Source organism: Homarus americanus, unplaced genomic scaffold (assembly GCF_018991925.1).
Source record: "Homarus americanus isolate GMGI-L3 unplaced genomic scaffold, GMGI_Hamer_2.0 scaffold74, whole genome shotgun sequence".
NCBI classification, from domain to species: Eukaryota; Metazoa; Arthropoda; class Malacostraca; order Decapoda; family Nephropidae; genus Homarus; species Homarus americanus.
The window spans coordinates 792131-864219 of NW_024716951.1; the positions used below are offsets into that span (position 1 = coordinate 792131).

General features: G+C 44.6%; 1 protein-coding gene across 1 annotated transcript; it reads left to right on the plus strand.

Annotated features, from left to right (window-relative positions):
* Positions 1-4911: 4911 nt before the first annotated feature.
* On the plus strand, positions 4912-37740 carry LOC121858583 (meteorin-like protein; the record flags this gene model as incomplete). Its single annotated transcript, XM_042355074.1, is given in 2 exon segments — positions 4912-5111; positions 36235-37740. Coding segments are annotated over 2 exon segments (652 nt in total), but the record flags the coding sequence as incomplete, so codon positions are not given.
* Between the last annotated feature and the right edge of the window lie 34349 nt (positions 37741-72089).

Genomic DNA, 72089 nt, shown 5'->3' on the forward strand with positions numbered 1-72089 from the left:
CGTCAGTGTGTGTGGGGTGTGTGTGGGGTGTGTGTGTGGGGTGTGTGGCGGTGTGTGTGGCGTGTGGCAGTGTGTGTGGGACGTGTGGTGTGTGTGGTGGGTGTGTGGGCGATGTGAGTGTGTGTGTGTGCGTGTGTGTGTGTGTGTGTGTGTCAGTGTGTGGGACGTGTTTCAGTGTGTGTAGGATGTGTGTCAGTGTGTGTGGGACGTGTGTCAGTGTGTGTAGGGTGTGTGGTGTGTGTGGGGTGTGTGTCAGTGTGTGTAGGGTGCATGTGTGTCAGTGTGTGGGGTGTGTAGTGTGTGTGTGTGTGTGTCAGTGTGTGTGGGTGTGTGTGTGTGTGTGTGGGGTGTGTGTCAGAGTGTGTGTGGACGTGTGTGTCGGTGCGTGTGTCAGTGTGTGGGACGTGTGTCCCAGTGTGTGTAGGACGTGTGTCAGTGTGTGTAGTGTGTGTGTCAGTGTGTGTGTGTGTGTGTGTCCAGTGTGTATAGGGTGTGTGTCAGTGTGTGTGTAGGGTGTGTGTCAGTGTGTGGACGTGTGTGTGTGTGTGGGTGTGTGTGGTGTGGGTGTGTCAGTGTGTGTAGGGTGTGTGTCAGTGTGTGTGGGACGTGTGTCCAGTGTGTGTGGGGTGTGTGGCGGTGTGTGTGTGTGTGTGTGTCAGTGTGTGTGTGGGGTGTGTGTCAGTGTGTGTGGTGTGTGTGGCAGTGTGTGTGGGTGTGTGTGTCGTGTGTGTGGGGTGTGTGTCGTGTGTGTGGGGTGTGTGGCAGTGTGTGTGGGGTGTGTGTCAGTGTGTGTGTGGGACGTGTGGCAGTGTGTGTGGGACATGTGGCAGTGTGTGTGGGTGTGTGGCAGTGTGTGTGGGGTGTGTGGCAGTGTGTGTGGAGTGTGTGTGTCAGTGTGTGTGTGACGTGTGTCAGTGTGTGTAGGGTGTGTGGCAAGGTGTGTGTACGGTGTGTGTGGTGTGTGGCAGTGTGTGTGGGGTGTGTGTCAGTGTGTTGGGGTGTGTGTGTGGTGTGTGTGGACGTGTGTCAGTGTGTGTGGTGTGTCAGTGTGTGGGGTGTGTCAGTGTGTGTGTGTGTCAGTGTGTGTAGGGTGTGTGTGTCGGTGTGTGGGGTGTGTGTCAGTGTGTGGGGAATTGCGCCAGTGTGTGGGGTGTGTGCAGTGTGTGGGATTGTGTGTCAGTGTGTGCTAGGACATGTATGTGTGTAGGGTGTGTGTCAGTGTGTGTGGGGTGTGTCCAATGTGTGTAGGGTGTGTGGTGTGTGGAATTGACAACTGTCAGTGTGTGTGGGGTGTGTGTCAATGTGTATAGGGTGTGTGTGTGTGGGACGTGTCAGTGTATTAAGTTGTGTGTCAGTGTGTGTGGGGTGTGTGTCAGTGTGTGTAGTGTGTGTGTCAGTGTGTGAGGTGTGGCAGTGTGTGTAGGGTGTGTAGTGTGTGTAGGGGTGTGTGGTGTGTGTGGGGTGTGTGGTGTGTGTGGGGTGTGATGGCCGGTGTGTGTGTATGTGTTGGGTGTGTGCTTGGTGTGGGACGTGTCCCGGTGTGTGTGGGGATGTGTGTAGGGTGTGTGTCAGTGTGTGTGGTGTGTGTGACAGTGTGTGGGGTGTGTCAGTGTGTGTGGGGTTAGTGTGTGTCAAAGTGTGTGTAGGGGTGTGTGTCGGTGTGTGTGGGGTGTGTGTGTGTAGGGTGTGTGTGTGTGTGGGGTGTGTGTCTGGTGTGTAGAGCGTGCAGTGTGTGTAGCACGATGTGTGGTGTGTGTAGGGTGTGTGGTGTGTGGGGTGTGTCAGTGTGTGTGGGTGTGTGTCAGTGTTACAGGTGTGTCAGTGTGTATGGTGTGTGCAGTGTGTGGGGTGTGTGCAGTGTGTGGTGTGTCAGTATCTTAGGACGTGTGCTCCAGTGTGTGTCAGGAAGTGTGTCAGTGTGTGCTGACATGTGTGTCAGTGTGTGTGGGTGTGTGGCAGTGTGTTATGGTGTGTGTCAGTGTCTAGATTGTGTGTCATGTGTGTGTGGACGTGTGTCAGTGTGTAGGACGATGTGTAGGGTGTGTGGCAATTATAATGACAGTGTGTGTCGGTGTGTGGGACATGTGTGGTGTGTGTAGGGTGTGTGGCAGTGTGTGTGGGACGTGTGGTAGTGTGTGAGTGTGTGTCAGTGTGTGTGGGAACGTGTGGCATGTGTGTGGGGTGTGTGTCAGTGTGTGTGGGGTGTGTGTCAGTGTGTGTGTGATGGCAGTGTGTGTGGGGTGTGTGTGTGTGTAGGTGTGGCAGTATGTGTAGGAAATGTGTCAGTGTGTAGGTGTGTCAGTGTGTGTGTAGGACGTGTGCAGTGTGTAGGAGTGTGTCAGTGTGTGTGGGGTGTGTGTCGAGAACAGTAGTGAGATGTGTGTCAGTGTGTGTGGGACTGTGTGGCAGTGTGTGTGGGGTGTGTGTCAGTGTGTGTGGTGTGTGTCAGTGTGGGGTGTGTGTCAGTGTGTGTGGGGTGTGTGTCAGTGTGTGGGATGTGGCGGTGTGTGTGGGGTGTGTGTGTGTGGGGTGTGTGTCGGTGTGTGTAGGGGTGTGTGTCAGTGTGTGTAGGGTGTGTGTCAGTGTCAGTGTGTGTGACGGTGTCAGGTGTGTGTGTAGGACGTGTGTCAGTGTGTGTGGGGTGTGTCAGTGTGTGTGGGACGTGTGTGCAGTGTGTGTGGGGTGTGTGTCTCAGTGTGTGCCAGGTGTGTCGGTGTGTGTGGGGTGTGTGTGTCCAGTGTGTGTGTGGGGTGTGTGTGGCGGTGTGTAGTGTGTGTGTGTGTGCAGTGTGTGTAGGGGTGTGGCAGTGTGTGGGACGTGTGGCAGTGTGTGGGGTGTGTGTCAGTGTGTGGGGTGTGTGGCAGTGTGTGTGGGTGTGTGTCAGTGTGTGTGGGGTGTGTGTGTCAGTGTGTGGGACGTGTGTCAAGTGTGTAGGTGTGTGGCAGTGTGTGCTAGGGTGTGTGTCGGTGTGTGTGGTGTGTGTCGGTGTGTGTGGGTGTGTGTGGCTGTGTGTAGGGTGTGTGGCAGTGTGTGTGGGGTGTGTGGCAGTGTGTGTAGGACGTGTGGCAGTGTGTGTGGGACGTGTGGCCAGTGTTATTATGGGGTGTGTGGCAAGAGTGTGTGGGGTGTGTGTCGGTGTGGGACGTGTGGCAGTGTGTGGGGTGTGTGTCAGTGTGTGTGGGGTGTGTGTCGGTGTGTGTGTAGGGGTGTGTGTCCGGTGTGTGTGGACGTGTGGCAGTGTGTAGGGTGTGTGGGGGTGTGTGTGGGACGTGTGGCAGTGTGTGGGATGTGTGGCAGTGTGTGTGGACAGTGTGCAGTGTGTGTGGGGTGTGGCAGTGTGTGTGGGGTGTGTCCAGTGTGTGTGGGTGTGTGGTGTGTGTGGGTGTGTGTGGTGTGTGGGTGTGTCAGTGTGTGTAGGGTGTGTGGCAGTGTGTGTGTGGGGTGTGTGGCAGTGTGTGTGGTGTGTGGTGTGTGTGTGGGGTGTGTGAGGTGTGTGTGGGTGTGTGGCAGTGTGTGTGGGACGTGTGGCAGTGTGTGTGGGGTGTGTTGGTGTGTGTGGGACGTGTGGCAGTGTGTGTAGGGTGTGTGTCAGTGTGTGTAGGTGTGTGTCAGTGTGTGTGGACGTGTGTGGTGTGTGTGGGCGTGTGGCAGTGTGTGTGGACTGTGTGAGTGTGTGTAGGACGTGTGTGGCAGTGTGTGTAGGGTGTGTGTGGTGTGTGTGGGACGTGTGGCAGTGTGTGTGGGACGTGTGGCAGTGTGTGTGGGGTGTGTGTGTGGGGTGTGTGTGGGGTGTGTGTCCGGTGTGTGGGACGTGTCGGTGTGGGACGTGTGGCAGTGTGTGTGGGCGTGTGTGGTGTGTGGGACGTGGCAGTGTGTGGGACGTGTGGCGGTGTGTGTGGGACGTGTGGCCAGTGTGTGTGGGACGTGTGGCAGTGTGTGTGGGACGTGTGGCAGTGTGGGTGTGTGGCAGTGTGTGTAGGGTGTGTGGCATGTGTGTGGGACGTGTGGCAGTGTGTGTAGGGTGTGTGTGTGAGTGTGTGCAGGGTGTGTGGCAGTGTGTGTGGGGTGTGTGTGGTGTGTGTGTGGGACGTGTGGCAGTGTGTGTAGGACGTGTGGCAGTGTGTGTGTGGGACGTGTGGCGGTGTGTGTGGATGGTGTGGCAGTGTGTGTGGGGTGTGTGTCGGTGTGTGTGGGACGTGTGGCAGTGTGTGTGGGACGTGTGGCAGTGTGTGTGGGACGTGGCGGTGTGTGAAGTTGATGTGGCGGTGTGTGGCAGGGGGTGTGGCAGTGTGTGTGGGACGTGTGGCAGTGTGTGTGGGACGTGTGGCAGTGTGTGTGGGGTGTGTGTCAGTGTGTGGGGGTGTGTGGCAGTGTGTGTGGGGTGTGTGGCAGTGTTTAGTAGCTACACAGGGGCATATTAAACCGTGGTAGTAACATATGACGTGAAGTATTAAACACAGGGTGTAGTAAAATACTGAAGGTAGTAAAAACGCAAGGTGAAATACCACAGGATTTAGTAAAAACATTGCGTAGGATCACAGGTTGTATAACGGACATGGGTATTAACACACAGGGAGTTGTAAAACACAGTTGATAATAACACGCGGGGTTGAGTAATACTCAGGGTGATATAGAGCACTGAGTAGTAACGCAGTTTGTAACAATATCGAGATTTTAGTAAAATACAGGGTAGTAACACACATGGTGAAGCAATTTACAAGGAGTACAATAAAATTTCTCGTATTTACAGTGGCCTGGAGCAGGATGGTCGTGGAGTACAACCTGTGTATGTGAGTTGTTCCTCGGGCCGGGTGGAGTGGCAATACCCTCGAGCGGGACTCAGAGTCATCCTCAAATCGCCGCATAAAGACCGGGGAACGTCAAGTTCGAGGGCGCCAGGATCTACCGAGGCCACCGCTCCCTTCTGCCACTGTTCGCCCTCGACGATGGCCGTCCACGAGAGCTGTCCCGCTGCTTCACCAGCTATAAAGGACAAGCTGCTCTCTATGTTGAGGCCGAACCTGGTGCTGACGACCTCAAGAAACAAGTGGCGGCGTTCGAGTACGACCTCCAGTCGCTCTCTAAAGGAGCCATCTATGACCCTCTTGAAGGTAAGTCTCGCTGTTCTCTATTTATCTTGTGTTACCGTCAAGTGGGAAGTGTGTGTCACCCTCGAGGAGGATGTGTTGCCCGAGGGATTCTGTCACCTTCGAGGGGGAGTCTGTGACCCTCGAGGGGGATGTGTGTGTTGCCCTCGAGGGAGAAGTGTGTCCCCCTCGAGGAGTGATGGGTGTCACCTTCGAACGTGAGGTGAGTTTGTTACCTGCAAGGGGAAGGTGTAGATACCTTCCTCTCATCCTGTGTCACCCTCGTGGTGAAGGTGTGTGTATTACCTACGGGTGAGCGTGTGAGGTGAGGTCTGTGTGGCACCTCGAGAGGGTTATGAGTGAGTCATCTTGGAACGTGAGGTGTCACTTCTTTAGTTGAAATAAGCTGAGTTGTGTAATCATCAGGTGAAATAAGCTGGGGTGTGTAAATCAGGTTAAATAAGCTGGGGTGTATAATCATCAGGTGAAATAAGCTGGAGTTGTATAATCATCAGGTGAAATAAGCTGGGGTGTGTAATCAACGGGTGATCCATATTGTTTGGTGACACGGGGGAGCTGTGTTTCAAGGAAGTTTAGAGACGTTAAGATACGTTCAGTGATGTTTAGAGACATTCAGAGATGTTTATAAACGTTCAATGAGACCTAGAGACGTTAATAATGCTAAGAGACGTTTAGTGATGTTTGTAAACGTTCAGTAATGCTAAGAGACGTTCAGTGATGTTTAGAATCATTCAGTGATGTTTATAGCGTTCAGTGATGTAAAGAAACGGTCAGCATTATGGATGAGACCACTGAAATCAAATTTGACCGTGTTCAACGCATCGGGTAATCCAACCCCTCCCGCCCCCGCGACATCATAACAATATTCTCATCCCCCTGTGACCGTGACAAAGTGTTCTATCAGCGCAGTAAACTGAAAGGCACTATTGTCTTCGTCAATGAGAACCTATGCCCAGGTATGACTAAAACCCGCCAACAGCAAATGGACATGTTTAGTCATAAAACCCTTTTGTGAATCTTGTGAGGGACTCTTGGGCAAGTGGACACCCACCAGCTGTACCAGCCCCCCCCTCCCCCTTCGAAAACCCCCACCCACAGAGGTGGAACCAGCCATTGCCAGTATCTTGGCCATCACCTGTGGAGTTCCCCCTCCCTGCCGGCCAACTCGGGTACAACACGTCCACACTCTGCGGTGAGAATCGGCAATCTTTAGAACCTAGGTACAGGCGCACCTCCCACTGAAACTGAGAATCACCCCAACAGTACCAGTCATCTTAATTCTGTTGGCTGTAGCACTTATGAATATGTTACCCCCACTATTATAACTTTCTTTGACCTTCCTTTTTCACACTCCAGTGACCCTGAGTTTTTGCTGTTTCTTAGTCAGTACCAATATTCCTACACTGACGATGGTAGTGTCGTTCCCTTAGATGTACTGGGCAGTATGTGTTACACCCCCTACACAATACTCCCTCATATTGACCCTGATGCCTTTCGACAAAACTCACTGGGTTACACCAACCCCAATTGTAACTATTACTTTCCTGACTCTCCCGAATTTAGTTCTAGTCTTCTACTATTTATTTATTTCTCCTTAATTTGCCATAACATCAGCAGTATTCCTCTCCATCTAAATACCTTTCTAGATCAGTGTATATCTTATGTTGCCCGAAAATTTGATGTACTTGGGTTCTCTGAGACCAAACTCACTAACGATATTGAACTTTGCATACCATTCCTAATTATAGTATACAGTACACTGCGTCAACACGTTACGACCCTATATGTTGATACCAAGTATAACACTTCTGTAAGAGATGATTTAAAGGTTCAGGAGGAGTACATGGAGTGTTTTCACTGAATTACGTAACGACACACGAAATATTCTAGTAGGAGTAATCTACAGAAGACCCCACACTAATGTAAGGAACTTTCTTCATAAATTTTCGGAGCTTATCTCTATCATAAGTTCAGAGAGGAAACTTTGCAACATTACAAGAGATTGAAATCAGAAACTGACATCTCAGTATTAGACCTTCTTGCTACCTGTCATTCTAAACTCTTTCAGCACTATAACCAAACCCACTAGAGTAACTGCCACCCCTGCTACTGTGACAGATCATATCTGGAATAACAACACTCCTAACAATCTTGCAAGTGAAATCATTTATAACAAGCAGTTAGAAATGCTTGACGTAGCTATTATGCAAATAAGCTCCCGTCAGCATTGGGCAACCATAAGAAAACCTGGAATATCTTCAATTCTATTCAGAACAGGAGCACCCAACCTTCGGCCCCCCACTCAGCTTTTATGATAAATTATTGAGTTGTAACGGAACCCTCCCTCATTGCCAACCACTTCAATGGCTATTTTATCAATGTTGGCAAAAATCTTGCAGAGAGCAACCTAAATCACAATGAGGAATTTAGAGCCTACCTGCAAAACAGACAGCAAAATGAGCTGTTCTTATCCCCTGTCACAGCAGATGAATTACTGGCCATCATAAAAATGTCCAAAGATGCAGCAGCAGGCGAAGACAATATACCAACGAGCACCATTAAGAAAGTGGCCCACTTATTACTACCTGTTCTCCTACACATCTGTAATTCCTCCTTCATTGTCTTTCCCTGTAAACTGAAAATTGCTGTAGTTCACCCACCATATTAAAACTCTGATGACAAAGGTCTCTTCAAGAATTACTGCCCCATATCAGTCCTCCCAGCCTTGAGTAAGATACTGGAGAAGCTAGCATGTAGTAGACTAAATTCCTTCTGCAGTGTCAACAACAGCCTTACAGACACTCAGTTTGGATTTACAGCTAGAAGGTCGACTGAGAGTGCTCTGCTATCCTTTACTAATGATATCTTAAGCTCCTTTGATGACAGTCAGTTAACAGTCGGAATATTCCTGGACCTCTCTAAAGCCTTCGATACTGTCGACCATACCATCCTCCTTTCAAAGCTTCAACATTACGGTGTTAAGGGCTTATCCCACATTTGATTTACCCCATATCTGTCTAATTGGAAGCAGTATGTCTGCTATAATAATCATCAATCTGACTCCTCACCAATTTTGTATTGCATCCCTCAAGGCTCGATTCTCGGTCCTGTACTGTTTTTGTTGTACATAAACGATATAGTCCACGCCAGTACACTCATAAAGTACAACTTATTCGCAGTTGATAGTAATCTCTGTGCCAGCAACTCAGACCTCTATTCCTTGATGAGAACTCTGAAAACTGAACTGGCTAAAGTCAAGACCTTAAACTTCGAAAAAACCCACTACACAATCCTTCACAGAAGGAAAAACTTACCCCCAGATTTGGACCCTCCTTTCCCTTGGTAACACAGTCCCCAAATACAAACAATATTCTAAACTCCTAGGGGTTATTACTGATGAGAAACTTAGCTGGAAAAACCACATACAAGCCATTCACAGTAAAGTCAATAAACAGGGCAGTATCATGTATCACACTCGACAGTCACTCACTCTCACAGCAATGAAAGAAATATATTATGATCTTGTTTACCAACACCTGATACACTGTCACAACCCCCGATTACTGCACAAAAGAGAGTTGTACGGACAATGACCTACTTGAAAAAAAATGATCACCCAAAAGAACATTGCCAAACTGAAAATGTTAAAATTCGAAGATCTTAACACCTACTGCTCTGCCCCATTTGTTTACAAATCTGCCAATCACTTGCTTGACAATAATTATTTCAATTTCCGGAATAATCGGAGATACAACTTAAGGCCCCCAGAGCTACTAAGACCACCCCCCATGCGCTCCTCTCAGTCCCAGACCTCCGTAAAATATCACGGTGTAAAGGTGTGGAACAACTTACCACCACCCATCCGAGCAAAGACTACGCTCCATTACTTTAAATCATCTCTTAAAGAATATATATTGTGTAAGTATTAATATTCTTTTGTAATATGTACTTTATATACCTGCTTTTATTGTACTATCAAAACCGTTTTATCAGAAATTCTCATTCAGTTAGATAGAAATTACCATTGCAATAAATGTATTTGCCAACTACGCATGATAGTGACAGCTCTGTCTTCTTGTTCCATCTTAATACATCTCATGTTGTACTGCTTCCCTCCCTTATCATATTTATGTATATCAACTCCACTGTAAAGTATGATCTTGTCCCTAGTATTACATTCAAAATTGAAAGAGAAATAAATGGATCCCTTCCATTTCTTGATATGCTATTCATTAGAAATGGTCATAACTATAAATTTAAGGTGTACAGAAAGCCTACACAGGTAGACAGTGTCATACATTTTTTTATCGAGTCCCCTGGAATCTGACAAAATGTCAGTTTTTTCTGCTATGTTTTTGAGATGTTTGCGTATTTATGACCCTGAATTTATTGATGAAGACCTGAAACACATTCAGTCCATTGCACAAAAACTTGGGTACCCTTCATTGTTTTAAAAGGGCTAAAAATTCCTTTCATTCTACTCAAACCAGGCGGCAAATTCCTACATTTAAGAATATTTTGACTACCTTATCGCAATGAATTTGTCCCGTTAGTTCAGTCCCTTAAATTATTAGATATTAATGTTGTTTTTTTGTATGACTCAACTACTACTCATATATTAATCAAGAATAGACCAAGTTTGAATGTAAATGGAAGTGTTTACTGGATTCCATGTAGCAATTGTAATGGAAATTATGTAGGACAGACTGGGAAAGCATTGCAACTCAGAATTAAACAACACAAGTACAATATCAGAACAGCATCTGAAAGCAGTGCCCTGTTCGTTCATGTTAGGAACAATAATCATCCCATGGATTGGGAAAACAGTTTAGAAGTGTATAAATCATTTTGTGTCACAGAAAGACTTCTGGTTGAAGCTAGTTTGATTAGGGAATTGAATTCTATAAACCTTGGTGATGGTCAGTACAAAACTGATATGTTACGCAAATTTATTTGTCAGTGGCCCAAGGTTAAAAATGCTTTGAAAGCATTGGAGTTAGATGTAGGATAGATGATTAGTGGCTCCCATATTTTTTACCTGACTTAACATGACTAGTCACGTCGCCCTTTCTCTTAACCTCCCTTGCGTGTGTGGTGATGTTGGTGTGCCGATTAGTGGATGCCATGTTTATGACCTGACCTCATGTTTAATATGGTCACCCTGTGTACATAAGCCTCCCTCGGTCCACCTAATTCAGTTGTCTCTGAAGATGTCGTGAATAAAGACGAAAGCTAAGGTGCTCCATTGTTTCCCTTTTTCCTGTGTGATTTTATCAAGATTTATCTTATCCACGTTTTCATAGTGGATCTAGTTGATGTATGTGTGTGTAAGTGAAAGCCGTGGTAACATTTTGATATGTTCTTATTACCACCATACTATGTGTACTATTCCAGATGATTGTAAATGTTACATAATACTTCCTTGAGATAAATGTACAGTATATAACAGGTGCCTTCAAGACAGCTCAGCCATGTTAATATTATGATTTTTATCGACTCTGTATCTGTTTTCTTCTGGCTAAATAAACTGTTTCAATATCAATAACGAGCATTCCGCCTGACTCCCACAACACAAATGGTAAATACAAGGCAGTTCACTCACTCCTCCCTACTTTAATCCTGTCTCCCTTTCTCCTTCTCTCCCTCCTCCTCCCCCTCATCCTCCTCCTCTTCCTCCTTTACAATACCTCAGGAAATCTTTCCTCTGCTAAATTTCTTCTCTGCAAGTTACTGTTCATGCTAGTTCTGTTTGTTACCGTTCATGCTCTTTATGCTCCCTACTAGTTATGGTTCGTGCTATTTATGGTTTTTGTTAGTTATGGTTCCTGTTACTTATAGTCCCTGCTAGTATCACACACACACACACACACACTCACAGTCACAGTCACACTCACCTCACACTCACACACACACGCACACACACACACACACACAGTCACACACACACACACACAGTCACACACACACACACACACAGTCACACTCACACACACACACTCACACTCATTAATAAAGGTGAGGGGAGCTAAAGGTTAACTTCTTCCCAAAGCATCCGGGGTCACGTCGTACCAAGATGTTGCAATATGTTGCTTTAAAATGTTACAATATTATTTTCTTCTAATAGGTTGTAATATAGTACTTTAGAATCTTGGAATATATTCATTTGCGATGTTATAATGACACTTAAAATATTGCAATATGTTACTTTAAGGTGTTGGAATATGTTTCTTTAAAGTGTTACAATATGTTACTTTAAGATGTTGCAATATGTTTCTTTAAAGTGTTACAATATGTTTCAGTACTTTAAGATTTGCAATATGTTGCTTTAAGATGTTGCACTATTGCTTAAAATGTTACAGTATGTTATTTTAAGGTATTGCAATATGTTACATTGAAATGTTGCAAGGTTTAAGAAAGCAACACTCTGCCATCACAGAGAGAGTAAAGAGAGAGAGAGAGAGAGAGAGAGAGGTGCTGTTAACCTGACCAACGTTTACTCTATCATTATTAACCATCCAGCACTACCATCATCACCACCATTGCTATAACCACCACCATTAACTACCACCAACACCGCCATCACCATCACCACTATTATAATAAGCACCACCGTCACCATCACTACTGCTACCACCATCACCACTACTACTATCACCATCACCACTACTACTACCACCACCACCACCACTACGATCACCACCACTACTATCACCATCACCACTACTACTACTACCATCACCACCACTACTATCACCATCACCACTACTACTATCACCTTCACCACCACTACTATCACCACTACTACTATCATCACCACCATCACAACCACTACTACTACCACTTTTACCATCACCACCATTACTTCCACCAATACCATCACCACCACCACCACCACAATTACCAAAACCACCACCACAACCACCATTGTCACCACTACCACTACTATTAATGGTGGTAGTAGTGGTGGTGTGTGATGGTGGTGGTGACCACCATCATACACCACCACTATTACTACCATCATCAATACCACCATCATCAATACCACCATCATCACAACCATTACCACCATCACCACCACCATCAGTACCACCACCACCACTTTTTTTACTTCTATCATCTTCGCCACTCATCGCCTCGTTAGCCGCTTGGGCAGTCGGTCACGTCTCTGATACACACTGTTGGCAGATACTTGGCATGCACTGGCTCCTGAACATATCGGAACCTGCACCAGTGTTGGTCAAGTCTGGTTTTGAATGAGCTCGTACCCGGTGCCGTCACAACGCTGTCCGGCAGATTGTTCCAAGAGTTCACAACTCTCACTCCCCAAAAATTTGCCCTCACAGTTTTTTGAACTTGTGGCTTCTTCAGCCTTGAGCTGTGACCCCTTGTGGGGCGGGCGTTCGCCAGCTCTAGGTATGTACATTCGACGGAGTAGTGCCCCCTGAGATGTTTATACACTTCGATTAGGTCGCCCTTCTCCTGTCTGTAGCATAAGCTAGGTAGTTGCAAGCGCTCCAATATCTCTGAGTAACTGAGGTTCCATAGAGCAGGCACCAATCTGGTGGCCCTCCTTTTGGACATTTTCAATCAATTGACAATCTCTAGCATACCTCGGGGACCAGACGGGGTGAAAATACTCCAGACGGGGAAACACCTCACTCTTGAAGATCAAAACGAGCGAAGGTCCATCCAGATATAAACGACCATCTTATAAAACCAACTAGTTTCGTTGTCTAATTCACCTTCTTCTCACAATGACCCGAGAACCTAAGTTCATTGTTAACATACACACCCAGGTCCTTTTCACATTCGGTCTCAAGTAATGCAGTATCTTCGTCCTGTTGGGACGTGTGATACGTCTCCATACTATTGGTGCGACCCGGGTGCATCATTTTGCACTTCGTGACATTGAATCTTAGCAGCCATTTCCTCGACCATTCTTGAAATCATAGATATCTTTCTGCAGCTCTTCACAGTCTGTTTGGTTTTAATTTCCCTAAATAACTTGGCATCGTCCGCAAAGATTTGTATGGGGAAGTGTATAGCTTCTGGCTTGTCATTAATGAAACAGACAAACAACAGCGAGCCCAATACACTGTCCTGTGGTACCACGCTAGTCACAGGTACACAGGTAGTAGGCAGCTATCAAACAGGGAGGTACTATCGCCTGGGAAGATATTGGAAGCATAATGTGTTGTCTAATGGTAGACCCTGCTGCCATATGTGACCAAGTCCCAGGTTGCTGATCTGACTTTCTGCCTCCTTTACATGCAATTACACCACCATCACTATCACCACCACCACCGCTGACACCACCACCATCACCACTAACATCACCATCACTACCACCAACCACCATCACAACTAACATCACCATCGTTACCACCATCACAACCACCGCCACCACCACAATTACTACCACCATCACTACTATTATCACTACCATTGCCACCATCACTATCACGACCACCATCACTACCAACATCACCATCACTACTAACAACACCATAACTACCACCTCCTGGAGCGGACGGAGTCACTTACAATATCGTTAGACTACTAAGGCGTGTGCCGGGCAATCCATTATTGGCATTGTACAATATGAGTCATGCCGAGGGCCAACTACCCACATCATGGACCAGCAGTATTGTTGTACCAATACCGAAACCAGGACAGCCTGGTGCTTTCGTCTCATATCACTAACCAGCTGCCTGTGTAAAACCTTTGACAGGATGGTTCTTGGCAGACTCTTATATAAAATCAGAGAACACATGTCTCCTAACATAAATGGCTTCACCCATGGTAAAGGTGTACATAATTGCATCACCACACTCCTAACTGTGCAGGGTGATGAAAGGCACAGATACACCACCTTTCTTGACCTAAAAGCTGCATTTGATATTGCCAGTAGGCAACTTATATTGTACGAACTAGCCAAAAGGGATATAGGAGGTAGGCTGTTGCACTGGATAAGTAGTTATCTCACTAACAGAAGGGTTGCGGCACTGTTTCAGGGTTACAAAAGTGAAGTTAAAGTTATGCAACTTAGCACCCCCCAAGGTGGAGTACTTAGTCCCACTTTGTTCAATGTTCTTATGAATGCATTATTAAATTCAATACTAGACAATCCCAGTAATATCATTATGCTGATGATATTATTATCACATACTAAAACGCATCGTGAAATGCAAACCACCCTGAACCATGTACACGCAGCCAGTGAGAACTTCGGTCTTATTATTTTCACTGAGAGAACTAAGGTGTTCAACAAACAAACTGGAAACCATAAACGCGGCCCCGCCAAGTTCAAGATAGGTAACAACACTATTGACTATGTTTCTTCTTTTAAATATCTTGGTGTCTCCGTTCCTTGTACATTACTTGCCCTACAATGGGTAACCCCTCAATGTACTGACAGACTGAAACCGCTCAGAAGTGTAGCGGGGTACAGCTCACATTGTGGTGCTAATATTGGAATTGTTAAAACAATGTACCTAGGCTATAATATTATAAGATCTCTGATAGATTACCACGCACCAGCCCTGGTCCTTCGTGACGGGAAAGGCATTTACAAGCTCGAAAAAAAATCCCAAATAAACCCCCTCAGACTTATCCTAGGATGTCCCATGAGCACTATAGTACTTAATATGATAGAATAATTGAAGTTAACCTAATGATAGCGTGATCGACGTCATAGGAAGAGCCACACACGCATTGGGAGGGCAAACCTTCTACTGACCTACCGTACCTTAGAGCAATGTCATCTGTAAATTCTTGTTTATTGAGACTGAAACCTACTACGACTACTTTTTTTTTTACTTGGCCTCCAGCCTCCCCCAATAGCCACACCTTCGCCGCCATTTTATTACCTTAATATTAAATATCCTAATACATAAGTAGCTATCCTATCTGTGTTGAATTAGTTGAGTCGCAGATCTATGCGGCATTCAGTGACTGCAGCAGTTGTCGGAATTGGGGCAGAAGCTCTCGATCCCCTGAAGCAGAGCAAAGCCGACCGAAGGAGAGAGAAAGACAGTCGACATCTCATCCAGGCTGTAACATAACTTCTGGGCTGCTGCTTCTGTTCGGAGATCACCTCCGCGAGTCTGGCGTAGAAACATCTTGCTCTTGGTCCCATCCCACCAGAGGTTGTGAACACTAGAGGAGTGAAGCTGCCTTGATCAACGTTTTGAATTCTCTCCCCATATGCCCTTCTCTTGTCGTTCTCGTTCCTCCTATTTGCAGCATCGAGAGCTAGGTTACGGTGACATGCGGCCATGGGATCAAAAATCCTGATGTCGAAGAAAGCTCGCTGTCCCCGCGTCCAGAATCCTCGAGCACTGACGTCAATACGGGCTTCGTTAGATGTGTTTGAAGTCCCATGTTGGAAGATCTCACCATCCAAAGGAAGGAGGGTCGGTTCTACCATGACATCACCCGCCATGATACAACATCACCCGCCATGATACAACATCACCTGCCATGATACAACATCACCTGCCATGACCTTCAAAAACATGACATTAATATTAAAGAATCTCGTTTTCTTTGGTCTAGTTTTTATGAGCGTACCTTACTTGTTCTGGTTGCTTCACACACACACACACACTTGGGGAGAGAGAGATAGAAGGGGGGGGGGGGGATCACTGCCAACGGAGATTGAAACAAAAAACCAGGTTATCGGTGACGAAGGTGAACCATGGTGATTCTTTCTTCTCCCTGTTCTGTGGTGACCTCCTCCCTCACACAGTCCTCCTCTTTCTCCTCCTTTTACACCCAGAGCTACTAAGAACACCCCCCATGCACTCCTCTCAGTCCCAGACCCCCATAAAATATCACGGTGTGAAGGTGTGGAACAACTTACCCCCACCCATCCGAGCAAAGACTACGCTCCCTTCCTTTAAATCATCTCTCAAAAAATATCTAATATTTTATTGGAATGCCTACTTTATATTCCTGCTTTTATTGTATCACCAAAACTGTTTTATCATAACTTATTATGTAGATAGATAGAAATTACCATTACAATAAATATATTTGCCAACTGACAGCTCTGTCCTCTTGTTCCATGTTGTACTGCTTCCCTCCCTTATCATATTTATGTATATCAACTCCACTGTAAAGTATGTATATACTTATCACATAAATGTAAAAAAGAAATAAAATAAATAAATATCGAAATGATAAACGTAGTAACATTCTGATATGTTCTTATTACCACCATATTATGACTTGTGTACTATTCCAGATGATACTAAATATTACATAATATTTCCTTGAGATAAATGTACAGTGAATATCAAGTGCCTTCAAGAGAACTCAGGCTCTCAACTGACTAAGCCATGTTAATATTATGATTTTTATCGACTATCTGTTCTTTTGGCTAAATAAACTGTTTCAATATCACTACACTATACTACCAAAAAAAATCGATATACAGTAATAGCATTCACCGAAACATAGATAAACTTAGACTCACGTGAGTTACCTGTCGAATACCAAATTAAAGGTTACAAATTATTCCATACCGATATGCAGATTAGGAAAGGAGGCGGTGTAGCAACCTACAGTATGTCAGGGATAATCTGAAGTGTGAAATCAATAAGGAAATAAAAAAATGAAGTGAATACAGAAACAATTTGGATAGAATTAATCAATGGCAGGGAAAAATTAGTCATAAGAGTAATATATAGACCTCCTAATCTTGATAGAGTTAATGAGCGACTTATTTGGGATGAAATACGGAGGGCTTCCATACATAGCAAAGTCTATTGTAGGCGACTTTAACTTTAGTCAAACAGATTGGACCGGTTTTAAGGGCAACTCAAAATCAGAGGATTTTTTTTTAAACAGTTCAGAACTGTTTCCAATGTCAACATATAGCCGAATCCAACCGGGGTAATAATATACTAGATTTAGTTCTGTCAAACAGAGAAAACCTCATTAGTAATGTCGAGGTAGGGAGCGAACAAGTTAACAGGGATCACAAAGAAGTGAGATTCAAAGTAGAACTTAATGTCAGTCACAAGGAAAATACCATTGAAGTCCCAGATTTCAAAAGGGCAAACTTTGAAAAGGCAGCTGAGAGAAGGGGTATCACGTTTGGGGGTAAATTACATGACCTCACACAATGTACTCACAAAGGGCGCCCTCACTTTACCTGGTGACCTGACAACGATAACCTCAAAAAATATGACTGTTGAGGGTGACCTGACCACGAGATCTGAGGTTGATGACTTCCATAACAATTTAAATAATGAGTTACTTAATGCACAAAGGCAGAACATGCCATACAGAAAACTCAGATCAAATAACAATGACCCAAAATGGATAAAAGTTATTTAAAAAATATTATTAGACAATGGAAGGCTATAGGTGGGAGAATAAATCGTGGTGAGGTTTACCTCCAAGATTATTATAAAGTTTTGGCCAGTAAGGTTAAGATCGAGATAAGAAAAGCAAAGAGGAATAATGAACTGAAGGTAGCAAGGGAGGCGAAGGCAAACCCCAAGGGATTCTCTCAAATGTATCAAACTAAAACACGTGACAAGATTGGACCAATACCAGTGCGCTAATGGATGACAATGGAGAAATGAGCAAATAATCTAAACAGATATTTTTCAATATTTTTCACCACCCAGAATTTAAACATTATACTTGAGGCACTGACTATATACAGAGATAGTGAAGAAAATAGATTAAGTGAGATAGTAGTGATTAGTAACGATGTTGTTAAGGAAATTGAAAAACTAAAGGCTAATAAGTCACTAGGTCCCGATGAGATATTTGCCAGAGTATTAAAGGAATGTAAGGAAAAACTTAGTATGCCCTTAGCAAATTCGCTTAACACGTCATTAAAAATAGGCGTAGTAACAAAAATTTGGAGGATAGCAAATGTGATACCGAGTTTCAAAAAGGGAGATAGATCACAATCCTCTAACTACCGTCCTGGAAGTAATAATTTCAAACTCTATTCGAAATCACCTCGAGAAGCACAAGTTGATCAATGATTCCAAACATGACTTCACAAGTGGGCGTTCATGTCTGACAAATCTGTTAACATTCTTTTAAACTGTTTTCGAATCATTGGATGATGGATACGATTATGATGTGGTATACCTCGACTTTAGCAAAGCCTTGACAGAGTCCCCCACGAAAGACTAATACGAAGGAGATCTTTTAAAATGGATTAGGGGTGTGGTTACAAGACAGGAAACAGCGAGTAAGCATGAACGTCACTAAATCCGATTGGGGTAACATCACTAGTGGAGTACCCCATGGATCAGTACTTGGATCATTACTATTTATTATATACATAAAAGACATAGATATAGGCGTTGACAGCAACACAAGCAAATTTGCTGATGACACTAAAATAGGGCGTGTAATTAAATCTGACGAGGACTTCGCAAAACTACAGGAAGATCTAAAAAAAAAAATGAATGGTCTGAAAAGTGGCAGATGAAATTTAATGTGGACAAATGTAAAGTACTTAGTCTAGGAGATGTAAATAGAGAAACCTGATATCAGATAAACAACGTTGTTATAGAGAAATCAGACTGCGAGAAAGATTTACGAGTAATGATAAGTAGGAATCTTAGACAATAACAACAATGCGTATTTGTTCGAAACAAGGCTAACAAGGTACTTGGGTTGAAATAAAGGAGTGTTAGTTACAAGACTAGTGAGGTTATTCTAAAACTATATCTTGCGCTTGTCAGAGCTCACTTGGATTACGCAGTTCAGTTCTGGTCACCGTACTACAGAATGGATATAGAATCCCTAGAAAGCATACAAAGGACGATGCCAAGACTAATCCCAGACATTAGGAACCTTGAGTACAGAGACAGATTAAGGCATTGACGTAGATTTAGGGACCGATATATGTAAATTAAAGGCGAGCTGAGAGAAATAATGCATACCGGAAGTCTCTCATCTCTCCCGGAATGTCTCCCCAGTAATGTCTCTACCATGGGAGAATGTCTACTATAACGTGTATTATCTTACTGTGTGGAGGTTGATTACCACCTTGACTCCACCTCCCCCCCCCCCTTTCTTTCTGTCTGGACGATGAGTTACAAGTGGGTAATCGTAATAATTTACTCCGTGTGAGAGAAAGACGGAAGGCCACACTCCTGGCTGCAGCAGAGGGCCGCACACCTGGCCAGAGTAAAAGGTCACACACCTGGCCTCATTAAAGGGCCAGACACCTGGCTACATCAGAAGGCCACATATATGGCCACGTCAGAAGACTACACACCTGGCCACATGAGAGGGCTGCACATCTGGCCGCGTCAGAGATCCACACACCAGGCCACATGAGAGGGCCACACGGGTCCCGCTCGGGGATGTAGTGACCAAAAAAACCATCTTTAATTTTCCTCTCGATGAACCCCTACCTGGTCTTCCTCCTTAAATACTACACCACGAGGACTCCTACTGTAGAAAGAGGGCACAAGAGGGCGTGCAAGATTATTCTCTCCCCTTCAGCTCTTTGATCATCACTCGAGTTCCCTCGACCGCTAATTACTGTTCGAGGCTACTGTACAGTCGTATCTAGCCCATACGACCACGTACTGATCGCTATAAGAACAGCCCCATTCCAACCAGCGTAAAAATTACCATCAACAACTCATAAACCTGTGTGTTCACTCCTTGCCAGCCATATTTTGTAATGTAACTATACTAAATATCCTTGTTAAATGATCCTCCCTCCTTGTCATTATATACTATATTTCCATCGTTTATGTCACTAGTATATTAGTAGTCAAGCGAGTGACCCACTTCATAATTAGCTATGTAACTTATATCTCCTCGGTTTATATTTTCAGCTGACCTAACTTCACCTAACCTAACCTAACCTAATGATACCCTAACCAAAACTAACGTAATCTAACCTAATGCTGACCTAACTTCACCTAACATACCCTAACCTAACTTAACCCTTCCAGGTAATTTGAATGACAAATCTTTGGGTGAATCTTCAGGTTAAATAAGCTGTGTTAATATTTTGGTAAAATAAGCTGATGGTTAATCTTCAGGTGAAATAAGCTGGGGTTAATCTTTAGGTAATATAAGCTGGTGATTAATCTTCAGGTGAAATAAGTTAGGAGCAAATCTTGGTGAAATAAGCTGGGGTTTAATCTTTAGGTAAAATAAGCTGGGGATTAATCTTCATGTGAAATAAGCTGGGGTAAAAAATCCACATAGTAACGATATATAGTGAACGTTAGAAAGTCAATAAACAGATTTTTAAGCTGTTGATAAGATAAAGCGGTACTTGATTAGTGGCTGATAAAAGCAACCACACCTCGCCCTACTTCGTCCCGCCCCCAGCCTAACGCAGACTAATAGAGGGAGTCCAGGTAAGAACAAGACCTACCGCCCCTGATAAGCTGATATCTTATCTTGCCAACTCAGGTGAAGCTGTTGTCAACATCTCCCAGACACACGATAATGTAGTCACCTGGTTAGTTAGTTACTTAGATGGTTAAGTAGGAAGTGAGTCAGGCAGTTAGTTAGTTATCAGAAGGTTGATGCCTTTTCAGCTATCTTAATCTCAGTCAACACAAACTTCTGTTGTCTAAGCTGGCACTGTTGGAGATAACTGGATGGCACTGTTGGAGATAACTGGCTGGCACTGTTGGAGATAACTGGATGGCACTGTTGGAGATAACTGGCTGGCACTGTTCGAGATAACTGGCTGGCACTGTTCGAGATAACTGGCTGGCACTGTTCGAGATGACTGGCACTGTTGGAGATGACTGACACTGTTGGAGATGACTGACACTCTGAATTAAGGAAGAGGTCAAGTACCCACAACACATCAGCCTTATCACAGTGTAACCCAATTACTGCCACGCCACGCCTGCCATGCCTACCACGCCCTGCTACGCCACGCCCTGCCATGCCTTCCTCACGCCACGCCTGCCATGCCTCTCACGCAACGCCTGCCATGCCTTCTCACGCCCTGCTACGCCACCCTGCATGCCTTCCTCACGCCCTGCTACGCCACGCCTGCTATGCCTTCTTCACGCCCCACTGCCACGCCTGCCATGCCTCTCACGCAACGCCTGCCATGCCTTCCTGGCCAACGCCTGTCATGCCTTTCCTCACGCAACTCCTGTCATGCCTTTCACGTCCTGTCACGCCGCGCCTGCCATGCTGTGTACTGTTGTGTTGGGGTGTACCGCTGTGTGTAGTGGAGGTACTGATGGTGTTCCTTCTTTCTCTCTATCTTACTTCTTGGTGCTGATAGATGGAAGAGAGAGAGAGAGAGAGAGAGAGAGGGGGTGGGGGGGTTATTCATGAAGCTGAGGTACATTAAGGGTCATATTTCACCATACAGTTTATGGTTATCTCGACCTTAAAGGGAATAATACATTTATCAACCTCCGTTTTCGTTGAGGTTAACCCGGATAATCAAAGTCTCGCCACCTCATTAATGTTGATACTGTATATAAACGCTATCTGTTGACGTTACTGAAGTCTCTTTTTGGATGCTCTATTTAATGATGTACGAGAGTTCAGCTGGTAAGAAAGGCTGTCACGTCCAGTCAAGAGGAAGAATTAAGTGTACCTTTTAACGGGTGGGAGATGAACTTATACGGTTTCCTTAGAGGTAACTTGAGAAGGTTGCTCGAGATCTGGTTCCTCGTGTTAGCGTTGACTTCATTATTTTACAGGTGTTTACTGGCGCAGCTACGCTTCCCATTCCTACCTTTTGGTGCTGGTAGTAGAAACATTACTACTACTATTATTATGACTAAGACGACTACTACTACTTTTTTTTTTAATATGTGGCCTCCAGCCTCCCCCAATAGCCACATCTTCGCCGCCATTTTATTACCTTAAAATTAAATATCCTAATACATAAGTAGCTACCCTAGCTGTGTTGAGTTAGTAAGCCGCAGATCTACGCGGCATTCAGTGACTGTTGCCTCATAGTCAATATCTGCAACTGTTGTCGGCTTTGGGGCCGATGCTCTCGTTTCCCTGAGGCAGAGCAAAGCAGGCCTAAGGAGAGAGAAGGACAGTCGACATTACATCCAGGCTGTAGCATAAATTCTGGGCTGCTGCTTCTGTTCGGATAGCACCTCCGCGAGTCTGACGTAGAAGCATCTTGCACTTGGTCCCATCCCACCAGAGGTTGTGAACACCTGAGGAGTGAAGCTGCCTTGATCAACGTTCTGACTTCTCTCCCCATATGCCCTTATCTTGTCGTTCTCGCTTCTCCTGTGTGCAGCATCGAGAGCTAAGTTACGGTGACATGCGGCCATGAGATAAAAAATCCTGACGTCGAAGAAGGCTCGCTGTCCCCGCGTCCAGAATACTCGAGCACTGACGTCAATACGGGCTTCGTTAGATGTGTTTGAAGTTCTATGTTGGAAATTCTCACCATCCATTGGAAGGAGGGTCGGTTCTCCCTGACATCACGGCTGATTTCCTTCCACATATTTGCTGTGAGGTCCCTTACTTCGCCATGCCTCATGCATATGAAGCCCCCTTTCTTGCACACCATGGCGTGATCGACGTCATAGGAAGAGCCACACACGCATTGGGAGGGCAAACCTTCTACTGGCCGACCGTACCTTAGAGCATTGGCATCTGTAAATTCTTGTTTATTGAGACTGAAACCATTTGCCCTTATCGGTAACGTAGTTAACCAGTTCGAGTCGCCCACCTCCTGCGGTATAGCTACTTTTTTTTTCAAATTCTCTGGTACTTGCAGCAACAGTTGCTGCAACTTATCACTTTGGCCGTGCTGTCGTTCTGTCGTAATGGACCTACTACTACTACTTTTTGTTTTTTCAATAAATGGCCTCCATCCTCCCCTAATAGCCATACCTTCGTCACCATTTTATTACCTTAAAATTAAATATCGTAATACATAAGTCGCTATCCAAGCTACTTACCTTCTACTGCTACTACTACGGGGAAGCAGGTGCACTTAAGTATTTCATTAAGCATCTGAACAAATCTTGTCTCAGGTACAGATGTTGGTGGTTGGTGGTGTTGATGGTGGTGTGGTGGTGTTGATGGTGGTGTGGTGGTGTTGATGATAATAGTGATGGTGGAGGTGCCACTACCACCACCGATAACTTCAGCACCACTGCTACCAACAAAATCAATATCATCACAAATTCATTATCAGCATTAGTTATGGTGATGATGATGGTTACGGTGGCCATGGTGTGTGGTGAAAGAATGATAGTGTTGGAGGAAGGTTAGTGGTGGAGGAAGGTTAGTGGTGGAGGATGGTTAGTGGTGGAGGATGGTCAATGGTGGAGGATGATTAGTGGCGGAGGAGGACTAGTGGTGGAGGAAAGTTAGCAGTGGAGGAAAGTTAGCAGTGGAGGAAGATTAGTGGTGGAAGAGGACTAGTGGTGGAGGAGGACTAGTGGTGGAGGAGGACTAGTGGTGGAGGAGGACTAGTGGTGGAGGAGGACTAGTGGTGGAGGAAGGGCTGTAATAAATTGGGGGAACGTGTATGTATTGGGCAGGTTGTTGTACGTACAGTAGTCTAGAGCTTTTTGTCTGGTTGGCTTCACACATGGTTGTTATTGACACTATACTTGTATAGACACGCTGCGCTATTCCGTATTTAGTGGCTGTAAGGTCATGTTACAGTTCCCTTCGACTTGACTAGAGGGTTGTGTATTGGCTGGTCTAAGAAGGTTGTGTATTGGCTGGTCTAGGAAGGTTGTGTATTGGCTGGTCTAGGAAGGTTGTGGAGGTGAAGGTAACATTTTGGGAACCATTTACGTATGTTGTCATTCTCTGGTGGGACAATAGACGAAGGGGGAGGAGAGGGTTGTCAACCTTGCTGACAGCACTATCAACACTACTGTCAACGTTACCAACAATACTGTCAACTTGCGTCTATTGAGAAAGAAAATCATCAAGGCCCTCGCGTTGTGGTGCGTGGGGGGGGTGAGTGGGCGTGAGTGGGAGGAGGGGGCGAGGAACTTTGTATGAGTGCCTCGGGGCGTCATTGTGTTGAGGACATGGACGACCACCACTACTGTAGGGCGCCACACTCTACAACACAGCTGTAATGTGGACTAATTAGTGCTCTTAAAACGTCACCTCAGAGAGACTAGGTAGGGTGTGGGAAGGTGATGAAGGGTGAGTGATGGAAGGGTGTGGGAGTGTGTAGGAGAGTTTGGGAGGGTGTAGGAGTGTGTAGGATGGTGATAGAGGGTGTAGGAGTGTGTAGGATGGTGATAGAGGGTGTAGGAGTGTGTAGGATGGTGATAGAGGGTGTGGAAGATGGTGGTGGCAAATGGATGGTAGTGGTATATGGTAGTGGTAGATAAGTAATGTAGGTAGATGATGGTGATAGATGGTGGTGCTAGAAGGATTGTGGTACTGTAGATGATTAATGGTAGCAGATGAATGATGGTGGTAGATGGTAGTGGTGGTGGTAGATGGTTGGTGGAGGTAGATGGATGGTTCGTACAAGGATGTCTTAATGGTATTGACTGACTTATAAAGACGGTAGTTGGCGGTGGTAGAAAGATGATGGTGGGAAATGATAGTGGTAGATAATGGTGGTAGATGGATGATGATGGTAATAGGTGAATGGTGCATACAAGGCTGTTTTAATGGTACTGACTCCCTTAGTATAAACTACCATACAAGATATCTCCAATAGTGAACCGCGTCTGGTCTTCAAATAGACACGCTCACTTATCATACCCAGACAGGATCACTTAATTTAACTAGACACGTTCACTTACTATAACCAGATACGCTCCCTTAACTAGACATGTCCAATTAACTGAAACAGACACGTTCACTTAACGAGACACGTTCATTAACTAGACATGCTTACTTAACTAGACACGTTTACTTAACTAGACGAGTTCACTTAACAAGATGGGTTCACTTAACTAGACACACTTACTAAACTATACACATTCACTTAACTTAACCAGACACGTTAACTAGACATGTATTTCACTAACAGACACGACTTAACTTAGACACGTTCACTTTAGACTGACCTTATCAAGACACGTTCACTTAACTAGACACGTTTACTTAACATGACAACTATAGTTCACTTAACAACTGCTCACTGGACACGTTCACACTTGATAGACACACTTACTGACACGTTCACTGATACACATTCACTGACACGTTCTTGACCACTGACACGTTCACTGATCTTAACAAGACACGTTCACTGACCTTATCAAGACACGTTCACTGACCTTAACATGACACGTCCACTGACCTTAACATGACACGTTCACCTACAACACATGTTCACTTAACTTAGGAAGACAAGTTCACTTAATGTGCTTCACTTATCGTGACAATATGCTTCACTTGCCGTAACATAATGTGCTTCACTTATCGTAACTTCAAAATGCTTCACTTGCCACAACTCGTCAGGTCTTGTCAGGTCTTTGTTGTCGGAGTCTGGTGGTCAAATATTAGCTCGGAGTCGACCTAAAAAAATGGTGCTCTTGGGGGGGGGGGTTAGTGTGGCCAGTCGGTGGAGATCAAGAGGTACCTCCTGACTACAGCTGTATTTATTGTGTGTGTGTGTGTCCTGAGAAAGACCAGATGATTAGTCAAATTCATGTTAGTGACCAAAATGATCAGTCAGACACAGTTAGCCACCAGGAAATAACACAGCGTTAATATTCACCAGTTTTAGGGTAAAGGTCCGGTTTATTCTCTGGGCGAGGGAGATTAACCGGCGCAGAAGGCGAACGTGGTCTACTGCGCCGACCCTCCCGCAGGGTGACCAAAGGCGTGCTAGGCCACACGTGTGTAGGATAGTGCCACTTTTTGACGTGTTGCATTGAGTAATACTTCCTTTATGAAGTAATACAGTGTCCTAAGTGTGTTAACTGGCCGACGAGTGTGTGAGTGTTGACAATATAAAGTATGTTGACTGTCAGTAAAGGCAGGATGGTGATGTGTGTTGGTAACGCTGCCATAGATGACCAACACACGAGTTGGCAACACTTATATACCTGTCTGGCAACGGTTATCAATGCGAACATTAAATACCTCTATTTTACAAGTTGATACAAACTACCCTGAAATATTCTTTATTGAAGGTGATGGATACATTTTGAAATAGATAATAAATAATGCGTAAGGTGAGATAGTAGGAAGCGGGAGGTGGTGGTGTGGAGTTATGTGATGAACATTACGATGTATGATAACTAAACACACCTATAATCATTCTTTATAATAATAACATTTCTTCCTGTCTATTTATAACCCATATGTCGTCTTATATATGATGATCAATGTTCAGATAAATAAAACATAACACGGTAGGAGTTATAATAGGAAAGTATTTGTGAATATGGCGCCCATTGGTGATGGCAGTCGGCGGTCCATATGTAAACACGGCGGTGAAGCTCATTACCATAACCCAGCCATTCTTGACTGTAGGTGGACAGGCGCTCTCGGTCACTCACAACAGTTACTCAATTTAACTGTAAATGGACAGTCACTCACAACATTTACTCATTTTAACTGTATGGACAGTCACTCACATGTTGCTCATTTTAACTGTAAATGGACACAGTCACTCACAACAGTCACTCATTTTAACTGTACGTAGACACAGCCACTCACATCACAGTCACTCACATCAGTTACTCATTTCGACTGTAGGTGGACAGTCCACTCATATCACGGTCATTCACAGCACAATCACTCACAGCAGTTACTCATGACGAGTGTAAGTACACACAGTCATTGTTATTACAGTTACTCAAGTTGATTGAAGTTGTTCTGCCACTGACAGTTACTCATCTTGACTTTAGGTTGACGAAGACACATTACTGTTACGCACATTACAGTCACTCACAGTAACTCATATCTGCTGTAGGTGGAGACAGTCACTTATATTTGCTATAGGTCATGTTGTCGCTGGAGTGGAGGAAAAACAGCATCTTTGAGAACACACTCCGTAAGAGAGAGAGAGAGAGAGAGAGAGAGAGAGAGAGAGAGAGACTCAAGCAGTAGTTTTTACCTTCAATAAAACTCACTCCCCTTGTACTGTACCAGGTGAAAGTGTCGCCCCGTGTGGCTCCCTGCATGGAGTCACGTGGCCACTACCACCACTACTACCCACTATCACCACTACAACTATCATCACTGCTACCACTATCACCACTACCACTACCACCACTACTAACTGTCACCACATCCACCACAAAAGTTATCAGGGGGTGTTGATATGGGGGTGGGGTGGGGTGGGTGGGTGGGTGGGTGGGTGGAGTGGGGTGGGGTGGGGTAGTGGGTGGAGGTACACAGCGGGGGCAGAAGAGTTCACAACCTCACGTCTTCTTCATACATTTTCACAGGAAAGTCACCCCTCCATTTGTTAGGCTGACTCACCCCCTCCTACCTGCTGTGGGGCTGGACTCATCCTCTCCTACCTGTTGTAGACTGACTCTCCTACCTACTGTAGACTGACTCACCCCTCCCTACCTGCTGCTGTAGGACTGACTCTCACCCCTCCCACTAAGGCTGTAGGACTGACTACCCTCCTACCTGCTGTAGGATCGACTCATCCCTCCCACCTGTTGTTGTGTGAGACTCCAGACCCCACCTGTTAGGTGGAAGTCACCGACTCCATCCTTCCTACCCACTGTAGACTGACCACCCCCTCCCACCAAGGCTGTAGGACTGACTCACACCCCCTCCTACAGGATTGACTCATCCCTCCTACCTGTTGTGATCTGACTCATCCTCTCCTACCTGTTGTGTGACTGACTCATCCTCTCCTACTCCACTGTAGGACTGACTCAATTTCCCTCCTACCTGCTGTAGGACTGACTCACCTCCTACCTGCTGCTGTAGGATTGACTCATCCCTCCTAACACCTGTGTGACTCCACCATCCTCTCCTACCTGTTGTGGTGTGACCGACTCATCCTCTCCTACCTGCTGTAGGACTGACCACCACCTCCTACCTGCTGTAGGACTGACTCACCCCCTCCTGGCCTGCTGCAGGACTGACTCACCCTCCTACTCAAGGTAGGCAGGACTGACTCACCCCCTCCTGTTTGCTGTAGGACTGACTGTCTCCTCCTACCTGCTAGGAAGGACTGACTCACCCCCTCCCTACTCAAGCTGAAGGACTGATTCACCCTCCTACCTACTGTAGACTGACTCACCCCTCCCCACTCAAGGCTGAAGGACTGATTTACCTCCCAACCACTGTAGACTCACCCTCCAACCTGTTGTGTGACTGACTCACCCCTCCTACCTGCTTACAGACTGACTCACCTCTCATTCGCTGTAGGACTGACTCACCCTCCCATCAGCTGTGTGATCACCCTCCTCCTACCTGCTGTAGGACTGACCACCCCTCCTACCTGGTTGTGTGACTGACTCATCCTCCTACCCAACACTGTAGGACTGACTCATCTTTCTGCCTGCTGGGGCTGACTCACCCCCACTCACCTGTTGTGTGACTGACTCATCTCTCTCACCCACTGTAGACTGACTCATCCTCTCAAAGCTGTGGGAATGACTCACCCCCTCCTACCACCTGCTGCTGTAGGACTGACTCACCCCCCTACCAAGCCAGACTGTCTCAACTCTCCCCACCTGCTGTAGGACTGACTCTTTCCTCCTACTCAAGGAAGGACTGACTCACCCCTCCTACCTGTTGTGGGACTGACTCACCCTCCTACCTGTTGTGTGGACTGACCCCACCCTCCTCCCACCTGCTGTAGGACTGACTCACCCCCTCCTACCTGCTGTAGGACTGACCTCACCCTCCTACTCCTGCCGAAGGACTGACTCACCCTCCCCACTCAAAGCTGTGGGGCTGGACTCACCCTCCCACCTGCTGCTGTAGGATTGACTCACCCCCTCCCACCAAGGCTGTAGGATTCATTCACCCCCTCCTGCCTGCTGTAGGACTGACTCACCCCCTCCTACCTGCTGGGGACTGACTCACCCTCCTACCTGCTAGGACTGACTCACCTCTGTATAGTTAGGTTAAAGGTTAGGTTAGGTTAAGTAAGGTTAGTTAGTTTTTGTGTTAAGTTAGGGTTCGGCTTATTAACATTTGCTTAGGCCATGATAAAGGGGTTGCTAGTGAGGAGGTTAGATTTGCAAGGGGTAGGGTATTAAGTTAGGGTTAGGATGGGTTGCTAAGTTAGGTTAGGATCTGTTGGGTTAGGTTAGGTTAGTTTGGGTTAAGGCAGTTTAGGTCAGCCAGACATAACTCTCCCTCCCTACCAGACATAAATCTCCCTCCCTGCCAGGCATAACTCTCCCTCCCTGCCAGACATAACTCTCCCTCCCTGCCAGGCATAACTCTCCCTCCCTGCCAGACATAACTCTCCCTCCCTGCCAGACATAACTCTCCCTCCCTGCCAGACATAACTCTCCCTCCCTGCCAGACATAACTCTCCCTCCCTGCCAGATATAAACTCTCCCTCCCTGCCCAGACATAACTCCTCCCCTGCCAGACATAAACTCTCCCTCCCTGCCAGACATAACTCTCCCTCCCTGCCAGACATAACTCTCCTCCCTGCCAGACATAACTCTCCCTCCCTGCCAGACAGCGCATACTTCCAGACATATACCACTGGCCTCGTGCTGGCATTTCCGGAGAGAAAGAGGTGGAGGAGAAAGAAATCAGAGATAACAGTGAACCCTGGGCTCTCTGCCTTGCCCTCACACACAAAGCATTGCCCCTCCCTCCCTCCCTCCCTCGTCAGCGTGCACAAAGGAACCGAGTGAAGGTGTATCATCGCCTGCTGACCTGCCAAGCATAAGAAGCCTCCCTCCCACACTCCCTCTCTCCATTACTCTCCCTCCTTTACCTCCCTCCCACTCTCCATCACTCTCCCTCCTTCTTTACCTCCCTCCCACACTCCCTCCTCTCCACCTCATCTCTCCCTCCTCTCCTCCTTACTCCCTCTCTCCATCACTCTCCCTCCTTCTTTACCTCCCTCCCACACTCCCTCTCTCCATCACTCTCCCTCCTTCTTTACCTCCCTCCCTACACACACACCAGCAACACAGAGGAACTATAATAACTTGTATTTACAGACCCCGAGTAAATACCTGTAATGCCTTTAATAGTAGAGCCTAGCGACCACAAGTTCCTAGAGTGAGGAGGAATAAGAGAAGGAAGAAGAGGATGACGGAAGGAGGAAGAAGATGGAGCAGTAGAAGGGTAGGAAGAAGAAGCTGTAGTAGTAGCAGTTGTAGTAGGCGAAGGAGGAGGAGGAACAGAGGGAACGAAGAAGAAAAAGCAGCAGCAGCAGTAGTAGTAGGCGACCAGTGCGGCGTGGGTGTGGTGGAGTGTCCTCCCTGATCTAAACTGTTATTGGAGAGGACATATTCAGAGTGTGGGAGCGGGAATTTCACAGTGTGTCGGTGAATATCGGATGTCACCCTAAGCATTGTCACCCAAGGTTCTTCTTATCCCTTACGGCATTAATCGCAAATATTCCGTGTGTTCACCGGCGATCACCAAGCAGTTGTGAGTGCTTGGCTGGTGCAGGTGCCAGGGGCCAGTGTCAGTGTCGATAGGCCTACTTTGGTGGGGGTGGCCTCGCGACTCTCGCCCCTATGGTGAGTGAGAGAAGGCCAAGTGTTATACGCTTGTTGTCGCCTCCCACAAGTAACAGTCACTTCATGTAGTGTCAGCCGACCAAGTGAGTATATATAACTAATCTTACATCAGTGTGACCATAGAAATAGTGGTTATTTCTCCCTAGGATATATAAACAAGTGTTAGGTGTGACAATTCTTGCTCCCAGTGTATGAGGTGTGGATTGTCGGTGGCCTACACACCCACGCGCGCACGTATGCCCCTACTACCCGGACACAACAGTCCAGCCTGTCACCTCTCTGTCCTTTCCTCATAAGAACTAGTTTCTTCTTCGGTATGGGCTACCTGTACCCCACCGGCATGTCGAAAACACATGCCATCACAATCACACTAAACGGTATGTCCCTCAATATTGTCAATGCCTGTGTGCCTCCCTCCACCCCTACTGTACCTGTCCCACCACACCTCCATCCCCACTGTACTTCGCCATGCCTAGTACATTGGCAACTCTGAGCCTGGCCGCACTGTTTGTATACTTTGTGGTCAACCCAGCTCACACACCCTCTCTCACTACATCCTCACTTGCCCTATGACCTCTTCCTACAGGTCCCCAGCCGTTACCAACACCTCTTCCTTCCCTGACCAGATATCCCTCCTCCTAGTGACAGGCCTGGCACTAGGGACCTGCCACACTTTGCCATAAACAGATAAATTGTACCGGGAATTTTCCCCCCACACACTTATCATTCTGTCACTTTATCTAACTTGCTGACAAAACCCATGACCCTTCGAGCTTTTACGCCCTTAATGCATGAGTCATAAAGGCAAGCATGAATTCCGCATGCTTCCCAGATGGGCGCTGTAAACGCTTATGCGCTTCACGTTGCACAGAATGTAAGGGGGTGCCCAATAAACTAGCCCCCTCAGGGGCCATCTAAAAAAATTCTATGGGACGGGTTTTTTGTCAAAAAACCGGGGTCTTAAGAGGGACAACCAGCCAGAACTTGTATTGAATTGAATTGAATTTGAATTGAATTGAAACCGTTTATTTAGCCAGAAAACACAGATACAGAGTGGATGATTACACACAATGACAAAAAAAGACAAATAAAAAAAACAAATATTTCTCCCCTAACAAGGAAAAGTAACAAAAAAAAAGTTGAATCAGAGTTTCCACATTTTCTCCAAACATATACTACTTACACTAGCCCGCCATGGGCCCCCCTAAAATCTTGCCGTGGCCCCCTTGAGGGTCTTGGCCCCCAGTTTGAGAAACACTGGCTTATTGGATTTAAAACTTCACTATCATCTGCCTGTACTAATACTGCACCAGCCCCACCATCACTGAAGGGACACGAAATTTCGGAGCATGAAGAACCGGTGCTGAAACTAGTAGGGGATGGATCTTGCCAAAGGCAGTCTGACAAGCAGTAGACCACACAAAGTTTTTCTTTGGGCTGACAAGATCAGTCAGAGGGGCGGCTACTTGAGAAAAGTTCGAGCAGAAACGTCGGTAGTAGCCTGCCATGCCCAAGAAACGTTGCACTGCCCTGCGATTTGTGGGAACAGGAATTTTATTAATGGCCTCCACTTTAGCCATGATAGGTTTTGCTGCTCCTTCGCCTACTTCATGTCCAAGGAAGATTATTCAGGCATGCCCAAACTCACTTTTAACCAGGTTTATAGTGAGCTTGGCATCAGACAAACGTTGAAACAGAGCCTGTAATGAAGGCAGATGCTTACTCCACGACGACAAGTAGATCACCAAGCCACTCACTCCTTCCAAGCCAGTGGTAACAGCAGACATCAGCCTCTGGAAAGTAGCTGGGGCATTTTGCATACCAAAATGCATAACAGTATATTGATACAAGCCTTCTGGAGTGACAAAAGCAGAGACCTTCTCGGTATTTTCTGAAAGGGGCACTTGGTAGTACCCTTTTAGACGTTCTAGCTTGGTGACATAACTGGTATCACCAACAGCATCAATAATGTCGTCGATTCTGGGTAGCCGAAAGGAGTCGGACTTGTGAGTACATTAACTCGCCTGTAGTCAGTGCACATGCTTGAACTCCCATCTGTTGCTGGGCTCTGTCAATCCATGTTGTAACAGGAACTGGATCTCCCTCAGGATCTTCAGTTTGCTGGGAGAAACACGATAAGGAGCCTACTTCACTGGACTTGCATCTCCTATCAGCTCTACATCATGAGTGACTATTGGACTGGGCTGAGGCACATCTGCAAATATAACTTCAAACTCATGCAGGAGACACTGGATACCAACCCGCTGTTTCTGTGGTAAATGAGAGGTCTTAGTACATAGATCACTTGATTTCCTTATCACTCACTATATAATCTTCACCAGTCGCACACGTTACCTCATTCTCAGTTTTTTTCTTGGCACCACCAAATTTATTATCTCACTCTTCCTGGAGTGTTACTCTTTCAACATGCACCAATCTCTTATGTTTTCTCCTTCCAGGAGTAGCTATTACATAATTGAAATCACCTTTACTAAGAATTTCAAAGGGCCCTTGGTTCCTAGCTTGGAGTGGGAACCTTCTAATGGGCAAAAATAGCAACACCTTATCTCCTGGCTGGAACTGTTTATCCACAGTGTCTTTATCATAATGGTTTTTCATTTTCTTCTGAGCCTCAAACAAATTATTTTTTGCTAGCTCTTGTGCCTTTCTTTACTTACTTTTCATTAATACATAATCACTAAGAGTCATCTACATCAACCCTCTTGTAATAATTTCGAAGGACCTCTTATATCTCTACCAAATAATAATTAATAAGGATAATATCCTTAACTTGCTTGTTTGTACTCCTAATAGCATATACAAGTGATCTCGGGCCCTTCGTGCCCTTGTGAGAGTTTGAACGCTCGTGACAGCGTACAGCGAATGAGGGTGTGCCAAGTCCATAGACTTGCATGGTTAATTTGGGTGCTCCAATTCCGTAGACTTGCATCGTTTTCCATCGTAAATAAAATTGTTAACCATCGACATGGGACCAGGTTTGTTCCACTCTACGAATTTTTTGCGATTTTTCCGCTAAGTTTGGTGAAAAACGATTGTGCCGTTTTGGCTGCCCAGAACAGACATACACACACGGCTAGTCCTGTAGTATATTAGAAAACATAGGGGATTCCTTCATCCCAATCATTTGTGGTCCTCAAACATAATTTTGTCAGCATGCTTTTGAGCGTTTGTTGGAAGTGCTGGAGAACACCTTGATTTCAGGATGGTATGCAGATGCCAAATATTGAGTGACACCTAAAGTGGTCATTACTTGTTGAAGTATCCCAGAAGTAAAATTTTTTACTTGATCATACTGGGAAGACCAAACTGGGTAAAAAAGTGAATGAATGCTGGTATTATTGATTTGGAAGTAATACGACGCAAGTGAATTACCTCTGGATACCTAGTAGTGACACACATAATAGTCAAGAGAAACTGGTTACCATTTTTTGTCTTAAGGAGGGGACCAACACCGGCTATGGTTACCTTGGAGAAAAGTTCACCCACCACAGGAATTGGCTTTAGTGCTGCAGGTTTGATTATTTGATTTGGCTTAGCTGCCATTTGACAAATATAACAAGACCGACAATATTGTGCTTCATCAGATGTTACTCCTGGCCAATAAAAGTATCTAAGGATCTTGTCACAAGTCTTCTTAACTCCAAGGTGTCCTCCTACAGTCATGAGCTAAACTTAAAACATTACCTCTGTAGCAGGATGGCACCACGATCTGATGAACTTCTCTCCAAGAGATCCCGATATCTCCGCTGACCAGTGACAAGCCTGCACTGATCGTTCCAACTGCGACAATCGCTAATCATCAACGGCAGTCTCAAACGGCAGTCAATCTCCCGCAGTCAATCTCTCGCAATCAAGTGGGTTCTGACGGAAACCCTGAAATTAACTCACTGTTAGCTCTTAATAACTTAATCACTGCCCTATCAAATCCCCTATCTGAGATCGAATGAGACTTGTTATACTGCAATGTTATACTGCAATAGCGCAACACAGGTGACTAGACCATGTGACCATTTTTGTGGACGGACGCGCAGGGACGTCCTGTCTGTCCGATCGCGTGACTGAGAACCAGCCAGCCTCGCGTCTCCCCAAGGCGTTAGCTTAGGCCTACGTGACATATTTTCCGCCTACTAATAACTTTCTTGGGACACCCGTAACATCATTCAGACTGGTAAACGATCTATAATAATTTCAAATTCAATAATAGTCCCTTAACTTCATGAATCGCATCATTAATAATTCGGTAAACTACATTTAATATCGTATAGGCCTAGTTCCAAAAGCTCTCACTACGGGCAGGAGCGCTCTCTTCCTCAGTCGACCTTGAAAACTCGGTGTTTGAAATCACACTAAAATTTCTGAATATTACATATATAACGCAATGTACTTTCAGCATGAGGCGGTAACTTGGTGCAGCTTGCCTTTACAAGAATGTTGCCACAATAAAAAAAAATATAAAAAACTCGCTTAGTAAATGTTATTGATAAAACAAGAATTGTACATCTTCTTGGATGTACATGTAACGTCTCACTACAGTATATGTTAATGCACTTTGGAGTATATCACGTGACTATTTATTTTTTTTGTTTAACAAATTTATTGACAAAGTTTGGAGTACAGTTTGCCTATTCTGAGTAATTCAGTCAGGTCTTGACACTGGGGGTGGTATCACTTCTCACTGCCACGCAGGACAGAGGTTCATACACAAAGAGGTACATCATATTCATTAGCAGTAAACAGTATATAGATCAGAGTCATGTGGGTGATGTCACTGTTCACTGCCATGCTGAACAGTGGTTCATATACGTTGGACGTCATATTCTAATTGAAGACTAATCAGTGTGGGCTAGCACGTGACGCTTTTTCTTTTTTTGTAAAACACTTATGACTTGTTCTTGGGAAACTTATAGGCCTGGTTCTTGTAGTTATAGGTCTATCCCACCACTGCCACCTTTATATTCTAGCCCTTTACCATAGATCCTTCATTAGGTTATGGAGCTAGGATATGTAAAAGTTTATTGGGTTTAGTAGCGAAACCCAAATGGTCCTTTTGTTCAATTATTTAAGAAAATATATTCTATACAGTTCCAAATGTATAAGACCATAATTAATCACTGTAGCTATGAGTGTTAAATGAGGACGGAGGCTATCTTAGATGAGCTCTAATAATACGTCATGTTGCCGTGAGAGTTGAGATGATAGTGGGGCGGTAGCCGGCTTCTAATAGCTGACACTAGCAATTCTAGAGTCACTCCTCAAGGTTGTGACTTACCCATCATGTGATCTGACCATGTCACCTCATAACTAGAGGAAAATTACCTGGGGTGATATAATTATATAATTACCCCATATTATATAAAGGCTACTTGTCTATGAGACAGGGGCTTATACATTATTATATATGGGTTGTGAATTGCTTACTCTTACTTATTATCATCAGGTTGTGAATTGTTTACACTTAATATATATGGGCTGTGAAAAGCTTACTCTCACTTTCTTTTAATGTTTGTTATTTCCTTTACCAGAGTGTCGGCCGTGCTCACAGGAGGAACTGCTACACCTCTACTGTGCGGCGGACTTTGTGGCGCGCGGTACCATAGTGGGCGTGGTAGACGACGCACGCCTCAGCCGCACCCTCATCACGGTGCGTGCCACCAAACTTTTCCAGCAGACGTCGCCGGTGTTCAGGCACGCCCACACCCACAGGAAAGTAAAGGAAGCTAGCCGCGAGGAGAAGGAGAAGAAGGAAGAACAGGTGGAGGAGGTGTTCTCAAACCTGGTGTTGCAGGAGGGCGGGTTGGTAGGGCGTGTGGAGGTACCCTTACAGTGCGGGGCACGGGCGGGCGGGGGAGAGTTCCTGGTGATGGGCGTGATGCGTTTTGGCCAGCCCGTGCTACGCTGCGCCCCGAGACACCAGGAGTGGGTGAGTTTGGCGCGTGTCGCCCACGCCCGTGCTCAGTGTGTCCTGGAAACGTGAGGCTGACTCAGCCTGCCTTCACCCGGCACTAACCACACAGTACAACTTCAGTCCTTCTTATGACTGAGTCGAGATAACTTATAACATGAAAATAAGTCACCTATTAAGTAACTGGTGATGTGATGTTCATGATGAAGTGATGATAAGAACACTGTATGTTCTGCTGAACAAATGAAAGTCACGAGAAATTTGAACAATAATTATCCTGGTGAACAACAACAATGAGTGACCTAGTGATGTTGTGACAATGAGTGACCTAATGATAGTGTGACAATGCGTGACCTAATGATAGTGAGTGACTTTTATAATAAGCGGACAATCATGTTGTGATGTTTTATTAATATAAAATAATGGAATTAATGAACTATTGTGGTGCAATACTGAACACGTTATGTAATGTAGTATAGAGTATTACCCCGTGGTCCTCTTTTATGAGGGCCATGTGTTATGAGGGCCATGTGTTATGAGGGCCATGTATCATGAAGATCATGTGTCCTTATGACCGTATGCCACGAGGAACATGTATCATGAAGATCATGTGTCCTTATGACCATATGCCACGAGGAACATGTATCATGAAGATCATGTGTCCTTATGACCATATGCCACGAGGAACATGTATCATGAAGATCATGTGTCTTTATGACCATATGCCACGAGGAACATGTATCATGAAGATCATGTGTCTTTATGACCGTATGCCACGAGGAACATGTATCATGAAGATCATGTGTCCTTATGACCATATGCCACGAGGAACATGTATCATGAAGATCATGTGTCCTTATTACCATATGCCACGAGGAACATGTATCATGAAGATCATGTGTCTTTATGACCGTATGCCACGAGGAACTTGTATCATGAAGATCATGTGTCCTTATGACCATATGCCACGAGGAACATGTATCATGAAGATCATGTGTCTTTATGACCATATGCCACGAGGAACATGTATCATGAAGATCATGTGTCCTTATGACCATATGCCACGAGGAACATGTATCATGAAGATCATGTGTCCTTATGACCATATGCCACGAGGAACATGTATTATGAAGATCATGTGTCCTTATTACCATATGCCACGAGGAACATGTATCATGAAAATCATGTGTCCTTATGACCATATGCCACGAGGAACATGTGTCTTATAAGGGCCATATGTCATGAGGGTTACGTGTCATGATGGCTATGTTTCAAAAGGGCCATGTGTTATGATGCCATGTGTCATAAGGGTCATGTGCCATGATGACCATATGTCTTGAGGAACATGTGTCTCGTAAGGGCCTTATGTCATGAGGGCTACATGTCACGATGGCTGTTTCAAAATGGCCATGTGTTATGATGGCCATGTGTCATAAGGGACATGTGCCATGAGGATCATGTGTAATAAGGGCCTAATATCATTAGGACCATGTGTCATGATGGTTATGCGTAATTTGGGTGATGTGTCCTAGTGGTCATGTGTCATTAAGGCCATGTGCCATAATGGCCATGTGTCATTAGGGCCAGGTGACCACCGACAGACTGAGGCTTCCGGAATTGTTGTGGTGTTCACCGTCTGTATACAAACACAAACATTCAATTATAGACACAAATATATAGAAAAGCTCACATATACACAGACATTATGTACTGGAGTCGTAATAAGTCGTCAGAGGAGATGACTTACTTGTATGTGTGTGGCAGAAGTCGTCCTGTTTGTGTGGGTGTAACAGAGGTCGTCCTGCTTGTGTGGGTGTAGCAGAGGTCGTCCTGCTTGTGTGTATGTAGCAGAGGTCGTCCAGCTTGTGTGTGTAGTGTGTAGCAGAGGTCGTCTTGCTTGTGTGTGTGTGACAGAGGTCGTCCTGCTTGTGTGTGTAACAGGTCGTAATATTAGTGTGTAGCAAAGGTCGTCCTGCTAAAGTGTGTCGCAAAAGTTGTCCTGCTTATGTGTCACTTGATAGTCATACTGTTGTTTAGTGATGGTCGTACTGTTGTTAAGTGATGGTCGTACTGTTGTTGAGTTGGACTGGGTCGTCAGTTGATGAATGGCTCCAAGATAAGACGACCAAGGAACAACTGAACATAAATCTTTTGGTATCGGTGAATAACGTTAGTTAACTTGTCAACTGTGTGAACACCTGACCAGACCAGCACTTCGGAAGTTCTTGTGTGGACAGCAGTGAATGATCTCCTGGGAGGACGTATAAAACAGGAGATAAATGAGACAGGGAGTACTCAATGATCTCCTGGGAGAACTTGTAAAACAGGAGATAGAATGAAAGAGACCTCTCAATGAAAGGAGAAAGGAAGAGAGATCTTCCCATCTGTGTGTGTTAACGTAGGAACCTTCCCGTCATGTTGTATTTTTGTAGTGTGTTTGTTTACAGTGTTTACCCCCTCATTCAGTAAACAAGTTGCTGCCTCGGCTATCAACCTTATCTTTAATAATAAAAACAAGAAAATACACCATTCCATTCAAACAAACAAACAAAAACAAACACTTTATGTATGTAATTTATAAAGTATGAGACAACTTATGTCCAAATTATTGTCAAACTTGAAGTCATTTGTCATGGTGAGTCATGTATCATGATGAGTCATGTGCAATGGTGAGTCATGTGCAATGGTGAGTCATGTGTCATGGTGAGTCATGTGGTATGGTGAGTCATGTGGTATGGTGAGTGATGTGTAATGATGAATCATGTGTCGTGTGTCACAGTGAGTCATGGTGTCATGTGTCATGGTGAGTCATGTATCTTGGTGAGTCATGTATCATGGTATCATGTGTCATGGTGAGTCATGTATCATGGTATCATGTGTCATGGTGAGTCATGTATCATAATGAGTCATGTATCATAATGAGTCATGTATCATGGTGAGTCATGTATCATGGTGAGTCATGTGTCATGGTGAGTCATGTATCATGGTATCATGTGTCATGGTGAGTCATGTATCATAATGAGTCATGTATCATAATGAGTCATGTATCATAATGAGTCATGTGTCATGGTGAGTCATGTATCATGGTGAGTCATGTATCATGAGGAGTCGTGTATCATGGTGAGTCATGTATCATGGTGAGTCATGTATCATGGTGAGTCATGTGTAATGATGAGTCATGTGTAATGATGAGTCATGTATCATGATGAGTCATGTGTAATGATGAATCATGTGGTATGGTGAGTCATGTGTCACAGTGAGTCATGTGTCACAATGAGTTTTGTGTCACAGTGAGTCATGTGTCATAATAAGTCATGTGTCATGGCGAGTTATGTGTCATGGTGAGTCATTTGACATAAAGTGAGTCACTACTGCGGGAAAAGAGACAGTGTCATGTAATGGCTATCTCTCCACCAAGTATTTGTTGTCTCTCCTTCAAGTGTCTCTCTTGTCACTCCACCAAGTGTCTGTGTCGTCTCTCCTCCAAGTCTTTCCTTTGCATCTCTCAGTTTTGTGGTGTAGCCATATTTCCCTATGTATATATATATATATATATATATATATATATATATATATATATATATATATATATATATATATATATATATATATATATATATATATATACTGTATATATGTGTGTGTGTGTGTGTGTGGTGTAGAGGTAATAAAAATATATAAATAATTAAATGAGTATATACATATATATATAAACAGCTGCAAGGGCATACTTATTGATTGATCTCAGTACTGTACAACTTGACATTTGTACACCTGTACGTACGTCCGCCACCTGTTCTGTGCCACATTCAAGTTGTAACTCAGATCTACTGTAAGATAAAATTTCTCAGTGTCTCATTATGGTTCTTTTTACCTCGACAGTTTAATTGCATATTTATATAATTTTTATGTTTTTTTTTTCATCTTTGTAGACGAAAATATTCTCAGTAAATTTCGTACCAAGTTGCACAGGTCCCCAGGCAGGCCACACCCCGCTGGCCCCCCTTGGCCTGGTAGAGATAAGTGAACTATAGGTGCACCAAGGTAAAGAGGCACCAGATTTATAAACTTAGTCATTAAACGGAAATTACTTTGTTAGTGAATTAATTGATTATCATTAGTAGATCTATGTGCGAGGTCCAGTAATAATATTTTTTATAACTTAACTTTAGTCAACTGATTTAAAGTTACGTTCTTTTATGAGGCTTTTTTCATCCTGACACACCCTGTACTTGTCTACTGTGAGGTTTCTTTATCTTAACACACCCTAAACTTATCTACTGTGAGGCTTTTTCATCTTGACACACCCTGTACGTAATTCCTGTGAGGCCTCTTTATCTTGAAACACCCTGTATAAGTCTCCTGTGAGACCTCTTCATTCTGACACACCCTGTACTTGTCACACAAAAGACCTACTCATCTTGATGCACCCTGTATTTGTGAGGCCTCAACTTGACAAACCCTGTACTATTCACTCATAACACCTCCTCATCTTGACACACCCTGTACTATTCACACATAACACCTCCTCATCTTGACACACCCTGTACTATTCACACATAACACCTCCTCATCTTGACACACCCTATACTATTCACACATAACACCTCCTCATCTTAACACACCCTGTACTATTCACACACAACACCTCATCATCTTGACACACCCTGTACTATTCACACATAACACCACCTCATCTTGACACACCCTGTACTATTCACACATAACACCTCCTCATCTTGACACACCCTGTACTATTCACACATAACACCTCCTCATCTTGACACACCCTATACTATCCACACATAACACCTCCTCATCTTGACACACCCTGTACTATTCACTCATAACACCACCTCATCTTAACACACCCTGTACTATCCACACATAACACCTCCTCATCTTGACACACCCTGTACTATTCACTCATAACACCTCCTCATCTTGACACACCCTGTACTATTCACACATAACACCTCCTCATCTTGACACACCCTGTACTATTCACTCATAACACCTCCTCATCTTGACACACCCTGTACTATTCACACATAACACCTCCTCATCTTGACACACCCTGTACTATTCACTCATAATACACCTCCTCATCTTGACACACCCTGTACTATTCACACATAACACCTCATCATCTTGACACACCCTGTACTATTCACACATAACACCTCCTCATCTTGACACACCCTATACTATCCACACATAACACCTCCTCATCTTGACACACCCTGTACTATTCACACATAACACATCATCTTGACACCCTGTACATTCCACTATAACACCTCCTCATCTTGACACACCCTGTACTATCCACATAACACCTCCTCATCTTGACACACCCTGTACTATTCACTCATAACACCTCCTCATCTGACACACCCTGTACTATTCACTCATAACACCTCCTCATCTTGACACACCCTATACTATTCACACATAACACCTCCTCATCTTGACACACCCTGTACTATTCACACATAACACCACCTCATCTTGACACACCCTGTACTATTCCACACATAACACCTCCTCATCTTGACACCCTGTACTATCCACTCATAACACCTCCTCATCTTGACACACCCTGTACTATTCACTCATAACACCTCCTCATCTTGACACACCCTATACTATTCACACATAACACCTCCTCATCTTGACACACCCTGTACTATTCACACATAACACCACCTCATCTTGACACACCCTGTACTATTCACACATAACACCTCCTCATCTTGACACCCTGTACTATTCACTCATAACACCTCCTCATCTTGACACACCCTGTACTATTCACTCATAACACCTCATCTTGACACACCCTGTACTATTCACTCATAACACCTCCTCATCTTGACACACCCTGTACTATTCACCATAACACCACCTCATCTGCACACACCCTATACTATCCACACATAACACCTCCTCATCTTAACACACCCTATACTATTCACACATAACACCTCCTCATCTTGACACACCCTGTACTATCCACACATAACACCACCTCATCTTGACACACCCTGTACTATTCACTCATAACACCACCTCATCTTGACACACCCTGTACTATTACACACAACACCTCCTCATCTTGACACACCCTGTACTATTCACACATAACACCTCCTCATCTTGACACACCCTGTACTATTCACACATAACACCTCCTCATCTTGACACACCCTGTACTATTCACTCATAATACACCTCGTGCTAACACTACCATGAACTAGTCGTCAGTTATCTACAAACAAACATAATGTGGATTAAGGTGTGTAAATAACGATAATATTTGTTCATATTGTTGTATCAATCAACCGTGAATTCGTTGTGCCAAATTAGCTTTTCCTTCTGTGTTTATTTGTGTATTTTCTTCTTGTTTTATTTTTCTTATATTATTTTGTTTTCTTTTTCTTTATTATTTTGTTATTGAGTTTTGTACTTATGTAAACATGACATTGTGTTCTGTATATATTGTGATGAGCATTATGGAATATATTTGACACCTGGAATTCCTGTGGTTTATTTATCCCTTAACATGTGAACTATACCCTTAAGAGCTATATACACCCCTTAACATGTGAACTATACCCTTAAGAGCTATATACACCCCTTAACATGGGAACTATACCCTTAAGAGCTATATACACCCCTTAACATGTGAACTATACCCTTAAGAGCTATATACACCCCTTAACATGTGAACTATACTTAAGAGCTATATATACACCCTTAACATGACTTTATATCCTTATGCTATATACACCCTTAACATGTGAACTATACCCTTAAGAGCTATATACATCCCTTAAACAGTGACTTTATACCCTTAAGAGCTATATACACCCCTTAACATGTGACTTTATATCCTTAAGAGCTATAGTATACACCTTTTAACATGTGACATCAAGGAAATAACATTACAGTAAAGAGATGTTGTGCCAAACTAGAAATCAGTGTGAAACATAAATTGAATATTAAAGAATATAGATAGAGAATGAAATTTCCTAAGAGGAAGTGAAACATACAAACACCTTTACAAATAAATTAAAAGGAGTTGTAGACAGACTAAAGAAGAATTTTTAAATAAGATATACAACGAAAGTTGATGTAGGGAACATAACTGAAGGGAAATTTACACAAGGGTTAAAGAAATAACCAGAGAGGGCAAATAAATGGAGTGGGATTATTAAAAGTAAAAACAAGAAGATCCTGACTGAGGCAGCAGTAAAAGATGCGCAGTGTGTGACAGAACTATTCAATGATAGAGTAATGGTAAGAAAAATTAAGTAATAAAGATCAAACTGACAATTTTGGATACAAAAGTTGAGGCAGTTATGAGCAAATCGAGGAATGATAAAGTTTGTACGGATGATCAATTTCCAGAAGAATTTATAAAACATTATGGGTCGGAATAGGATCAAATGTAGGTCTAAAATATGTAACTATACTTCAGAGGAGACCTTACCAGTGTTAGAAATAACCTGTATCACCCAAAAAGGCAGGTAAGGAGCCTTAGAGAGCTCTTATTCATACCTGACTCCACCCACAGCCGTGAGCTGCAGAAGAGTTCGGCAGGACAGTCGTTTTCCTAGGAAAGTGTTAATCCTGGTAATGGTACGATTGTATAAGAGAGGCGGTCCTTCCAGGGTGTTAGCTATGAAGAGATATAATATATAATGAAATATTATGGCCTGTGCCCTAATATAGTAAGAACAAGTTAACTTTTCCTTTAATTCCCCTTGACCCACATAATGAAAACTAACCGGAGATCTGTTATCCTTCACGAAGACAGAACAACGAGTGAGATTATTAACAGTTTATTCATTTAGTAAATTATGATATTCTTCAATCGCAAAGGTAATTAGTACTGTAAATTTCATATCATCCCCTAACTCATTTTCTAGAATCAAGTTAACCATGGGAGAAAGAGGAAACACCAAGAAGCTGCATGGGTAACACGACGAACCAGGACATAGAAAGGGAACAAACTTGAGTGTAGTAATTACAGGGGAATATCCCAGCCACCAACCTTCTACATATTTTAGCTAAAATTATATAGAAACGGATAGATCCCCACATCACCCGTATAATTGGGCAGTACCACTAAGGTTTCCAGAAGAAAAATCAACAGTTGCCCAGAATTTACCGTCCGCCAACTTCTAAAGGTACTGGAAATTCGGCAGGGATCCACGGCGCCTCTTTGTTGATTTAAAGCAGACCTACAACTTAGAGGCCTTTAATGTTCCAGGAAGGTTGACCACCATGATTCAACTAGGAAATGATGGGGAAGGTCTATATGGTATGGGAGGTGTTGGGGAAGGTCTATAGGACAGAAAGGTGTTGGAAAAAGTCTATAGGACATGGAGGGTGTTGAGAAGGCCTATAGTAAATGGAAGGAGCTGCAGAAGGTCTATAGGACATGGAAGGTGTTGAGAAGGTTTATAGAACATGGAAGGTGTTGGAGAAGGTTTATAGGACATGGAAGGTGTTGAGAAGGTCTATAGGACATGGTAGATGTTGGGGAAGGTTTATAGAACATGGAAGGTGTTGGAGAAGGTTTATAGAACATGGAAGGTGTTGGAGAAGGTTTATAGAACATGGAAGGTGTTGAGAAGGTTTATAAGACATGGAACGTGTTGGGGAAGGTCTATCCGACATGGAAAAGTGCTGGAGATGGAACAGGACATGGAAGGTGTTAGGGAAGGTCTATAGGACATGGAAAGTGCTGGGAAGGCAGGGCATGGGAACATCGATATAAGGAACGGGAAGGTCCAAAACATGGTAGGCGTGAGGAAGGTCTATAGGAAGGACATGGAAGGTGTTGGGGAAGGTCTATAGGAAGGACATGGAAGGTGTTGGGGGAAGGTCTAGAGGAAGGACATGGAAGGTTTGGGAAGGTCTAGAGGAAGGACGGAAGGTGTTGGGGAAGGTCTATGGAAGGACATGGAAGGTGTTGGGGAAGGTCATAGGAAGGACATGGAAGGTGTTGGGAAGGTCTGAGAAGGACATAAGGTGTTGGGAAGGTCTAGAGGAAGGACAGAAGGTGTTGGGAAGGTCTAGAGGAAGGACATGGAAGGTGTTGAAGGTCATAGGAAGGACATGAAGGTGTTGGGAAGGTCTAGAGAAGGACATGGAATGTGGGAAGGTCTATAGGAAGGACATGAAGGTGTTGGGGAAGGTCTATAGGAAGGACATGGAAGGTGTTGGGAAGGTCTTTGGGAAGGACGTGGGCGTGTTGGAAGGTCTATGGGAAGGACATGGAAGGTGTTGGAACGTCTAGAGGAAGGACATGGAGGTGTTGGGGAAGGTCTATAGGAAGGACATGGAAGGTGTTGGGGAAGTCATAGGAAGGACATGGAAGGTGTTGGGGAAGGTCTATAGAAGGACATGGAGGTGTTAGAAGGTCTAGGGAAGACATGAAGGTGGGAAGGTCCATAGGAAGGACATGGAAGGTGTTGGGGAAGGTCTAGAGGAAGGACATGAAGGTGTTAGAAGGTCTATAGGAAGGACATGGAAGGTGTTGGGGAAGGTCTAGAGAAGGACATGGAAGGTGTTGGGGAAGGTCTAGAGGAAGGACATGGAAGGTGTTGGGAAGGTCTAGAGGAAGGACATGGAAGGTGTTGGGGAAGGTCTATAGAAGGACATGGAAGGTGTTGGGGAAGGTCTAGAGGAAGGACATGGAAGGTGTTGGGGAAGGTCTAGAGGAAGGACGGGGAAGGTCTAGAGAAGGACATGGAAGGTGTTGGGGAAGGTCTATAGAAGGACATGAAGGTGTTGGGAAGGTCTATAGGAAGGACATGGAAGGTGTTGGGGAAGGTCTATAGGAAGGACATGGAAGGTGTTAAAGGTCATAGGAGGACATGAAGGTGTTGGGGAAGGTCTAGAGGAAGGACTGGAAGGTGTTGAAGGTCTATAGGAAGGACGTGAAGGTTGAAGGTCTTTGGGAAGGACGTGGGCGTGTTGGGGAATTAGAAGGACATGGAAGGTGTTGGGGAAGGTCTAGAGGAAGGACATGGAAGGTGTTGAAGGTGTATAGGAAGGACATGGAAGGTGTTGGAAGGTATAGGAAGGACATGGAAGGTGTTGGGGAAGGTCTAGAGGAAGGACATGGAGCGGTTGGGAAGGTCTATAGGAAGGACATGGAAGGTGTTGGGGAAGGTCTATAGGAAGGACATGGAAGGTGTTAGAAAGGTCTAGAGGAAGGACGTGGAGCGTGTTGGAAGGTACATAACTACAATATGTAATAGTAAATAGTTTAGCCATCGATGCTGACCATGTGGATATTCCAGGAGATGAACACCTATTAATGCTACTTGAACTAACAGATGACAGGAAAGGAGTAAAAAGAATGAAAGCAAAACAAAATCAAATAAATACAATGAAAATATAAAGAGAGAAGGAACCAGTAGTTGATATAATATTAATATATTGAGGGACTTTAAATATCTCGGATCAATTCCTATAAAATTAAATCACAAAGAAAGTTGAATCACGAGCAGCAGCAGGAAACAGTTGTCCAACAGCCTCAAATACCTGATGACCAACTGATGGCTGTCAAGATTAACCACCTTGTTTATATATATATATATATATATATATATATATATATATATATATATATATATATATATATATATATATATATATATATATATATATATATATATATGTATGTTTATATGCTGCCTTTATTGATTATATATACATTATATATCATGTTAATTCTTACCAAAGTCAGAAAGTGTTTAGGCTTGTAACACAAGAAATGTGTTAAGCAAGTTGTAACCTTCAAAAGAGAATAAACTCCCCAGCTAGACTGACCATGTGACTTGTCATTCTCCCATTAAATAACGCAAGATACTACACACCTAAGGACCTACAACATCCTGATAATACCTTTAGTGACATCTGGCCACCATACTTGGAAATAACAACCAAACTGAGGTTGTTGGGCCTCCGTATTAAGCTCAGAAAGATACTATACGAGTACTAACTAGAATTGTATACGAGCCTTTGTGTGTGTGTGCGCGCGTGTGGAAGGGGGAATTTGCCTCGAGCACAGCAGCTATTTAGGAATGCTAACAACATTGCTGACACGACACCACCAGGCAGTACACCTCACTCACTCGCTGGAGTGAGGTGTGGTCCTGTGAGAACAAACCACGTGGTGTCCCCATGATGCTCCGACACCACGTAGTGAATGAGTTGCTACATCATGCAGGTTCCTGATAACCACATCTGTGAGGAATTACTACACCACGTGATGCCCTCATAACACCATCTGTGAGGAATTACTACACCACGTGATGCCCTCATAACACAATTGTGAGGTATTACACATCGGCGCCTCATACACCATCAGGAGAATTACTACATTCAGGCCCTCGTAACACCATCTGTGGGGAATTCACTACCACGTCAAAGCCCTCATAACACCACTGCAGGAACTACTACTCCACGTGATGCCCTCATAACACCATCTGTAGGGAGTTACTACGATGTCTGCTGTTCATCACCTCAGCTCACATGATCTACGTGACCTCCACTGTAAACATTAATCTGTATGTTCACTGTATGTTCCTTCACCTTTCTCTAATGAAGGCTTTTGTTAAACCACCAATGTATGTAATAAGTAATTTATGTCCAATGTATACTTTCAGCCTTCGGGCTGCATAACTTTTTCATAAACCGTTTATTATTATTATTTTTTTTTTCCAGAGGGAGAATGGTGACATGATTCTTTATTTGAAGGTGACATAGGTAAAGCAAGTCAGATAACTCTTGGCTGCAGATTCATTTACTCTTAAAGCATAAGTCGTCACCATGAATACATGAATCATGAAAGGAATCTTCTATATTTCAACTGTAAATAATATGACATACATATAAGAAGGATGAATGACTTTTATGTAACCAATTTTACATAATCTGGATGAATTGAGTGGGAACAGTGTAACCGGATTAACATTACACAACTGTACTGTAGATACTAAACCCAAACATTCTCAGTAGTAGAGAAACGAGCGGCGACCTTCTTCAACAGTTACACTATCTAGCTGCTCTAGCGCTACCAACTGTACTCTGGCAGTGTTGCCATGTATATGACTACCAACTGTACTCTGGCAGTGTTACCATGTATATGACTACCAACTGTACTCTGGCAGTGTTACCATGTATATGACTACCAACTGTACTCTGGCAGTGTTACCATGTATATGACTACCAACTGTACTCTGGCAGTGTTACCATGTATAGCACTACCAACTGTACTCTGGCAGTGTTACCATGTATAGCACTACCAACTGTACTCTGGCAGTGTTACCATGTATAGCACTACCAACTGTACTCTGGCAGTGTTACCATGTATATGACTACCAACTGTACTCTGGCAGTGTTACCATGTATACACTACCAACTGTACTCTGGCAGTGTTACCATGTATAGCACTACCAACTGTACTCTGGCAGTGTTACCATGTATAGCACTACCAACTGTACTCTGGCAGTGTTACCATGTATATGACTACCAACTGTACTCTGGCAGTGTTACCATGTATATGACTACCAACTGTACTCTGGCAGTGTTACCATGTATATGACTACCAACTGTACTCTGGCAGTGTTACCATGTATATGACTACCAACTGTACTCTGGCAGTGTTACCATGTATATGACTACCAACTGTACTCTGGCAGTGTTACCATGTATATGACTACCAACTGTACTCTGGCAGTGTTACCATGTATATGACTACCAACTGTACTCTGGCAGTGTTACCATGTATATGACTACCAACTGTACTCTGGCAGTGTTACCATGTATATGACTACCAACTGTACTCTGGCAGTGTTACCATGTATACACTACCAACTGTACTCTGGCAGTGTTGCCATGTATAGCACTACCAACTGTACTCTGGCAGTGTTACCATGTATAGCACTACCAACTGTACTCTGGCAGTGTTACCATGTATAGCACTACCAACTGTACTCTGGCAGTGTTACCATGTCTAACTATTTATTGATACAACTCTTATGTGGTTCGGACATAGGAAGGTTTAAGGACATCACCACTACCCACCCACAAACAGTGGTAGGAGGGCCAGGTGAAGGCAGGGGTAGGGAATCTTTGACCGATATGTACACAACCGTACAAGTGAAGTCTTCTTGAATAAGGGTACACAGAAACACAGTCCTGAACACAGACACAAAAGTGAACACAGACACAAAAGTGAACACAAGCTGGGTAATAAATCCAAACTGAGCGGCACCGTCGTTATTGTTGTTGTCGCAACCACCGAGAATCCACACGAAATAAATTTAATAATTTTGGTGAACTTATGTTCTACATCGCAATTTTTATGTTTGATAAACTTTAAAAATACCCCAATTCCTGAACACACACGCAAAACTGAACACAAGCTGGGGAATGAATACAAATAGAGCAACACCATTGTTGTTGATGTTGTGGGTCCTCCACCGTCTTGTAGTAACGACCTAGAATTCACAAGAAATAAATTTTAAAATCTCCGTTAAATTTTTTGTTATGTATCACGATTTCTTTTTTAAATTTAATAACTTACCAAAATTCCATAAGGGCGAATTTTTTGGCCATATCTCGAATTTTTGTTAACTCTAACTTCTTTTTCAATTGCATTAGCCTACTGTGATATTATCATCAGTCTGTAGGGTTTGTATGTGTTCAAGAGCTCTCACTTTGGCAGTGTGTTGGAAATAAATACTTTGTATAATTAATCTTTTAGGCGGATATGTCGGTATTGTGATATCGAAGGGAACTGTCCGCCAGGGTGGCAGGAAGCGGTGTTGTGTCTCAACTTTGTACAGGTGGTCTAGTCCAAACATCTTCATATGTGCAGCAGTTTGGATCCATTTAGATTCACCAGTCCCATGGTTCATACATTCTCGCAATTTTAAGGAAACAATGTTATTAGGATCACTACGCAAAAACTTCAGGGCTATCATCAGGTTGACTTCCCTTATTCTATCTTTGACACGGGGTATACGTAGTGCTTTCCTCATATTAAGTACTTTAGTGCTCATGGGGCAGCCTAGGATAATTCTGGGGGTTATTTTTTGGATTTTTTCGAGATTGTCAATGCCTTTCCCGTCACGAAGGACCAGGGCTGGTGAGTGGTAAACTATCAGAGATCTTATATAGCCGGGGTACAGTCGGAAACCATATTCTCTAGCCCACCTGGGTCGGTGCTGGAGGTTAGTACAGTGTCCTTTCTGGACGGGGGCTCACTCTAACTCTCACGAGGCAACACACGCACGAACACAGTCATAGTACGGCTGTATAGATGATATTATGTATAAATATTGTATATGACATTTTATACTCTGCATTATCATCATTATATATGAACACGAACAAAAATTACCATAGGTTGTAGTTACGAAAGTATGAATGGAAATAAACACTTCCAAACCACCCAGTGAATCCATACAACGTTTACAGCGCTTGTGGCCAGACCACGATGACTCCACCACACCCCATCTATATCTTTTATTTCCCATCATTCGCGTAACTATATGAAAAATCGTGTTTAATTTAATTACATATTTCAAAAACCTTAAATTACATGTGGATCAGTCACTCCTCATTTGACACACTTATAGTGTAATACTTTGACCATCCCACCTGGGCACATGGTTTCCGGGTGTACATTGTTTTAACAATTCTAATAATAGCACCATAATGTGGGCTGTACCCCGCTACACTTGTCAGAGGTTTCAGTCTGTCAGTACATTGGCGGGTTAGCTTTTGTATGGCAGGTAAGGTACAGTCTCCCCAAAAAGTTCGTTAACTCTCCCAGCCAGTTATTGCTGCACTGCCTGCGTCAGATGTTTGAAACTGTCTCAGTACCAACCAGAACATGAAACCGATACGAATGAATCTAAATGTTCGAAGTAACAGACTCAAGTTCATACAACTGAAGCAGGCAGTTCATCAATAACTGGCTGGGAGAGTAAACGAACTTTTGGGCGAGACTGTACAAAGGACTGAAACACCAAGATATTTAAAGGAAGAGACAGTCAATAGTGTTGTTACTTATCTTGAACTTGGTGGGGCCGCATTTGCGGTTACCAGCTTGTTTGTTGAGCATCTTAGTTTTCTCAGTGGAGATAATAAGACAGAGGTATTCAAAGGTTGCAAGTACAGTCGGGGTCAAAAGTTTGCTCCCTCCCAAAATGAAGCAGTATCGACCCAAAGTGAGATAAAACAGCACACCTGCACCAGATAACAGTCAGGGTAAGTAAAGTTCGGAGACTCATTCCCGTGATTCAGTTTCACCACGGAGAGCGAATTTTTGTCCGCGACTGTTCATGGTGGTTTGCGTTTCACGATGAATTTTAGTATGTACTGTATAAGAATATCATCAGCATAGCTGAATGTGATATTACTGGGGTTGTCTGGTATTGAATTTAATAATGCATTCATAAGAACATTGAACAAAGTGGGACTAAATACTCCACCTTGGGGGGTGCCAAGTTTCATATCTTAACTTCACTTTTGTAACCCTAAAACAGTGGAGCAGCCCTTCTGTTGGTTTAGTAACCATTTATCCAGTGTAACAGCCGACCTCCTATATCCATTTTGGCTAGTTCGTACAATATAAGTTGCCTACTGGCAATATTAAAGGCAGCTTTTAAGTTAAAAAATGTGGTGTATCTATGCCTTTCATCTCTATGCACAGTTAGGAATATGATGCAATTATGTACACCTTTACCTTGGGTGAAGCCATTTATGTTAGGAGACATGTGTTCTCTGATTCTATACAAGAGTCTGCCAAAAACCATCCTCTCAAAGGTTTTACACAGGCAGCTGGTTAGTGATATGGGACGACACCAGGCTGTCCTGGTTTCGGTATTGGTACAACAATACTGCTGGTCCATGATGTGGGTAGTTGGCCCTCGGCATGACTCATATTATATAATGCCAATAATGGATTGCCCGGCATACTCCTTAGTAGTCTAACGATATTGTAGAAGACTCCATCCTCTCCAGGGGCAGTAGACCTACCTCTGGTGAGGGCGGCGTCAAGCTGTCACTCAGTATATTGAACTTCACACTCGTCGTGCTGTTTGCCCAGCATAAAGATAATGAGATCACCTCTCACTACAGACTTCGCATCAAGGAGTCCTCGAGTCCTAGTTGGTAACATGTCATAACTAGACACATGAGCCCACATTGTTAAAAGCTCATTCGATTTTTGCAGCGGGTTTGGATGGAAGACGTGTCTACTGTTTTTACTTCTGATTGTGTTTATATCTTTCCAGGCTTTGCTGAGTGACGTGAGTTGGTTCAGGCTGTTGACCTATGTCTACCATGCATTTTGTTTGAATTCGTTTACCCGTTCCCTGGCAGCAACAAAGGAAGGCTTGGAGAGGGAGGGAGGAAGAGCGGAAAGGAGAGGGAGGGAGAGCAGAAGGGAGGAGAGGGAGGGAGTTATGTGAGGGAGAGGAATGTAAGGAGATATGGGCGAGAGGGAGGAAGGGATTTATAAGAGGGGTGCAGAGAAGAAGAAAGAGAAGGAGGTAATGCAGTGAGGGGGCGGCGGGCAGGGCGGGAGGGAGGGAGGGAGGGAGGGAGGGAGGCTAATACACCAGATGGTCAGCGGGAGGAAGGTCGGGCACGTGTGAGATCTTGAGGCGAGACACAGAAAAGACCATTATTACCTGTCTGGGGGGACCATGGCCAGGAGACCATGACCGAGGATAGATGATCAAGAAGACCATAACTAGACACACCATGGCCGTGAGACCATGACTAGAGAGACCATGGCCGAGAGACCATGGCCGGGAGACCATGGCTGAGCAGATCATGGCTGAGGAAACCATGGCCGACGGGACCATGGCCGAGGAGACCACAGCTGATGAGACCATGGCCGAAGAGACTATGGCTGAGGAGACCATGGGTGAGGAGACCATGGCCGAAGGGTCCATTGCCGAGGAGACCAAAGGATACGGTGACCATGGCTGAGGAGACTAAAGCTGATGAGACCATGGCCGAGGAGACCATGGCCCATGATCGAGGAGACGATGGTTGAGGAGACCATGAGTAGGGTGACCATAGCCAAGGAGACCATGGCCGAAGAGACCATGGCTGAGGAGACCATGGCTGAGGAGACCATGGCTGGAGAGGCGATGAACTAGGAGACCAGGAGTAGGGTGACCATGGCCGAGAAGACTATTGGCTTGAGAGACCATGACCGAGGAAACCATGGCTGAGGAGACCATGGCTGAGGAGACCATGGCCGAAGAGACTATTGGCTTGAGAGACCATGGCCGAGGTGACCATAGCTGATGCGACCATGACCGAAGAGACCATGGCCGAAGAGACCATGGCCGAAGACACCATGGCCGAGGAGACCATGGTGCCATCCTTAGTACAAACTGGTGTAAGGCATAGTACAACTGGTGTAAGGCATAGTACAACTGGTGTATGGCATAGTACAACTGGTGTAAGGCATAGTACAGCTGGTGTAAGGCATAGTACAGCTGGTGTAAGGCATAGTACAACTGGTGTCATGCTTAGTACAGCTGGTGTAAGGCATAGTACAACTGGTGTCATGCTTAGTACAGCTGGTGTAAGGCATAGTACAGCTGGTGTAAGGCATAGTACAACTGGTGTAAGGCATAGTACAACTGGTGTATGGCATAGTACAACTGGTGTAAGGCATAGTACAGCTGGTGTAAGGCATAGTACAGCTGTTGTGGGCGCATAAGTGGCCAGCTGGTGTCATGCTTAGTGCCAGCTGGTGTCAAGCATGGGCACAACTGGTGTCAGATTAGTACAGCTGGTGTCACATAGCACAACTGGAAAATATGCTTAAGGCCAGCTGGTGTAAGGCATAATACAACTGGTGTCATGCTTAGTACAGCTGGTGTCAAGCATAGTACAACTGGTGTCATGCTTGGTATAGCTGGTGTAAGGCATAGTACAGCTGGTGTAAGGCATAGTACAGCTGGTGTAAGGCATAGTACAACTGGTGTCATGCTTAGTACAGCTGGTGTAAGGCATAGTACAACTGGTGTCATGCTTAGTACAGCTGGTGTAAGGCATAGTACAACTGGTGTCATGCTTAGTACAGCTGGTGTCAAGCATAGTACAACTGGTGTCATGCTTGGTATAGCTGGTGTAAGGCATAGTACAGCTGGTGTAAGGCATAGTACAGCTGGTGTAAGGCATAGTACAACTGGTGTCATGCTTAGTACAGCTGGTGTAAGGCATAGTACAACTGGTGTCATGCTTAGTACAGCTGGTGTAAGGCATAGTACAACTGGTGTCATGCTTAGTGGGGCTGTGCTGGTGTAAGGCATAATACAACGGCGTCATGCTTAGTACAGCTGGTGTCAAGCATAGCAACAATCCGGTCATGTTTGGCATAGCTGGTAAGCGCATGAAGTACTGGCTGGTGTAAGGCATAGTACAACTGGTGTCATGCTTAGTACAGCTGGTGTAAGGCATAGTACAACTGGTGTCATGCTTAGTACAGCTGGTGTCAAGCATAGTACAGCTGGCGTCATGCTTAGTATAGCTAGTGTCATGTTTAGTACAGTGTCATGTTTAGTACAGCTGGTGTTAAGCATAGTACAACTGGTGTAAGGCATAGTACAACTGGTGTCATGCTTAGTATAGCTAGTGTCATGTTTAGTACAGCTGGTGTTAAGCATAGTACAACTGGTGTAAGGCATAGTACAACTGGTGTCATGCTTAGTACAACTGGTGTCATGTTTAGTACAGCTGGTGTTAAGCATAGTACAACTGGTGTAAGGCATAGTACAACTGGTGTCATGCTTAGTACAGCTGGTGTCATGTTTAGTACAGCTGGTGTTAAGCATAGTACAACTGGTGTAAGGCATAGTACAACTGGTGTAAGGCATAGTACAACTGGTATCATGCTTAGTACAACTGGTGTCATGTTTAGTACAGCTGGTGTTAAGCTCAGTTGTGGGAGTTATTGTATATATCTTGTTGACGAAGAGAGGCATTTAGTGCTACAGTATTTTGATTATGACGGAGGTGGCTAGCCAGTAATTGGTGATTAAAGGGTGGCGGCTGCAACCCTACCAGTGATTGATAATTAAGAGGTTATAAACCTCCCGAGTAGGTTTTGTGAGATGGAATTTTAAACAATAATATAACTCAACATAGTACAGCTAGCTATTGCATATGTGTGGTAGTGTTCACTGTGTGGTTGGTGTATGTGTGGTAGTTTAGATGCTGTGGTGTGTGTGTGTGTGTGTGTGTGTGTGTGTGTGGCAATGGTGTGTATGTGTGATTGTGTGGCAGCTGTGTGTGTGTGTGTGTGGGCAATGGTGTGTATGTGTGACTGTGTGGCAGCTGTGTGTATGTGTGATTGTGTGGCAGCTGTGTGTGTGTGTGTGTGTGTGTGTGTGTGTGTAGCAGCTGTGTGTGTGTGTGTGTGTGTTAGGTGTGTGGCAATGGTGTGTATGTGTGATTGTGTGGCAGCTGTGTGTGTGTGTGTGTGCTGTGTGTGTGTGTGTGTGGCTGTGTGTGTGTGTGTGTGTGTGATAATGTGGACGCTGTGTGTGTTTGTGGTAGTGTGGCTGCCTTGTATGTGGTAGTATAAGTGCCGTTTCTTCTGACAGTTAAGTGGAAGCTTTTCCTGGTCACTTTTCCTCACTTGTTAACTCTGGGGTCCAGGTGTATTCCCACTCTGCTTCTGAAAGGTTTCTACCTAGTCTCAAATAGTATTTGACAGAGGAGGTGTGACTATATACAGGTAACTTACAGTAAATTAATGCCAAGTACAGAGACTGCCGAGGCTCAGAACCTTCCAGGAGAATTACTGGGATACAGTAGGTTGTTACTAGACAAAATCCAGATGAAGATTGACTGATTAACTATCCTCCCGGCACACTCGCCGGAGGGGGCAGGATATTACTCGAACCTACTCAACGTGGTGCAACGGCCCATTTGTTCCAGATTACATTAGGAAGTGCAAACAATGGCGTTTACCAAGTGACTAGCAGGCACCACCTGGGCGAAGCCGCTTGAATGTTCATAAAACACCTACAGTAAAGCGACTTCCTGGCGGGGGCGCTTGAATGTTTTAAGGGCACTTAGGTACGTTGCAAGAAGGCACTTGCTAATGCACGGCTTACAATAGTGTGTCCGCTGTGTGTGAGAGTGTCGCCCCTCCATGTATGGTAGCGTGGCAGGTGTCTGTGTGTGTGTGTGTTAATTATATCCTTTTCGCCACTTAACAGCTTAATAGCCGTTTGGGCGGTCTATCCAGTGTTAGTACAGGAGGAAACCTGTGGTGTTTGGTAGTGAGGGTCACAACACCCTTCTCACGTGTGTCCGGGCAGAAGTTCGAACCCTTGACATATTAGTGAGAGTTACGCGCGTTACTCCTATACCACCAACACCCCCTGCTGTATGTGTGGTAGTGTAGTCACTGTAGGTATGGTAGCGTGGCAGCTCTGTATGTGTGTGTAATTTATTTGGCCCTTTTAGGCCAAAAATAAAAACCAAAAATACTCTGTGTATGTTTATTGTATCTTTCCTTGTCTGATTGAGTTACTTGAGATGCATCATGCACAAGGACAGCGAAGAGAGAACAACTACTTGAATCACGGTGCGAGTAGGAACACCAAGTGGCGCTTTAAGGCAGAGAACATTATCTTGAAAACAAAATTCTCTTACAAAATCAGTAGGATTAACGTGCTAATTAGGAGTATTACTTTTAACATAAGACTATATATGGAACCAAAGAGGATCCTTTTTCTGCTCATCACGGACTTTGTCTACATTTAAAGAAGGAAAGCACGGGTTACTGACACATGCCTGCAAGGAAAGAGCGTCTGTCACAAAAATAATTTTCGCTATTACATATTTAACTAGTGGTTTGAATTCATGCATAGTAAGAGACCAACAGGCAAATTTGCCTGACAGCTCTTTATTGAACAAGCTAACTACACAAAAGGCTTGTGGTCTGTGGTTATAATTAAGTGCCACCCATGAATATAATCTTTAAACTTCTTTTAGGACTATAACACTGATAGAGCTTCTAACTCAGTTATACTGTAATTACTCTCTGACTAGGAGAGAGTACAGCTTGCATAAGCAATGTGATGTTGCTTCCCTTTATGTTCTTGTGACAACACAGAGCATAACCCACTATAACTGGCACCTGTGGTTACCATAAAAGGCTTACTAAAATCTGAGAAACACATCAAGGGTGCTGTGATAAGGCGGTCTTTTAGGTGAACAAATGCACTTTGCTGCAATTCTCCTCAACTGACAGGAGCATCCTTCTAAAGTAGATTATACCAATGGAATGCAATCTGCGAAAATCCCCATATTAATCCCTCTCGCTTTGAACAAGGATGTTCGGCGAGACGGCACATGTTGAAATTTGGGTTAGTAGGGCTTAAACCACGTTTCACCAATCAACGTTCACCTAACTTTACAGACGCTTTGGTTAATTGATTGGGAGGAAGGTGGACAAGTTTACAAGAACAAAGGTTTGAAAATAATGCTGGATTAAGTTTGCTTAATCACCCCATAGTCGAATGGTAAACTGATTTTTGTCCTTGCAGAGGCAGTTGGGTGTCTAACATAAGTTGATAAATGAATAATTTTCTGATGAAACTGGGCGATATTTTCATGTGGGACACAAACAATCTTGTGCGATTTCGTGGCTGGGTAACCTACTAACAATTATCTCGGAATATCTACGAAAACTAAACACTCAAACGACTCACGCTCGGAGATTTAATCACCCTCCTTCCCTCTTTGACGAAGAACCCGGAGATTGGAGTTGTTCCTTCAAATGATAGTTTTATTCATCAGAACCTCTTTCCCTCCGTGCGGGACCGTCGAGGATTGAGTTGGTAAGCCTGTCCACCTTCGCTGATGCATTATGGAGTCTTACTCATGTTGTTGACAGACAGACAAACAGACAGAGACACAGACAGACAAACTGACAGAAATCTATTTGGCTCATACTTTTACAAAGTCGAGACTTTTACAAAGTCGAGAGTTACTACCACTCTCTATCATCCATGAATCTATCTAGCCTCCTTTTGAAACTTTCCAGAGTTCCCGCACTTACTACAAAGTTGCTAAGCTTGTTCCACTCGTCCACCACCCTATTTGTGAACCAGTTTCTTCCTATCTCCCTCCTAAACCTAAACTTATCCAACTTGAATCCGTAACTTATCCAACTTGAATCCGGTCTTCAGGCCACTTAAGAGGTATAAGGATTTACTTTTTGGCGAGGATGGTGATTGAGGGTAAGGTTGGAAAGTGAGAGCGGTGATTGAGGGTAAGGTTGGAGGATGAGGGTGGTGATTGAGGGTAAGTTGAGGTAAGGTTGGGTGAGGGTGGTGATTGAGGGTAATGTTGGAGGGTGAGGGTGGTGATTGAGGGTAAGGTTGGAGGGTGAGGGCGGTGACTGAGGCATGGTGGAGGGGTGAGGTGGAAGGTGAGGGTAGTGACTGAGAAGGTGGAGGGTGAGGGTGGACTGAGGTAAGGTGGAGGGTGGTGACTGAGGTAAGGTGGAGGGTGTGGAAGAGGTGACCTGAGGTAAGTGGAGGGTGGTGACTGGTAAGGTGGAAAGTGAGGTGGTAAACTGAGAGGGAGGAGGTGAGGGTGGTGACTGAGGTAAGGTGGAGGGTGGTGACTGGGCAGGAGGGTGAGGGTGGAAGGTGAGGGTGGTGACTGAGGGGAAGGTGGAGGGTGGGGTGGTGACTGAGGTAAGGTGGAAGGTGAGGTGGTAACTGAGGTAAGGTGGAGGGTGGGTGGTGACTGAGGCAGTGGGAGGGGTGAGGGTGGTGACTGAGGTAAGGTGGAGGTGGTGACTGAGGGAAGGGAGGGTGAGGGGTGACTGAGGTAAGGTGGAGGGTGGTGACTGAGGTAAGGTGGAGGGTGAGGGTGGTGACTGAGGTAAGGTGGAGGTGAGGGTGGTGACTGAGGCACGGTGGAGGGGAGGTGGAAGGTGAGGGGGGTGACTGAGGTAAGGTGAGGTGAGGGTGGTGACTGAGGTAAGGTGGAGGATGAGGTGACTGAGGCACGGTGAGGAGAGGGTGGAAGGTGAGGTGGTGATTGAGGGTAAGGTTGAGGGTGAGGGTGGTGATTGAGGGTAAGATTGAGGGTGAGGGCGGTGACTGAGGCATGGTGGAGGGTGAGGGTGGACTGAGGTGGGAAGGGGAGGGTGAGGTGGTGACTGAGGTAAGGTGGGGTGGTGACTGAGGTGTGGGGGTGAGGGGTGTGAGGGTGGTGACTGAGGTAAGGTGGAGGTGAGGGTGGAGGTGAGGGGTGGGACTGAGGTGGGAGAGGGTGGAGGGGAGGGTGGTGACTGAGGGGGGGAGGTGAGGGGTGGGTGAGGGTGGTGACTGAGGAAGAGGGTGAGGTGGAGGTGAGGGTTGACTGAGAGGTGAGGTGAGGTGGGGGTGAGGGGGTGACTGAGGTGGAGGGTGGTGACGAGGTAAGGTGGAGGGTGAGGTGGGAGGTGGTAGGGAGGGTGGTGACTGAGGTAAGGTGGAAGGTGAGGGGTGGTAACTGGAAGGGAGGGTGAGGGTGGTGACTAAGGTAAGGTGGAGGGTGAGGGTGGACTAAGGTAAGGTGGAGGAGGAGAGGACTGGCTAGGCAAGGTGGAGGGTGGGTGGTGACTGAGGAGAGTGGGAGGGTGAGGGGTGACTGAGGTAAGGTGAGGGAGGGTGGTGACTGAGGCAAGGTGGAGGGGAGTGAGGAGACTAAGGCAAGGTGGAGGTGAGGGGTGGAAGGTGAGGGTGGTGACTGAGTGTGGAAGTGTGAGGGTGGTGACTACAGGTAGGAGGGTGAGGGGTGAAGGTGAGGGTGGTGACTGAGGCAGGAAGGTGAGGGTGGTGACTGAGGTGGAAGGGAGGGTGGTGACTGAGGTAAGGTGAAAGTTGAGGGTGGTGACAAGGTAAGGTGGAGGGTGAGGGTGGAAGGGAGGGTGGTGACTGAGGTAAGGTGGAAGGTGAGGTGGTGACTGAGGAAGGTGGGGTGAGGTGGTGACTGAGGAGAAGTGGAGGGTGAGGGTGGTGACTGAGGCAAGGTGGAGAGGTGGAAGGTGAGGGTGGTGACTGAGGTAAGGTGGAAGGTGAGGGATGACTGGAGGTAAGGTGGAGGGTGAGGTGGAAGGTGAGGGTGGTGACTGAGGTAAGGTGGAAGGTGAGGGTGGTGACTGAGGTAAGGTGGAGGGGAAAGGGTGGAAGGTGAGGTGGTGACTGAGGTGGTGGGAAGGTAGAGGGTGGTGACTGAGGTAAGGTGGAGGTGGGGTGGAAGGTGAGGGGGTGTGACTGAGGAGAAGTGGAGGTGAGGGTGGTGACTGAGGTAAGGTGGGGGAGGAGGGTGACTGGAGGTAAGGGGAGGGTAGAGGGTGGTGTCTTGGATGAGAGTGGAGGGTGAGTTTGGAGGATGAGTGGCACTGAGGGAATTGGAGTGTAATGGTGGAGGGTCAGAGGTGAATGAGAATGAGGTAGGTTAAGGGTGAGGGTGAGCTTGAGCAGAAAGGGTGAATATGGTGATTGAGGGTGGTGTTATGAAGGGGGAGGGAGGGTGATGGTTATGGTAGGGTGAAGGGTGATGAGTGGTTGCAAGGGTGAGAAGGGTGAGGGAGGGAGGGAGGAGGCAGGAGGAGGGTGGTTCGAGCTGGACTGAGGTCATCCAGGGACAAACGCCCTGCCCTCTCTAACGCCTCCTTCACCCAGTTCACCTCTTCCTCAGCCTACCTTCCCTCACCATTTCCCTCCTTCAGTTTTTCAGCCTGATTCTAGCCACCCCGCCTCCTCTTTCATTAACACACACACACACACACACACACACCACAACCATATCCAGCCCATACGAGCACGAACTGATCGCTATAAGAACAGCCCAGTCCCAACCATTGGAAAAGTTATCAATAACTTGTAATCAACCAATGTATTAACTCCCAGTCAATCTTACCTTTTTGCATTTTCACTATGTTGAAATGCCCTGCAGTATGACCCCACCCTGGCTATATATCATATCTGTATCACTTATGTTACTCGTACATTATTTGTAAATCAAGAGACCCATTCCCTAATTATGCAACTATATATTTTCACCATTCCGGCGCTATGCTTCAATAAACCATTAATTATTATTGCACATCATTATTACACACAACACACACACACACTAACTACACTACTACTACTACATTTGCTGTCACCAATCGAGTATGACGACATCTAGCTATAGATACAGTGATAATGATGAGTTATAAGAATGTCAATTTGGCAGTTGTTTTAAGGTGACTAAAGAGGCCGATACGAGACCGGCAGTCGTTCACGTTGCAGAACATGATGCTCCACCCAGCAGGATTGGGCGGCGGCAGCGTCTTTTCCGGCGCTGGCGCTGTCTGCCCCGGTTGCAGTCGGGCTAAATCGAGTATTGACACCATTTGTGGTGCTCCCGCGGCCGTGTGAGAGCAATCGCTCCAGGTGAGGGGGTCGATTTGGCACTTTTCAGTGTTGTTAAGACTATCTCTATACCTTTTCAGTTGCCGTTACGTTCACTATTAAGTAGATGACTGTTAAGTAGTTGCTTTGCAGTCTACTGACCTCCAGCGGTAGTAGGCAGCATCAAACAGAGAGGTACTACCGCCTGGGAAGATATTGGAAGCATAATGTGTTGTCTAATGGTAGATCCTGCTGCCATATGGCATCACGAATAGTGACCGTCCCGGTTGCTGATCTGTCTTTCGCCCACACAACTGCAGGGTCTCATCGTTTTCTTACCTGACAACAACATACTGCATATAGCCAACTATTGACTTTTTAGTTGGTATTTCTTTTTTATTTTATTATTACAGTGTTGTTTTGTTGTTATTCTTCTTATTATTATTATTATCATTATTTTATTTTACTTTTTATTAACATTTTATTTACTATGAATTACTGTATTATTATTATTATTACATTTTCGCCCCAGGCCCCGATGTGGGTCAGTGACCTGTGCTGGTGATAATCCCCGTAAAAAAAAAAAAAAGAGGCCATCCCAACATAGTTGTTCATGGATAATGGTAACCTTGATGCTGTTACAGTTGGTGTCAGTGAGAATACTGGCATTTGTTCTCTTGTCCTTCCAGAGAACTCGGAGGATGGAATGTAGACTACGCTTGTTAAAGTTTTCAAGTGCCTTGAGCTGCCTCCTGTATGTGACCCATGTCTCACTGCCATATAGCAAGGTAGGCAGGACCACTGCTCAATACACATGCAAGTTTGTCGATAATTTTAGCTCCCTACAGCTGAAGACACGGGTACTGAGTCTGCCAAAGACTTTAGATGTACAGTCGGAAACCATATTCTCTAGCCCACCTGGGTCGGTGCTGAAGGTTAGTACAGTGTCCTTTCTGGACGGGGGCCCACTCTAACTCTCACGAGGCAACACACGCACGAACACACACAGTCATAGTACGGCTGTATAGATGATATTATGTATAAGTATTGTATATGGCATTTTATACTCTCCATTATCTTCTTTATATATGAACAAGAAGAAAAATTACCATAGGTTGTAGTTACGAAATTATGACTGGAAATAAACACTTCCAAACCACCCAGTGAATCCACACAACGTTTACAGCGCTTGTGGCCAGACCACGATGACTCCACCACACCCCATCTATATCTTTTATTTCCCATCATTCGCGTAACTATATGAAAAATCGTGTTTAATTTAATTACATATTTCAAAAACCTTAAATTACATGTGAATCAGTCACGCCTCATTTGACACACTTATAGTGTAACACTTTGACCATCCCACCTGGGCACATGGAGGCCCACGGTAACTCTCACGGGGCAACACACGCACGAACACACAAGTTATGATATGAACCCTTCCAGGCTTCACTAACATTATCATGTTATGTTCATCGTGCTCTGTATCTTGGTAACTAGTCATAGTATCAATACATAGAGGAAAATCTATATTAAAATACTGTAATATTGCATTTTATTGCAAACCGTAATAAATCTTGTTTAACTATTGGACGTGAGGGAAAGCACCACACACAGGAGTTACGAAATGAATAACCAAAGGACAGAGGAATGACCGACCTTGACCATTGTGGACCTGGTCTCACCCTCCTCTGTATATATACACCTTGTTTTGTACTTCTCTTTAGTCTGTCCTCACTCCTGAAGATGTGAATTACACGAAAGCGCTTGGGATCTTCGTGTTTTCTTCTTTCCTTGTGGTTATCAGCATATACCTAGATCACGCGCACCTACAGTGATTTACTTGCATATATATATATATATATATATATATATATATATATATATATATATATATATATATATATATATATATATACTGATAACCACAAGGAAAGAAGAAAACACGGGGAAGGTAGAGGTCCTCAGGATAAGTCACTGTTTCAGGACAGAGGATGAGAGTGAACCGCCTTTCAGGGCTAGATACAGGCCCCTTGTCACCTTGGTGGTTCACGGGAGAGGCTAGAGCAAGGGTGTCAAACTCATTTGCCAAGGCGGGCCAGGTTTAATATGAGTACACAGTATGCGGGCCAAGTAACATAATTATGAGCACTTCACAATCACCTCTTAGGTGAGTAGTACGACAAAATAAGAAAGGTGGATTTAATCTGCCCTCGTGGGAAACCCTTAAAAGCAAACAAATCAAGTGTTTACTGACCTTGATCAATCTTCTTGTTTGCTACTGCTGCTTCCTGATAATTGGCACCTCTTGGTATGGACCAGTGCATCAAAGTGTGGCACTAACGACTGAGCTGTAGCAACCTTCAGTGTTGAATTAAGGTGCGCACCAGTAAGTTGAGACCGAAGCCGAGACTTGTTCAAGTTCATCACAGAAAAGAGTTGTTCACAGACATATGTACTTCCGAACATTGACATAATCTTTGAGGTAAAACATTTAATCCTGGGATAATTTGGTCCAAAATATTGATAAAATGTGCCAACATCAACACTCGAAAACTTGTTCCTCAACACAGAATCACAGTGGAGCTCAATTATTTTATTCAACTGAGATATACACTCACTATTTAGTTTTAGCTCCTCTAGGTAAGGCTGGAGCAGCAAATGAGCCGTGGGCCTCATGCGGCCCGCATGTTTGACACCCCTGGGCTAGAGTGTTGTGGTAGAGGCTAGGGGGACGTGGCATGTTGTTATTGGGGCTTCTGACTCTTGTTCCAACGCCGTGATGCAACAAGGTAGTGTTGTGAATTTGCCGACCCCCAGATGGCGTTGACCCAGGCGGCAAGGTGGTGATGTTACCGACCCCCAGATGGCGTTGACCCAGGCGGAGGGATGTGACAGTTAGAAAGTCTGATGTCCTTTAAAAACCCAATTAAAACCCAATGAGATATGAAAGGGCAACAGTAAGTCTATTAGCTATGTCATATAGTAGTCTGGAGATGATCGATGATAATAATAATACTGTATGATATACACAGCAGTGAATAATGATGAAATTAGTGTGTCGGCAGCCAATCATGGGTAAACCGAGGTGTTGTATCTACCCTGATTTTAGCTTAGGCATTTCTCCTTTCGATTACAGAATGAAGAGGCAATTGACAGCGAGCACAGATCGTTGCACTTCACGACACTAGTCTCTCGACACGAGTGACAGCGCAGTGGTTTCCCGTCTCCCACACAACAGTTGTCAAGTGGATAAGGTGACACGAGGAAACTAGGGTTTTGACCTGGGTAAGCATGTATACAATTATAGTTGATATCTGACAATACTGGTACTTATATCCCTCCAAAATACCCTAACTATACAATAATTGCTGTCGGTTTCTTATAAAACGTATTCTTGTAATCTATTCCTTAACCCTTTACCTAATGTAAGGGTTACTGTTGTGTAAGGATATGGAATCTGAACATGAAACCTTGCTTTTTCACACGAACGTACGGTGGCTATCAAAGGGGAACATGCTTGGACGGCTTTATGAACTACGAGAAGAAGTAGCAATATTTCTTGATTCGAAGCAGAAGGCAGATCTCCATGACAAGTTCCAGTGTGAAGGCTTTCAGCTATCTCTAGCTTACCTGGTGGACATCTTCGAAGCGTTGAATGCTCTCAACCTTAAACTACAAGGGAAAAACATCAACATCATCATGCACCACGACACCATTCGAACCTTCATCGCCAAACTCGACCTCTGGAAGTGTCGAATTCACCAGGGAAATACAGCCAGTTTTAGTAACTTGGATTCTGCTCTCATTCACGGTAACCTTGATTCTGAGTTAAAGAAACAAATAATCACTCATCTAACTGACTTGAAAACAGAATTCATCAGATACTTCCCAGAGATAGATGAGAAGCGTGAAGCCTGGAAATTCATCAGGAACCCATTTCAATGTGAAGTAGCTGATGTTTCGGATGAAGTGCAAGAGGAGTTTCTTGAGTTGAAGTTCAACTCCACAGCTAAGGAAGACTTCAAAGAACTGGATCTTGAGACGTCCTGGGTCAAGTACCTTCCTGTTTACCCTCTGATCTCACATCAGGCTCTTCGGATTCTAACTATGTTCGGATCCACGTATCTTTGTGAAGCTGCATTTTCCACGCTCGTTGCTGTCAAGACCAAGTACAGAAACAGGCTGAACGTTGAAGGGGATTTACGTTGTGCACTCTCTGGTGTGGAGCAGTGGCCAAACACGGTTGCTACTGCCACCTCATCACTTCTCACTGATTTTTACAACAAGTCACATGTTATTCAACAATTTATTCTTATTTTTTTTAATTAATATTGATTTTATTAAAAAAAAAACCGGTAATGGCAAGAGGTGGAAGTGATCAAATCACAACCTAGTTTAGTGTTATTAGTGGTGAGCAAGCCACGTCCCCTCCTCTCTTGTGTTGTCATGTCAGGGGCTGTCCCTCACGGAAGCCTAACGTCTTATCAACTCTAATAGCATAATACCTGCCAAAAGCTCACTCGCATTCCTCCCAAGAATCTCAATTAAAGGCATAGATAACTAAGGGAAGGTTTAGTTGGTTGGTTGTTTGCGCTAGAGACCTTTAGCGTCAAGACACATCAGCCTTAACACTTTAAGGTGTTAAGGCTAATTCTAAGACCACATACACTCTCAATACGTATGTGGCCCTTGACTTACGCCCTCCTACCTTACCCGGTTCTGCTGCCCCTGTGTCCCGTCGTGTAGAAAGGCCTTGAGCTCGCGGATATGATAGTAGTAAATGTGGATAATCACTTTACAGTAACTGTACACAGGCAGGTATAATTGGTACGTACACAGGCAGTTATAATCGTTATTTACACAGCCAATTAGAATCAATATGTACACAGGCAGTTATAATCGATATGAATACAGGCAGTTATAATATATAGGTGCACAGGCAGTTATAATCAATATGTGCACAGGCAACTATAATCTACAGTACATGTACACAGGCAGTTATAATCGATATGTACACAGGTAGTTATAATTGGTACGTACGTACACTTATCTCAGTTCAAAGGGTCAGTACCCGCAGTTGGCAGTGAGGACTGATTGAGCTGCATACAGAACACACATTGCAATGTACCTTCGGTTGGTTGTCATTCTGAGCGCGTCTCTTCGGCCTCTTTCCCCACGTCCGCTCTTCCTCCTCGATCTTGATGTCTTACCACGACAATTAGTTAATAATTATATAATATAATAACTGTATGAAAACATAAACTGCTGCTAAGTAGGCCATTAAACAAACACTCAGTCCATCTTGCATATAAATCTTGGGAAGGGAAGCAAACCTTTACTAACTGGGTCAGGCAAGTTTGTTGTGATGGTGCTCTCTCTCTCTCTCTCTCTCTCTCTCTCTAAATACCGTTTGTATAACCATATGACGAGCAGCTTGTAGTGTGAGTCAGTTCCAGTAGTATAACCATATAATTAGTCAATTGGCTTACATACATCCAGACCTTTCGGGAAATACACCAGTCTTATTTCTATCTGTCTGTAATATGTGAAGCCAGAACCACGTGTACACCTTCTGGTACATGTCAATATGATATTTTATTTTACTGGTCAAGATAAATATTATGACGTTTGCTGTATAACAAACGAAAATGCGTGAGTTATGAGGGTGTAGTGATGAACTCCACATCATGTGCTGTAGAGCCAGTCAACCAAGACCTAGTTACTAAGGATATAGAAGCCAGGTGAAGCCTTCGTTACTTCACATCTACATCAACAACCTGATTTAATGTATCAGTTATTAGGTCTCACTGTCCATACAGATTGACGTAGCGATTGGTTTAATATTCTGAACGGTTCAGAGATGAGTATGTTCCTGCCGCCTGTCTACATAACCCCACCTTCATTATATGGCTCAAGAAAGACAGATTCACCATAACAATTTAATTTGCATTTTCCTTACTTAACAAACTACTGTACTAAGATAATCACAACAACCAGCAGTTTAAAACAGAGAGTGAGGTTGTTTGCTATTGATGATGACGTGTGAGGTAGTGTATTAACACACACACACACACACACACACACACACACACACACACACACACACACAGGGTACATATCATAACTAGTAAAATGACCCATTTGATCGATAAATATATACCCAAGACCAAACCCAGTGCTTCTAGGAATACGAGGGGATCCCTACACATGAACCATGCGGCGGTCGACAAAATTAAGAAGAAAACCCAGAAATTCAAGACGTGGGTTGGGTCAAACGATGAGCAAGACAGGAGGATGTATGCAAGAGCCAGAAACCAAGCAAAGATAGAGTGTAGGAGGGCTGAAAAGGAGTTCCAAAGGCTGGTTGCACGCGAGGTCAAGTCAAACCCAAAGGCGTTTTACCGCTATGCAAAGTCGAAATTGAAAACGCGAGTAGGAGTATCAGACCTGAGGCTTGAAGATGGTAGTTACGCAGATTCTGACCAGGATAAAGCTGAGGCATTGAACAGCTTCTTTTCCTCAGTGTTCACAAGAGAGGATGCAACTAACCTTCCTGCGTTTGAGGACAGACGGTTCGACACAGCACTGACCCACATTGTGTTCACAGAAGAGGGTATTAGAAATAAACTGTCCAGGCTAAAGGTCCATAAGAGTCCTGGACCTGACATGGTGCATCCTAGAGTGCTAAGGGAGCTGTGCAACGAGCTTGCAGAGCCCCTGAAGATTCTGTTTTGTAAATGCCTGGATGAACAAATGGTCCCCAGTGAATGGAAAGTGGCTTATGTGAGTCCTATCTTCAAGAAGGGCGATAGGCACTCCACGAACAACTATAGACCGGTGAGCCTGACCAGCATAATATGTAAAGTACTTGAGAGTATTATCAGAGATGCAGCGATGGAACATCTACTACGAAACAACCTTGTAAAAGATTGCCAACACGGTTTTATGCCGGGGCGCTCTTGCTTGACACAATTGCTCAAGGTATTGGATATTTGGACCCATATTCTAGAACGGGGTGGTAATATCGACAATATTTACCTAGATTTTGCCAAGGCTTTCGACAGTGTACCCCACGAAAGGCTGAAAATCAAACTGGAAGGGTACGGAATTCGGGGAAATGTCCTAGCGTGGATAGAAGACTTTCTACATGACCGCAAGCAATGTGTGGTGATTAATGGCACGAAATCGTCATCTGTACCTGTAACAAGTGGGGTACCGCAGGGTAGTGTATTGGGCCCGCTGTTGTTTGTTTGTTTCATAAATGATATGCCTGACGTTGTACACTCCTCCATACAAATGTTTGCCGATGACGCCAAGTTATTTCGGGAAATTAAGAACCAAGCGGACTGTGAAGAGCTGCAGAAGGACCTCTGTGGGCTCCAGGAATGGTCGAAGGAATGGCTGCTGAGATTCAATGTCACGAAGTGTAAGAGGATGCACCTGGGGCGTACCAACGGTAAGGAGGCGTACCATATGTCCCAACGGGATGAAGAAAATGTACTAGTTGAGACTGTGTGTGAGAAGGACCTAGGTGTGTATGTTGACAATGAGCTGAAGTTCTCGGGCCATTGTGAGAAGAAGGTAAATCAGGCAAATAAATTATTGGGTCTTATAAGAAGGTCGTTCAGATATCTAGACGGTCCGTCCCTCGTGACGATCTTCAGGAGTGAAGTGCTTCCCCATCTGGAGTACTGTCACCCCATCTGGTCCCCGAGATATGCTAGGGACTGTCAGTTGGTTGAAAATGTTCAAAGGAGGGCCACCAAGCTGGTGCCTGCACTTCGGCATCTCAGCTACCCTGCGAGATTGGAGCGCCTGAACTTGCCTAGCTTATACTACAGACGGGCAAGGGGGGACCTAGTTGAGGTTTATAAGCATCTCAGGGGGCACTACTCAGTTGAGTGTCCTTACTTGGAGCTGGCGGACGCTCGCCCCACAAGGGGTCACAGCTCAAGATTGAAGAAGCCGCAAGTCCGGAAAACCGTGAGGGCAAACTTTTTCGGAGTGAGGGTTGTAAACTCTTGGAACAATCTACCAGAAAGTGTTGTGACGGCACCGAGTGTGAGCTCTTTCAAGAGAAGACTTGACCAACACTGGAGCGGGTTCAGGTACATTCAGGAGCCGGTGCATGCCCAGTATTTGCCAACAGTGCGTGACAGAGACGTGACCGATCGCCCGGGCGGCTAGCGAGCCGACCTTTTGGTGAAGAATATAAAGGAAAAGAGTCGTGACCGATCGCCCAAGCGGCTAACAAGCCGATCAGTGGCGAAGAGGATAAAAGTAAAAGTAAAAGTATAACAGGTGGTGGAGTGAGTCGTACAACCAGTTGACTCAACAGCTGGTTATACGACACACCGGAAGATGGTTCTGACCCACTATGTGATACTCTGTCTACTGTACATGTTGTCTCCCTTAGTGTACAAGTTGTCTCCCATGGTGTACATGTTGTCTCCCTTAGTGTACATGTCTTCTCTCATAGTGTACATGTTGTCTCCCATAGTGTACAAGTTGTCTCCCATAGTGTACAAGTTGTCTCCCATAGTGTAACTGCTGTGTCCCTTAGTGTACACGTTGTCTCCCTTAGTGTACACGTTGTCTCCCTTAGTGTACACGTTGTCTCCCTTAGTGTCATGTTGTATCCCTTACTGTACATATCTCCCTTAGTCTACAGTAACTCATCATCATCACCAGTATGAGTGAGGGACGCTGGTGAGGTACAGTAACTCATCATCATCACCAGTATGAGTGAGGGACGCTGGTGAGGCACAGTAACTCATCATCATCACCAGTATGAGTGAGGGACGCTGGTGAGGTACAGTAACTCATCATCATCACCAGTATGAGTGAGGGACGCTGGTGAGGCACAGTAACACCGCCTCGTCGTGGGAACTGTCACTCTCAGTTACATGATTTACATATCAGCTTTCGTGTGTGTGTGTGTGTGTGTGTGTGTGTGTGTGTGTGTGTGTGTGTCAACATCAGTCTCAGTCATTGACAACTGGGACAACTTTTATGGCAGAAGGAACATTTATACTGGGGATGGGGTGCAATTACTTATGAATGGGGTGGAAACCCTGGCAAGATGTCTCAAGGGGGAAGTTCAAAAGATGTCGAAGGGAACACGAGAGCACAGGGGCCGTGGAGACTGCAGCGGGCACAGGGATACATAACGAAAGGTTATAGAAAAATCGTGGTAGGAATATAGATAAAGCAAAGAGAAGACTCAGGTCCAAACTAACTTAAATGTCAACTCGATATTAAATGTTCTAGTTATTTTCACATTGATAGGCAGATTGTGAGAGGAGGCCGGGTAGTGGACGACGTCAGGATTGAAGTATGGAATAAAAAAAAAATAAAAGATGCATTCATAGGAGTCTTATGCCATAACTTAGCAACTTGAATTACGTTAAAAATGAATATAATAATGAGGGCACATATGGCACAACAAAAAATACAAATTGGCAACTCAGCACAACTTAGTCCTTAATGTTTATCACTTAAAATTAATGTTATTTCAAAACACGACAAACAATGTTATATGTAAAAGTTACAAAAACAAATAAGAACGAAAGTGTGCGTCATGTGTTCAATCACAGCCCTCTTACTTTATCACAACAGTTCTGGAGTGAAAGTTTGGAATTATACACGTCACGAAAAATTTTAATAGAATTTAGTAGCAAAAGTGTACCATAATAAATGTGCATGTTACATAATGAATGGAAAAATTAAATCAAGGGAATAAATAACATACATAATTACTGGCTTTGAAAATATTAAGCATATTAACATTCTTTTCATCAGTTTTCGAATCGGTGGACGAGGGGCACAATTATGATGTGGTATATCGCAACTTAAGCAAAGCCTTCGACAGAGTCCCCCACGAAAGACTAATTAGAAAGGTAGAAGCACATGGCATCAAAGGTAACATCCTTAAATGGATTAGGGCGTGGTTACAGGACAGGAAACAGCGAGTGAGCATTAACGGTACTAA